The sequence below is a fragment of the Alnus glutinosa genome, chromosome 8 (assembly GCF_958979055.1).
Source record: "Alnus glutinosa chromosome 8, dhAlnGlut1.1, whole genome shotgun sequence".
Classification (NCBI taxonomy): Eukaryota; Viridiplantae; Streptophyta; class Magnoliopsida; order Fagales; family Betulaceae; genus Alnus; species Alnus glutinosa.
In genome coordinates, this window is record NC_084893.1 from 5,032,190 (window position 1) to 5,084,115 (window position 51,926).

Below are 51,926 nucleotides of genomic sequence, written 5' to 3' on the forward strand. Positions count from 1 at the left end.
CTACTTGCAAGTCAAGGCTGTTGTTACTCCTTTGAAGAAGGCAGCGTGGTTGTAAGCGTCTCAGTTCCACCATGTTGTCTCACTTTTCCTGTTCTAAATAAGGAACCAACCATACATGGTGATCAGCTTGTAATTGAAATGCACAGAAAGTAGTAAACCTCGAGAAAACTTACTTGTTTGCACCCGACTGCCCCAAGTTTACATTTGCATCTCTTTGGAATCCTAGTGACATTTTGAGTGATGCTGTTATTTTGGATTGTCTTTCTCAAGTGAGTAGTGTTGGAAATCCCCCTTCTATCCCGAAGTTAGAAACATTTTCCAAGGTGAACGCCATTGAATCGTGTCTGTCAGGCCTAAGAAATTTGTACATTACATCTAGGCGGTGGCTTGACAATAAAAAAGACTAAAGAGAACATTGCCTTCAAGCATTGAACTCAAAACCTATTAGCTACAAGTATCATACTCTACGACAGTCATCAGCCCTCCTAGTTTTCTGTTTCTGCACGCCTAGTTCTCACATGGCCAAGCTCTTATGTCTTAACTTCCTTCCACACTAATTAATTTCATTACTACTATCTTAATATATTATGGTGTAAGAACTTTTTTTCCCCAAAAAAAAAAAAAAAAAGTAAATTTGGGACTTTTTGGTCCTCGGTATGCCTACCAAGAAAAAGCCTTTGGGTATCTAATCGGATCAAATTTTGCCTCTACCAGGTATAGGGCATTTGTTGTATACGGGTGGGCTTGGTTGCATTGTTTTACTGTTTAGTAAGTCCAATTATTGGACCACAAAAGAAAAGTTAAGATAAAATTGGACCACAACATAAACTGCGGCCTAAGCTGCTCTTATTTAGTTTATACTTTATAATGACAAAGAAGTTGTAACCCTACTCAAAGGCCAAAAAAATAAATCGATTTGCCGAAATCTTGTTTTAACAAGAACTGCGATGATTCCATCGGTCGAACGAGATTCGACTGACTATCTCAAGTTTTTGTATGATGCAACATCTTATTTAAACGAGATGGTGTCTCGTTCGAACAAGACATGCGATGCAGCACTTCGAACAAGTTTTTCAAAACAAATTGTTGAACTTTCGTTAACATATCATTTTGATCTAATAAACGTTAGAATTGAAAAATAAGCGTTCAAACGCTACCATGTTTGTAATCTCAAGATATGACTCATTTAATACCTAATAAACGTTAGAATTGAGAAATAAGCATTCAAATGCCACCAGATTTGTAATCTCAAGATACGACTGATTTAATAAGATTTGTTTGCTCGCAAACTACCGTGCATCACAACATATCTCATGTTTGTTTTTACCCACTTGATAGGAATGTTTTTGACAATTCAAAAGATGATATCAAAATGGGGCCACTTCCTTTATAATATATAGATATTATCACATAAAAAGTAGGGTCCTTGGCCTTATCTCTTGCTTCCTTGGTCCGTCACCCCTTCCAAATAGGTAACTGTACAGTTACATCTTAATTATACTGAAAGCGGCTGTAAAGCTTTGGGGTTCGTTTGGCAGCATTTTTTGGGATTTTTTCTTCTTCTTGCTTTTTAGTCAAAAAAAAATATAATAAAATAATAATAATAATAATAACATTAACAAATAACTCTAAGCACAAAACATTCAAAATTATTTTAATTTTTATATCACATTAGAACATTTTGTTTACTTTTTATTTTTTCGTTAAATCCTATAAATTTTTTTAAAATATCCGTGTTTATTTTTTTTTTTTTAAAAAAAAATATGAAAACTTTCAAAGATTTAGGTATGGGTATTTTTGCAAATTTCATTAAATTCTGACTAACACCTAAGTCCTAGTAATTTTGTTCTGTTTTTTTTTTTCTTAAAAAAAATAGGTATTTTGCGAATCTTGACAGGATTTAACGAAAAATTATAACGAACGATTGAAATTGAAAAAAATTGAAAGATGGATACCCTAAGTTGACACTTTTTAAAGTTTGAATACATTTTTTCACATCAGATTTCTTGTACAAAGTGTGTACAAATGTTGTGTAGCAAACGTTACTTATTTTTTCTTTTTTAAGCAAATTACAAACAAGAGGAGTGATTGTTACACTCACACTCCACAACTCCAGCACTCACACTAGATACAAGGAAGTGGGACCTAGTGTGTGGGTCCCACTTCCTTGTGTCTAGTGTGAGTATTGGAGTTATGCAATGTGAGTGTAATAATCATTTTCCTACAAACAAATGGGATCATTCCCACAATCATATATATAATAGGAGATTCAATAGGAACAGAGTCTATAATCGTTACATGTGGCATTTTATATGGTTGACAAGTGTATCTATTTTATGGAATTAAAATAACTGCATCTTATTCAGTTTACTTTTCCTACAAAATAACTGTATCATAACTGTTTGTGAAACAAATATCTGAAACAAGTTTAACTGTTTGCAAAAAAGCAAAGTAAAAAGAAGGAAAACTACTTAAAAAAAAAAAAAAAGGAAAAGGAAAACTGAAAAAGAGAGACGTGTGTTTTACCAAAGGGAGACTAACGTTTTTTTTTTTTTTTTTTTAGCTAGAACGTACATTCAACTCCCTCTATTTTTTTTTAAGTTAAAGATCTCTTTCAATAAATTGAAACGAGACCAAATCGGTCTAATGTCCAGGGTTACAAAGAATTCTTAATAAGCTAAATCAAAGGCACAAGGTTAGAGTATCCTCCACTCAAGCAAGGTCAGACTTAGACCACTATAACAAACCACAGCTGCTACAAAATAACCTAAACAACAGAAGATGCATCTACATATGCATAAGCTTCTACAAGATCGATGAGAGGTCACACAAACTATGCTATATACTAGCTTTTACAGACCATGTTTGATCTAAAAATACAAAGCAATTGCCTTACAATACAACAAACACAACAGGGAAAAAACGACAAATCCGGAACAAAACTGGGCCACGCCATCAAACCGATCAGAAGAAACCGGAACCAACACTTGGCAAACACGCCCCCACGAGCACGCCCGAAAAAGACCCTTGTACACAAAAAAATGCCCATCTTGCAGGGGAACAGTTTCCCCAAGAAGATAACCGTCACTCGAGTCAACGGTCCAAACCTGCAAGATCATCGAAAAAACAAACAGGGGCGTCAACAAACAAAACCGCCAGAGTGGAAAAAACGCCAGGTCCGGCACTGGTGTCCATTAATCAAACAGGAAATCCAAGATGTAAAGCCCTTCCCGTTAACAAAGCCCCCAAAGCACGCTCGAAAAATGTGCCATGTACACAAAAAACTCCTTTGACAAGAAAACGATAAATCAGAGAAGGAAAACCATCCCCTGAACCACCAATTCGTTGTCGCCGAGTCCAATTAGACCAATAGGGCATCTTCAGATGGTGCAACCGATGTGGAAAAACTCCAGAACTCAGACCCAAAATCAGCATCGGTGGCCACGAAACAAGCCCCCAACGACCGTCGTTAACCCCAACAAACCAACACTACAACAACCTTCTCAAACCAGAAAAGGCTGAGAAAAACAAACCATTTCTCCTTTAGGGTGCTGACGACGCCCAAAGAGAGAAAAAATTTATTGAGAAAACAAAACCTAAACAAACAAACAGAGGAGGAGGCCGAAAAGACGATTCCCTCATAGGCCGAAAAATTGCAAAATCGCCAGAGTATTTTTGCAGGACTTGAGTACATTCAACTCCCTCTATGAGAACAAGGCCATTTTCCTTCTTCATGGAGTTAATCTCCAACGCCTCTGACGTAAGATTGTGTTTTGTGAACTACATTCTTATTTATAATTATTATTACGATTTAATGTTAATTATACAAAACCGTTCTACTTTTCAATTTCAGGCATTGGACAAGATTAGGTTACTTTCTCTCACAGAAAAAGAGATTTTGGGCGAAGGGGATAACACCAAGCCTGGAGCTCGTCTAAACGGAGGACGAGGGTCAGACCCTCGTCCTACGTGGCACAAATTTTTTATTTTTTTATTCTTTGATTAAAAAAAAAAAAAAAAACGCGTGAAAACGCGGGACGAGAGACTTTCAGAAAAAATTTCCCCCCATTTCCCAAATCTCCCCCTCTTTACCATCCAACGGACCAATCGCCGCCCATCGACCGAGCACCTCCCACCTTGACGACCGGCCCACCGACCGACACCATCCCTCTCCCAGCTCTCTCTCTCTCTCTCTCTCTCTCTCTCTCTCTCTCTCTCTCTCTCTCTCTCTCTCTCTCTCTCTCTCTCTCTCTGACCCAGCAGACCGACGTCCCACGAGCACCGCGGATCTCCGTCCAGGTCCGACGAGAAGCTGCGCCAGAGCCGACGACGAGCACCGCCGATCTCCAGTTAGTCTCCCTCTCTCCGCAGATCTCTGACGAGGAGCGCCAGAGTTGGGCTTTTTCTGGATGGCGGTGGGTGGCGATCGGAGGTGCTCGTGGTGGAGAGACGCTGTTGGTGGGGAAGGGGAAAGCTGAAACGGTCAGCTTGGTCGGCGTGTTTGTGGCGGCAGCGGTCGGAGGTGGGTGGGGAGGGGGACGGTGGAGATGGAGGGATAAGGCTTGGGGGATTTTGAAATTTTGAGGAAGATGTGTTTTCTGAAATGGGGGAAACGTGAAAAGTTTTCACGCTTTTTTTTTTTTTTGTTTTTAAAAAAATCAAAGAATAAAAAAATAAAAAATTTGTGCCGCGGAAGACCCTCATCCTCCATATAGACGAGCTCCCAAGCCTGACATCCAGGTCAATAATTTGGCCACATTAAATTACTAGAGATAATGAGAACATTGAATTATAGTCCGCTTGGTTCAGCGGTTTTAAAATGGACAGATTTTGGTAAAATTGTGGTTCGGTATTTAAATTGGAGTTTGACCTTTCAAAAAGTTGCCATTGTTTTCAAATTTCTGCTATTTTTTAAAATGAACTTTGACATGCTAAATTGCAGGGTTAATCACACTCTTAGAGTTCGTTTGAGTTTGCAATTTTTAAAAGTGCGATTAAAAATAGCAATTTTAAAATTTGTGATTTGAAAAAGTGATCTTTTAAAAACGCAGTTTTGCATTTAAAATCACAAATTATGCTCCGTTTGTTTCGACGTAAAATGATTTCGGCATTTTCAGTGTTTGGTAAGGTCGAAAATAATGATTTTGTCGAAAATATTTTATGACTAAAACCATTTTACGTCGAAACAAACGGAGCATTAGCCCTTAAAATTATACGTTTTAAAAAAAACACTATCTTGACTGCGATTTGAAAAAGTAGAAAATTGCTTTTTCAAATCACAATTTTTTAAAAATGTAATTTTCAAACGATTCATTTTCTATGATTTGGTTTAAAATCATATTTTTTGTTTACGAAATCACAACCTCAAACGCATCCTTAGTATTGCGCTACACAGAGAAGAAAAGGTCAAAATAATTTGATGAAAGTCGGTACATTTATTGCTAAATATGGAATGCCTTTTTCTTTTCTTTTTTTTATTTGTTTGAAACATGTGAAATGATATAAATTATAATGCAGATTAAATTAAACAAAGAGAAGAAAATCATTTCAATCCGTGACAGAGGTATTGGTATGACAAAAGAGGATTTAATCAAGAACTTGGGAACCATAGCGAAGTCTGGAACTTCAGGTATCTAAGTCCTGTTAAGTTTTGTTTTTTTATTAGTGTTTTTATTTTTTTATTTTTTAGAGTTGGAAGATCAACCCAAATCCACATAGTTAACAACCAACTCTAAAAAAAAATTAAAAAAATTGCAATACGCACGGATATATGTTCCGATAGATATTTCTTGCTACATTAATATTGTAAATTGTAATTCACAATTTGAATTGTTATATACTTATACTCTTCACCATTGCATTATTTGATTATTCTCTTAAGTAACAAATAATATTATATGTTTTACTTGAGTTTGATGAAGTAAATGATATTCTGTAAAAGAAGTTGTTGATTGATTTTTTTTTCCCACAAAATTTGGCAATAGAAAAAAAAATGGATAATGCAAGACTCACACGACATAGAAGACAGATGCTTTTGTATGAAAAAAGAAAACGAGGACGTATGAGTAATTACAATAGCATTCAAACAATAGATTCAACTAATGAAATTATGAGAGAAAATGAAACCATCTATAGCTCAAAAAATGAAGATATTCTAAGTTAATTACTTAACTATAATTATTTTATAAGAGAATACAAAAAAAAAAAAAATTATCAATCAAACTAAACTAAACTAATTAAAAAACTACTTTTTTATTTTTCCTATTTCATACAGGAAAATTTACTGAACTTTGAAATTTTGGCTCACCTTCGTATGTATGTGATTATTGTGGTGCAATATTATGGTATGAATAGAGAACAATAAAATCTAGAAGATCTGCTATTGCTAATCCTAAATTTAGCCTATGTTATATAAATGGTGAAGTGTAGTTGCATTTGCTTAAGAAACTACATGCTACTCTTCAATAATTGCTAAATCCAGCTGGCGATCATGATTCAAAAAATTCAAAGGCACAAATTAGAAGTTATAATGCCATGTTTGCTATAACATCAATAAGTGAAAAAGTGGATCATAGAATTAATATTGATTGAAGAGGTCTTTATATTTTCAAACTTAATGATCAAAACTACCATAGAATTGGAGCACTACTCATTCTACTCCCAGCTAATGGCCTAAGTCACAATTTTGCATAATTATATTTCTATGATACTGAGAATGAAGTTTCAAACAGAATTAATGCCTTGAATCAATCGGACAATAACCATTATTCATCTATTGTTGATGCCCTGGTCTGAATGCTAGATGAATCAAATCTATTGGTAAAGATATTTCGTATGGCTAGATACCGTTTTAGTGGACTGGGTTATAAAATTTTAATTCACAAAATTAAACCAAAAATACATTTTACCCCCTCAAAGGTTGATCACTTTTTAATTTTTACCTCAAATGTTTTAAAAATGATAATATACCACAACAGAATTTTCCAAATTTTTAGGTTATCATGTTTGTAAATAGTGAATACAAGTTATTGCAATGATGTGAGTGCACTATTTTGTTCTTTGTTTTTGTGAATTCCTATATTATGTAAAATGTCTATTGAATTAACATCTATAAAAATTTAATATACGTGATTTATTTTGCTTCCTTACGACATAATTTACAATATATATATATATTTACGTATTTTAATTCTTATTCGTAAATTTTTTATTTTGTTTCTTAAATTAAATGTAGCATTTTAATAAAATAACTCAAAACTTTTTTTTAAACTAATTTGTACATTATTTATTACTTTTAAAACATAAGCACGTAACACAGTTTTAATTCGTAAAAACTCGCACATGACACGGGTTTTATGCTAGTTAATCCTAATAGAGGAGAAAATGAAGATAATATTGAAAATGCTTCCAAACATAAGTTTGGATGCGGCCGGTCGACTTGGTGAGGTGGCATGCTCGAGAGTATGCATTTCTTGAAACTTTTTCAGCATTCCAATCTTAAAAATGCTTAAGTTTTTGGAGCGAAGGTCCGGTCTGAGAGGAAGAGGATGATTTGGAGCAGTCTCTTTAGACCCAAGGATGACCGTCTCTTTCATACACCGACTGGCTGAACTAGTCCATGAAAATAAATTATATAAATAAACATATAAGTAAGTCTATACATTAGTCAATTTATAGGTGGGAAGGAAAATGCCTTTTTATTTATTTATTTATTAATTTATTATTTTTTATCGAGGGAAGGAAAATGCCTTGAGAGAAAGTAAGCCTACTTCCCATTAATATTTAATATATTTATGGGTCAATTTATTGTGATGTGGAAAGATCAAGCGCGTTCTATATATTCGTCACAAAACGGTTGGTCCACGTCATAGTCGTTTCCCATTCATTCATTGGTCAACGTCATACTTTGTTTAAAATGAAGAAAAATCAGCAGCAATTTGAAGGATTTAGGACCGCGAATAAGCATTCATATAACTCATTATTGGGGTGGTGCGAGTTGGGTTAATTGGGGCGGTTTTTCAGCTTTTCCCTCAACCCGAACCGGGGCATTCGGGTTGGAAAACTCATATCCGCTACCTTACATGCTTCACTTTCTGCCAGGTTTTGGATTTCACGGGACGGTACAAGTCGGTTATGCAGGTTTGGATACGGGCAGAGCCAACTTTTAGGCTTTAGGGGGGCAAATTGAAAAAAAAAAAAAATTTGAGAGATCAAAACTAATTTTTTTTTAAAAAATAAGGGTAAAAATTAATTATATATATATATATATATATATTTTTTTTTTTGGGGGGGGGAAAGCCTTTGGCTTGAAAGTGTGACTCCGGCCCTGTTTGGATAGATTGATTATGCTCAGTCCTACATCTTATGTCCCACCATATATGAATGATTGTTTAGCTTTAAAAGATTTGTTTTTTTGGTTATTTTCTATGGAGTGCAATGATTTAATTTTACGATTAATATTTGTATTCGTATATAATTATCTTGCAATTATTAAAAGAAAACTTGCAAATATGATCCTCCACGTCCCCAGGCTCCAACCTTTTAATGTCACGTACTATGATCATGAACATGTGCACAGGCATGCTTTGTTTGGAAACATCACCATCCGCCGACGATCAAAATCCTAATTTATATGCTTTTATTCCGGCGAAGTTTTAGAGGATTTTTTTTGTTTGATTTGATGTGACATAGTTTTGTGAATGTTTTAAATTATTGGTTAATGTTTTTGTTTTGAAAATAAATAAATAAATAAAAGGGGAAAATAACAAGTTTTCGTTTATCAAACAAAACAGATCGATTTTATACAAAAGACAGATATTTATTAATTTGGTAAATATGTTTTCGAAACATTACAGACCGAGATTATTTGTAATTGATTGTTAGAATTGTAGTTAATTCAAACAATAATTTAAAAGAGGGCTCAAATAAAAATTCATTTGCCTGATCATATGAGCCCCATCGATACCCTCTCTTAATAAGGGCTTCAGCAACCTGAAATTCGGTCAATGAATTGCAAGCATACCCGGTTCCTCATAAGTTATAACGTCTTTTTTAATTGCGATAAAATCACTATTTCAAATGGATAATATTATTCTATGTAGAGCTTAACTATAATCAGTTAAATAAAATGCAACGTGATCGTATGGTACCAATTAAAAATGTTATCTTACACAAAGCAATAAAATATCATGCATGAACTGAACCTAAGTATTATTTTGTAAAATAATTCGGAAAGAACATTATTTTAGAGTGTTATCGTCAAAACAAAAATCAAAACAATATATATATATATAATTTAACTGAACACGTGTTTGATATACATATAATTATTACATGTATTTACATATGATTCTTACATGTATTTTTTAATATATTAATTTAATAGACTAAATTAAAAGTATTTCTTTCTTTCAATTTAGCGAAAAACTTTGTCGGCAAACTATCTTTATATTGTTAAGCATGTTTAACAGTTAATGACATACTCCCACTAAATTAATACCCAGATACATATAAATAAGTTTACTTGTTATCGCAGAAAATACACGTATTTTGCCCCTAAAATCAAATTATATCCCAGTCAGCTTACGTTGCTTTGACATACACTTTCCTTGGGCGCTGGGTACCATGTCACTCCTGGATATGTCCACGTTTCAGAGTCGGTCACAGGGACCCACCAGCCATCATTTCAGTTATTACTCATCCAAGAAGCGTCGTCACCTTTCAATCCCACCTTGCCACGTGTCAAACTACACGTGTTAATCATCCTCAACCGCCATACCTCTCTCTCTCCCTAAAAGTCCTCTCCAGCAATCCCATGGCACCATCGTCTACCACGTGTACCTTAGATTTTTTTGTATTTGGTACTCCCGGCAAATCCCCTCCCCTGTATGTTCACAAAACAGAATTCCCCTGTTTTTCATTCTCACACTGCGATGATTCAAAAGTCCAATCGGAGTGATCGCCGGGCTTTGACATTTCCGGCGGTTCACCCATGCGAAGGTGTATCCCTAGAGACCCTTCTCAGCTCCTTAATCACTCTCTCTAAAGACATATGCAATCACCAATCGAAACTATTTCTGACGCAAAGAAGAAATGCCAGAGAAACAGTTCGCCAAATCGGGATTCTTCTTGTGTACTTTGAGGAAATAAGAGACCGCGGTTTAACTCTATCGGATTCGTTTGTTCTCTGCTTCTCCGAGCTCCACCTTTCATTCCAGAAAATCCAGTTCTTATTGGAGGATTGTAGGCGGGAAGGCGCTCGGCTTTGGATGCTAATGAAGTCTGAGCACGTTGCTACGCAATTCCGGGTGCAAATACGGGCTGTCGCTACGGCTCTTGACGTCATGCCGTTGAGTTTGATCGATGTGGGTGGCGAAGTGAAGGAATTGGTTGAATTGGTAGCTAGGCAAGCACGCAAGACCAAGTTTGAGCTCGACCCAGATGACGAACGGGCCTCAAGACGAGTCATTTTCATATTGAATCAGCTCGAGAAGGGGATCGAGCCGGATTTAATTGCTGTAAAGAGGGTTCTGGATTATCTTGAAATTCGAAGCTGGAGTGATTGCAACAAAGAGATCAAGTTCTTGGAAGAGGAGAACGATTTCGAGTGCTCCGACGGCGACGAGCGCGAGTCTCCATTTCTGAGCAGCTTGGTGGGGTTGATGAGCTTCTGCAGGGGAGTGATGTTTGAAGCATTGGATCGCCGAAACCCCGAAGAACAAACCGATGCGAGGTGCAACGTGGAGACACTGAGTTGCTTGAATCCGCATGACTTTCGGTGCCCAATTTCGCTCGAGCTAATGACCGATCCCGTCACTGTATCGACCGGCCAGACCTACGACCGTTCTTCGATTGAGAAATGGCTGAGAGCTGGAAACATGCTCTGTCCCAAAACAGGGGAGAAGCTAATCAGAGCAGAGTTGGTCCCCAATTCCACACTCCGAAAGCTTATCCAGCAGTTTTGCGTTAACAATGGCATTTCGCCTACCAAGTCCGGAAGCCGGAGTCGGAGGACTACTGTTCCAGCTAATCCGGCGGCCACAGAAGCTATGAGATTTCTTTCCAAATTTCTCTCCACGAGGCTGGTTTGTGGAACAGCTGAACAGAAAAACAAGGCGGCTTTTGAGATTCGTTTGCTCACAAAATCGAACATTTTCAATCGGTCTTGTTTGGTCGAAGCAGGCACAATCCCGCCTCTGTTAAACCTTCTGTCTTCGACCAGTACGTCAATGCAAGAGAACGCCATTGCAGCCTTATTGAAGCTCTCAAAGCATACTACGGGCAAGAAAGTGATCGTTGAAAGTGGGGGATTGAGTTTGATTCTCAATGTTCTTAGGAGGGGGCTGAGCTTGGAAGCGAGGCAAGTAGCAGCAGCAACATTGTTCTATCTTTCTTCAGTAAAGGAGTATCGGAAAATGATCGGAGAACGACCGGAGGCCATCCCGGGTTTAGTGGAGCTTATCAAGGGCGGTGCAACTTGCGGGAAAAAGAATTCCGTGGTCGCCATTTTCGGACTTCTTCTCTATCCCAAGAACCATCAGAGAGTGCTTGAAGCTGGCGCTGTCCCATTGCTGGCTGATATTTTAGCCTCTTCAGACAATGCTGAGCTCATAGGAGACACCTTAGCAGTTCTTGCTTCACTGGCTGAGAATGCCGACGGAACACACTCTATTCTCCAAATTACCTCGTCTTTGCCTCTACTTATCACTAGGATTATGCGGTCTTCCACATCGGGGCACGCGAAAGAGTACTGTGTTTCGATTTTGCTATCTCTGTGCATCAATGGCGGCGTAGAAGTCGTCGCAGTTTTAGCCAAGGACCGCTCGCTGATGGCTCCGCTGTATTCACTCTCAACCGATTTCACCTCTCACGCAAGCAAGAAGGCACGTTCGCTCCTCAAAATTCTTCATGGTTTTCATGAGACAACCACGTCTTCTGGATTGATGTCTTCGGCCGTTTCCCATGAAAGATTTGTTCACGTGTAGTAGACTGCCCCTTGTAAATACACACATGCAGGTGTATGCATGAATATTTTAATTTTTCTTTTTGGTCTTGTCATTTTAACGCTATGAAATTAGCTCAGTTTTTTCAAGAGCTAATTTATATCTCAGCGTTTGCTTCTGTTCATATATACATGTACTTCGATTTTTTTGTAATGATAAATAAATGGTGTGAGAAATAGATAAGGAATTTAGCGGTTTGAGCATAATCTGATTGTAGTTTAAGAGTCATCTGTTAGAAATAATCAACATATTATTTAATCTAACATGCGCAGCGGAAAACGAATAAACAGGATTCAGGCTTACCTCTAGCCATGTTTGCTCAAGCGTCTCCACGATCCATCTGAAGAACAAGAAAGATTATTTGAGGGATCTTCTAACCTATGCCTATTGCTTGATGGCTGTACTGATGGTGTACACAGGCACTCTATTTATAGGCTAGGTTAGGGACCCTCAAAATGGTAAATACCGTATTTGTTTCCTTCCATCAAGGAAACAATATCGTTAATTGATTTTAAAATCAATTAACCGATTCCATATTTACGGTAATCTAAATTAATAGAAATAACCATAATACCGATTCCATATTTACGGTAATCTAAATTAATGGAAATATCCATAATGCCGTATATGTTTATTGAAAAAATAATAAACATAGTAAATACCGTAAATGTGATATAAAGGCCACAACCAAAAAGGAATAATATATTACATTCTCCCACTTGGACTTTATAACACATGACCATATGGTATTAGGTTCTTTAGTTTTGGCCAATCTTTTATGGAATCCTCCAACTCAGTTAAGAAATGTTTCACACGAATCATGGCGGTAAAACCATTATAAAATTAGGTCGTCCCTTCCATGTATCACGATGTAAAACACTCCTTACATGAGTACCTTATGGATAATCAAGCTTTATGAATGAACTTCCTATAAGTCATTCGGGTCCAACTTTATTTATCCTCATGGATAAAATAACAAATGTGCACAAAAAATCTTTATTACAATAACTTTATGTCTATAGACCAAAAAGAGACAAACCAAGTGAAAATGAATTAATGAGTCTCATATATTCCGCATGACTTTATTCTTTCTTTACCGGTAAACTTTAAGTCATGGGATCCGCAATCATTAATCCAGTACTTATATGCTCAATAGACCCTTTATGTCTCTTAATGTTATCTCTCGTACTGAGATACTTAATGTCGATTTATTTCTGCTTCTACTCTTTATTCTTATAAAAGAAGATTATAGTAGAATTACCGCAGAGTATCTTTATGGTCTAACTGTAAAATCGACAAGATTGAGACTTTCAACAAATGTCTCAACCATCATGCCTGTGTACCAAATTCATAGCATGCTAGACTTTTAGCCTTCTTGGTAGACGTAGCAACTATAGTCTGCAAACTGCATCTCTAGGATATATCCTTCAATAAAAAGATATATACCTTAGAGTAGACTTTCTACTATCTACACAATCAGCAAACTCAAATCTGAACAACTAACCACCTTCAAATGGAAAGTGTATCCTTAGGTTAAGTTGTTCTTCTTGGTTCCTTGCATATACTGCAAGGCTTTATTTGCAGCACTTTATTGACTCAATATACTTATTGTCAGTCATATGGTTATGTATAATGCAGACGCTTAAAACTTTTCATCTGCCCTTATTCCAATACCTTTTGGGACATTAATCTGTATTTAATTAGTCCCTCTTAATTGCTACTGAAGGTACATAATCCTTCATTCTAAATCTTCCCAAAACTTTTTCAATGTAGGCCTTCCGAGACAATGTTAATATCCTTTATGTCTCTGTGAATCTCTATGCCAAAAGACATAAGAGGTTTCACCCAAATCCTTCATTTCAAAGTTTTGTGAAATGAACCTTATGTAGCAAACCTAAATCACCACTTGCAAAAACAATATCTACATATAGGATTAGAAAGATTACTGTACTCCCACTGACCTTAAGGTATACATACTAATTAACAAGGTTTTCAGTAAACAATAAAACAAATACCTTGTAAAAAGTATATCACCGGTGAGAGATCTATCACAGCCCATAAATAGAATTCTTTAATTTGCAAGTATTCTGACTGTTATTTTATAAAACGTTTAGGTTGTGTCATGTAAACCTCATCTTTAAGATCCTCATTCATAAATGTTGTTTTCGCATCAATTTGATGCAGCTCTAGATCAAAATGAGCTACTAATGCTATGATTATCTTGATGAACCATTCTTAGACACTGGAGAGAATGTTTCACGATAATCAATGCCTTCCTTATGAGTAAAACCATTGGCTACGAGTCTAGCTCGACCCTTCAGCCATGGACTTAACTCTCACTTCATGGCACTGAATCTCAATGTGGAGTTTTCTCCACTCATAGCATGTGAAAACAAATTTGGATCATCTTTATGTCCAATGTTAATATCAGACTCTGGGAGATATACAACATGATCACTAAGAATTGTTGATCTCCTTATTCTATAGGATTTTCTTAATTCTACTTCCTTTGCATTTTTGCAATGGGAGAATAGACTTTTGAACCTGTTCTGTATGAGTTGGTTGTTCTAGAAATGATTGTGGCTCAGGATAATCAATCTGATTTTCCCTGAATACAATCAATCATCCTCTATGAGAAGGAGATTTGGCCAACTCTAGTGCTTCCTCAAATTCCAATTTGTGTGAATGAGCACTCCCACTAGGTTCTGCATCCTCTAGAAATTTTACAATCAACAACTCTATGATCATATGAAGGATAATTAAACATTATAACCCCTTAAAGTTTACTAGATAGCTTATAAAGATCCGCTGGTTGTCCTTGAATCTAATTTTCTAAAGTGAGGATTATAAATCCTCTCTTTAGCAAGGCAACCACATATGTGTAAATAATGTAAACAAGCTTCCATCTATTTCATATTTTAAAATGTGTCATAAAGACAACCTTAGATGAAATCCTGTTTAACATATACACAACGGTCTTCAAAGCTTTACTCTATAAGGGTAATAGCAGATTAGTATTACTAATCATTTCCCCTTGGTGTGTACCTACCTTAACACTCTATGCCTATATTAGATCTAATGATCTTCACATTGTTTCTCTTCTTCTTCCTTATAGATATTGAAAGCATTCAATACCCCATCTTTAATATTTAGAAGATAGAGATACATAAACTTTATATGGTCATCACTAAAAGAGATCAAAATATCTCTGACCATTTAGGCAATGAGTATGAAAAGGTCAACACATTTCAATGTACATGATCTCAAGAATCTCAAAATGCTCTCTTTGGCACCTCTAGTGGTCTTGTTGGTATGCTTTCCCTTATGCAGCCCACACAAGAACCAAAGTCAGTAAATTACCAACTTTTATTTACTGTATGGAGATATATTTCAACCTCCAAAGCCATAACCAGAGCATTTTAAATTCTCAAAGACTCTACTTTACGTCAACATCACTATGCAGAAATAAACAAATAATTTTGTTTAAAAATTGGGACGTAGGTCAATTTTAAATAGACTTTAAATAAACCCCAACCAATATTCCACCAAAGATAAGAAAAACTTCAAGTTTAAAATAAAATTGAAATTTTTAACAAGCCAAACTAAAAAATAAATTTCTAAAAATTATGGAATATAAATCATTTTTTAGGTCAAAAATTATGACTGAATTTTAAAATTAACCTATAGATCCCAACAACCTCAAGTTATAAACACGTGTTATTTAAAAAGGACTCTGCATTTGTGTTGACAACGTGGATTGTTAAACCATAATCAATCCACAACATATTTGAATGAGTCACTAAAAGAGATTCACGACATACTAGATGTATGAGATTATCTTTATTTTAAATCATTTCTTATACTTCATGCAATCTTTCTATATATGCCCTTAATTTTCCTTATTTCATGAGAAATAGGTATCTTGATTGCCATAATACTTTATTGGCACCTTATTCTCATGCTTTAAGTGTTGGACATGATTGCATTTATTGGTCTTTCCTTTAATATGAGTAATCATGTGAACACTTTATAAATTCTCTCATATCCTTGAACACACATGGTTAGAAGTTTATTTACTAACCATTTATCCTTACGTGTGTTACAAGACAAAAATTCTACACTTAGAAGAGAGAATTCAAAATAAAATGACCAATAATGACTTAAAAAATCTCAATATTTAGGGACTTAAGCTAAACTATAATATCCTTCATTCCCATAATGGGATTATAAACACTTTAGAAACTGTAAAAGGTTTGTCTTTAAAGCATTTTCTATTAGGGTGCTGGCCAAGTTTTGTTTGAACTTACTAAATGTTCATAAACAACCTTTATAAAACTTTGGCTCTAAAACATTAAGGAATAAATCCCTGATGACTTTAGTGACATGAGATTTCATGAACATCTAACTTAAGTGATTAAATCATTCCCACCGTTCATGCTTAATAATCTCACGTGGCGTACTTAATTCCGCGGGAGTAGGTGGTTTGTTCACACGGAGCACCAAATTTTGAACACCCCAAATAAAAAAGCATATTAATATTTTTTCAGTCAGAAAAAATATTACCTTAAAGTATTGGAATATAAAACTACCAAGGTAGAGTAATATGAATAGCTGCAATAACAAAAATAAAAATGCTTTAATGCTATGAAGTAACTTTATTTTAAATTGGCCAATGCCAATTTAAATAATAAATAGTAAATTTCAACCTACCTGTGGGCAAAGGTTGCATCATGCATGAAATTTACTCTTTATTAATAAGACTAAAGCAAATTTAAATATTAATAAATAAAATTCTTCGTACCTTTGGGCAACCGAAAGAAATTTTACTTTTAATACTAAATTTGTTATCTTATTCTAATTAAGTCATAAAAATAAAAACTTCCCTTTGGGGATAAGTAATTAAATTTATGAATTAACTACAAGACGATATCAACTTTATTTTAAATTAGCCAATGCCAATTTAAATAGTAAATTTCAACCTACCTTTGGGCAAAGGTTGCATCACGCATGAAATTTACTCTTTATTAATAAGACTAAAGCAAATTTAAATATTAAAAAATAAAATTCTTCGTACCTTTGGGCAACCGAAAGAAATTTTACTTTTAATACTAAATTTGTTATCTTATTCTAATTAAGTCACAAAAATAAAAAACTTCCCTTTGGGGATAGGTAATTAAATTTATGAATTAATTACAATACGATGTTAATTTTTCTATATGAAGTTCATGTGTACGATCCTTATGCAATTATTACAAAATTAGGATGCTTTGGCTCTCCCAAAATCATAATAATCACGCTGTAATTCATGAACATCTAATATATCTTTATGAGGTTCATGCGTGTAATCCTGATGTAATTATCATACAAAAATGGGATGCTTTGGCTCTCCCATAATTATTATGATAATTACGTGTGTGTAATCTTGATGCAATTGTCATTCAAAATTGGGATGCTGTGGCTCTCCCAAAATTATCATGATAATTGCTACTTCATTAACATCTAACAACTTTATAGATGCCCCCTTAATAGCCCCAGGAATATAACAAACCAATACTTAAAAGGGGTAAACAGCATTTTCCAAGGTGCAAGCAGATGAGCTCCCAGGAAAGTGAGGGGGGTCACACCGGACACACTTAAATCCCAAGACTTTCCTTGCCAGAACTTTCCCCGACATTGCATTCTTAGATATTACTGTAAACACACCAGTATATATGGTATTGTTAATTATTCTTAGGTCTAGGCATCAAGCAATTTATATTTAAACAATATAAATTTAAAATATATATTCCTCAATTCATGTATTAAATAAACAATAATTTTAATACACAGTGGTGTAAATAATAAAGGGAATAAAACCTTAATGTGAAAGCATAAAACCAGGCTTAGCTCAATGGTTTGAAGCTTGTCACTTTATGGACATGAAGGTCCCAAGTTCGAACCCCATATGAGCCAAATCTTTTATTTTATTTAAATGCTACTGTAATGGGCTAGTATATTGGGTTGGGCTTCTGGGTCACAAGACTCCAAATGGGCTACTGTATTTGGGCAATTGGGTCAACCCACTTAATCGGGTCAGGCCTTTGGGTCTATGTATAATGCTGGCCCAAACTAGGTCAGCCCACTTAAATGGCCCAAAACTGCATGGGTTTTAAAAAAAAAAAAAAAACTCTACCCGAAAAATATATCCAACCCAAAAACTTTAATGGGTCGAAACCCTACCCAGTCACCAACCAACCCGACCCGTAATGTTCCAGATGGGTTGAAAACCCTCAAAATGGAACCCTAGCCGCCACCCCTTTATGAAAATACCCATATCAAGATTACAACAACTCAAAATTAGGCAATATATCACAATACACCGAATAGTGATAAAACAAAAAATAGTTATATATCAAATTTATGGGTTTTCATAAACAGTACGTGAACAACAAATATTCACAAAATAATCGTTAATGCGTTTCTATCATGTCACAAAAGACGAAATATTGCTCAAACAATATTGACAAACAGAAGTGAACAATACCAAATAGAATATACTTGATTCAATATTGATAACCAATAAAAAATACTTGATTCAATATTGATAACGCATAGTAAAATTATACGCTAAGCAAAATAGCACAGAGGATGGCTCTGATACCACATGTTAGAAATAATCAACATATTATTTAATCTAACATGCGCAGCGGAAAACGAATAAACAGGATTCAGGCTTACCTCTAGCCATGTTTGCTCAAGCGTCTCCACGATCCATCTGAAGAACAAGAAAGATTATTTGAGGGATCTTCTAACCTATGCCTATTGCTTGATGGCTGTACTGATGGTGTACACAGGCACTCTATTTATAGGCTAGGTTAGGGACCCTCAAAATGGTAAATACCGTATTTGTTTCCTTCCATCAAGGAAACAATATCGTTAATTGATTTTAAAATCAATTAACCGATTCCATATTTACGGTAATCTAAATTAATAGAAATAACCATAATACCGATTCCATATTTACGGTAATCTAAATTAATGGAAATATCCATAATGCCGTATATGTTTATTGAAAAAATAATAAACATAGTAAATACCGTAAATGTGATATAAAGGCCACAACCAAAAAGGAATAATATATTACATCATCTTCTATCAAAAAAGGCCCGAAGAGAGAGTTCGGCCGACCTTCCCTTTCAGTTAAGAGGCGAGTTACGAGATTTGTTAAGTATTAGTCAACCAGTGTGTTAAATTCATTGCATTTTGTAGAATCATTACAATGGTAAAGTCTAATAGTTGGAAGCTTGACCCTAAAACGAAATTTTGTTCTATATTGCTGAGCTATAATCCTTCCTTTTAGTTTACCACTTGGAACATGAAACTTTGATAAACAAAGTCATTTTTGTGAGAGTTATAATTTGCCTTTTTTGAAACGTCATATTGGTAGTGCTAATAATACGTACATTATAATGGGTATATTAGTTTAGTGGGGCAAAATATTATTAGTTGAGAGTTTGGACCATAATGCGGCCTAAATAGTTAGGCTTCAGTCGAATGGCTAATTCTATAATCATTTCATTTTTGGAGACCAGATGTTCTCAAATCAGCTCGGAGATAATTGGGCTTCTCAAATTGCTCACCTTCTTTTACATTGTTAGTTCAATTCTATATTCACATCCATTCAATCCCTATGTCATCTTGTAAGATCATTTGGCGCTCTGATACCAATTGTAATTGATTTATTTGATGAATTACAGGAATGTGGGTGTGGACAATATGAATGATTTGGTAGATAGATGATAATGGATGATCGGTTGAGGAATGGACAATTTGAGAAGCCCAAGGTCACCATAAAAAATCACTATCACTATCACTTAAACATGAATTCTGAATTATATTTAATTTAATTCATTTTCCCAAATGTGTTTTCTCAATTTTATTCTCAGTTTTCTAAATCATCTAAACATAGTTTTTTTTTTCCCACAATTTTAAAATTGAAAAACAAAAACGGAAAAAGAATACAAAAGAATTAGGCATGAAAATATTTGGAGTTAGACCTGGTATTGAGACTACAATTTCCCCATAGTTTTGCAATATCATTCCAAATACAAAATTAGACAGTGTTGGTACAGTTTCCGGTACGGTGACGTGTTGCCTTGTGATTCGTTACCTTCCTCGATGTTCGTTCTCCTCGTAATCTGCAAAATAACAAACGGCTCGTCGGGGGTGCCGACCGGACCCCCACTCCGATGCCTAAGTCAGTTCAAACTTATTTTCTGGAGAATATCAGTAATCTCAAAAGTTCAGAGAATCTGTTTTTTAATACCTGGCTTAGTAGTCTTATTTATAGGCTCACAGTTATAAAACTGCTAAAATACTTGGAGCATAATCTGATTAGGAGTCTGAGTCCTAGATCACATAGTCTTTAATTTTATCTTGTCTTGAATCTTATCTTTCTAATTAGGAGTCTGAGTCTTATCTTCATAGAATTCAAATTGGGTAGTAGAGTCCAAATTGGATATGACACTCTCTTTAGCTAATGTCATTCTATTAGGTACCTTATCCCATAACTGTTGGGATAGAAGTCTATCTTGATATATTTTGAATATCCGTCTTTTTGGAGATAACGACTGGTCTTGTACTTAGGTCTGATCTGGCCGGGCCAACCCGATGGGCTCGGCCCCCGATACTACCTTAGGCCCACATGTCTTTGGTGTTAATTATTTCTCCAACAGTTACCCCCCTAATTCTCTTATTTGAATTTAGAATGTAAGAGAATTAAATACCTCAATTTCTGAATCTGGATCTTTCATAATCTGTATCTGACAATTGCGCCTCTTTCAAAGTAATTATGACGAATAATGCCTCGAATCTCTGGAAGGATTAGAATTCATGCTCCTTGTCAATCTAGAACTGCTGTCAGAGTTCTAATTGGACTCTGATCCTTTACTAGACTTCTAATCTGATATCTTCTTAGACTTTTGATCTGATCATTCTTTTTATCTGATTGGACCATAAGTCCTATCCCAATTCTTCCAGGGATAACTGATACCTGATTTCCTTGAAGTAGTTGTTAAATGTTTATCTCTTCCTTGGATCGGGTTGAGTGGATCCAACTTGAGATCTATCATAGTACTAATAGCAACTTCTCATAGATATCTTCTTCATAAATGTCTCTACATAATATTGTCAGTCGGGCCAAAGTTGTGAAAATGATCTTCTACTCTCGGTAGGAGATGGATCGGACTGATGTAGTTGATTTCACCAAGATTGTGGTGAAATGCCACTCTGAGAGAACACTTTGAGTACAACTTTCCTGAGATCAAGGTTATGTCTGACAAAAAATGGTAAACTGTTGAAGAAAAAGGCTTAACATACCCGAAGCTTCTTCATCGGTAGCGCTTCGTAGACCGCTTCCACAAAAATCTCTCTTGGGGGCTTCGGAGGCCCAGACTAGCGCTGAGGCTTTGGTTGTCCGAGACTTATAACAACTAGGGGCTTCTGGTGGCCCGAGGTTTTGTGCTTGGCGTGCTGAATCTTCTAATCTGAATACCATCTAGCTTGGTCTCACCTGTGAATATCTTTATTTTTGAACTTTGTAATGTTTGAATTCTTTGTTATGGAAAAACTTTCCATGACAAATCAATTCTCACTTATCCTCTAATAACTTGAACAAACAATCGATTTGCGTAAGTTAACTCCGAGGAGGGTAAGAAAAATCTTTTGTTTCAAAAATCTTTTTGTTTTGAACTCCGTGACTAGGAGAGAAAAATCTTACTTTGAGTTATCCTCCTTAACTTAAACAAACAATCGGTTTGTGTAAGTTATGACCAAGGAGGATATGAAAAAATCTTTTAGAAGCGATGAACTTACTTGGTTTTTTTTGTAGAGGTGATATCCCCGTATGGTTTGTTATAGGGGTTGTCTCCCCGTATCTTTGTTCGAGTTGCTCCTGAGAGATCTTAATTTGAGAGTTTGGTGTAGCTTCGGTGATTTTCCCCTTTGTAGAAGCTTTAACTTTGTTGAGCTACCCCCCATAGCTTCAGTTCGCGACCGCGGGCTAAGTCGTTCGAGGCGGATAGTCAAGTCCTCTTGGTATCCTGAACGATGGTGTAAAAGAGATCTCGGAGTTCGGAGTGAGTCTCAGGGCTTCAACCTGTAAATACTTGAACTTTCCTTTTCAAATGTATCTTTTCTTTTTCATGTAAAAATTTTTTTGTAATGAACAAAATTTCAATGTTAATGAATGGAAGTCTTGAACTTTTTGACTTTCACTTTCCTTATCTTATTAGCCGTAGAACCTCATAATTTTTCAAACTGAATTGAACATCTTTACCTGGAAAAAGTTTAAAGTTTCTCACTCAAAAAGTTCTTCCGAGACATATATCGGTTTCTTATAAATCTTACTCTTTATACTAGAGTTATCCCCAAAACTCGAACAAACAATCGGTTTGTGTCAGTTTTTTCCGAGGGAAGAACTGGTATAATTTTTTGAAATTTAAGCTACCCCAAATATTTTGAACAAACAATCGGTTTGTTGAAAATTTTTACAGAGGAGAATAAAAAAGCTATTTGCATCAAAGTGTTGAGTCTTACTTGATGATTTTTTTAAAGAGGTTTTATCCTCATACCTTCCTAAAGCTTTTCCTTCCTGAAACTTTATCATTCTGCCAGCTTTGTCATCCTAAAGCTTTGTCGTCCTAAAACTTTATCTCCCTAAACCTTTTCCTTCTTGAAGATCTGTCTTTCTAAACCTTTACCTTCCTGTTTGTTTTCCTGAAGCTTTATCATACTGAAGCCTTATCTCCTTAAACCTTTACCATCCTGAACCTTTGTCATCCTGAAGCTTTGTCATCCTTGAAGCTTTTTCATCCTGTTTACCTTTCTGAAGCTTTTCCTTCCTTTCTGAAATCTTTGTAACCTGTAAAAGACTTTATATATTACTGAAATGAAATCATAACTTGAAATCTTTACCTTTTAATTTCTTTATCTCTGAATGCTCCAATCTTTTAACGTCTGGAGACCTCTAACCGAGAGGTTTTCTTGTCTTGGTGTCCTTTCCATAACCATTTCGGGTCGTCCGAGGAAAGGACTCGGGCCGATTCTATCTTGGATGTTCTTGTCCTTCCGAAAACCTGCAATCCTGCCGTCGTATCCTTTCCATAACCCTTTCGGGTCGTTCGAGGAAAGGATTCGGGATGATTTCTTTCCCGAACATCCCCACCATAACTCTTTCGAGTCATTCGAGGTGGGGAGTCAGATGGACGCTGATGTAGCTTGATCATCTTTGGAGAAGTTTGATGAAGAAGTGCTTCCATTCTGTCTCGGACTGCTGCTTTATTCTTAGCAGAGATCAATCGATACCTGGGGACTGTCTGTTCTTCCTTGCTCTCGGTGTTGGATAGACAGAGAGACTTTTTTCTTTTTCTGCTCTCGGTGTTGGACTAACCGAGAGGCTTTTCCTGCTCTCGGTGTTGGACTAACCGGGAGGCTTTTCCTGCTCTCGGTGTTGGACTAACCGAGAGGCTTTTCTTGCTCTCGGTGTTGGATTAACCGAGAGGCTTTTCCTGCTCTCGGTGTTGGTTAGACCGAGAGACTTTTTCTTTTTCTGCTCTCGGTGTTGGACTAACCGAGAGGCTTTTCCTGCTCTCGGTGTTGGATAGACCGAGAGACTTTTTCTTTTTCTGCTCTCGGTGTTGGACTAACCGAGAGGTTTTTCCTGCTCTCGGTGTTGGACTAACCGAAAGGCTTTTCCTGCTCTCGGTGTTGGTTAGACCGAGAGACTTTTTCTTTTTCTGCTCTCGGTGTTGGACTAACCAAGAGACTTTTTCTTTTTCTGCTCTCGGTGTTGGACTAACCGAGAGGCTTTTCTTGCTCTCGGTGTTGGACTAACCGAAAGGCTTTTCCTGCTCTCGGTGTTGGTTTGACCGAGAGACTTTTCCTGCGCTCGGTGTTGGACTAACCGAGAGGCTTTTCCTGCTCTCGGTGTTGGTTAGACCGAGAGACTTTTTCTTTTTCTGCTCTCGGTGTTGGACTAACCGAGAGGCTTTTCCTGCTCTCGGTGTTGGATAGACCGAGAGACTTTTCCTGCTCTCGGTGTTGGACTAACCGAGAGGCTTTTCCTGCTCTCGGTGTTGGTTAGACCGAGAGACTTTTTCTTTTTCTGCTCTCGGTGTTGGACTAACCGAGAGGCTTTTCCTGCTCTCGGTGTTGGATAGACCGAGAGACTTTTTCTTGTTTTCTTTGCAAGGTTGTCTCCTTGGCTTTCGGTGTTGGACTAACCGAGAGTCTTTCCTTGTTTTCTCTGCAGGGTTAACAAAGCACTGCATATACTAAAACAAAATAGCAGAATGCACAGTAGCACTATATATCCTTTTCATCCGTCGGGATGATTTTGTGATCCTTTCAACACATGAGTCTATTTTATCAAAATATATGTACATTTCGGCAGAGCGTACAAGTGCATGCATATATATATTTTCTTAGTTGATAAAAACCAACATTTATCCTTACTTTAACATAAATCATAGTTGTAAAAGAAGAGTATGAACTTATCTGGTGAATTCGATGAAGATGAACTGTCTTATTTGGAACTCCTTATCCTGCACGCCACTCGATATGGTGCTCTTTGGGAGAGTTCCTCAAACTGGACCCTCGGCTCGGATTTGTCCCTCGGCACGTGATTGTGCACTTAGGAGGATGGCAAATCTAGAGGGGTCCTCAAAGTGTGCCATTTGGAACTAGGATCTCGGGCATAGTCTCCTCAGGATAGTACCCTCGGAATAATACTCTCGGTATGTGTCATCTTTGTATATACTTTTCGCCTCGGTAGAATACCCTCGGATCAAACTTCTCGGATTATACTTTCTTCTCGGTATATCATCTCGGATCTAACTTTTCGCCTCGGTAAAACACCTCGGATCTAACTTTCCGCCTCAATAAATCACCTCGGATCTAACTTTTCACCTCGGTAAAACATCTCGGATCTAACTTTTCACTTGTGTAAAATCACCTCGGATCTAACTTTCCACCTCAATAAATCACCTCGGATCTAACTTTTCACCTCGGTAAAACATCTCGGATCTAACTTCTCTTTTTTCTTTCTTTCTTCTTCTCTTTTTTTTTTTTTTTTTGACATTTCTAGAAAATCACAAACAAGGCCGGCTTAACCGGCTTTTGAACAAGAGAATGACCGAATTGCCAAATCTCGCCTCAAACAACCAGATCGATGAGTCTTGCTTGCAGTTTTAACAAACCCATATTTGGCAGGTTTTCTGACTCGGTGGTCAAGCAGATCATCCCCACTGCCGAGGCCGTACAAGCTATATGGCCTCCACCTAAAAAATTGGGCTTCAACCCATCACAGGAATCTTTCTGGACAAAGCATTTCAGAAAAGCCATACTAACCATAAGGCCCACCAATGCCACCATATCATACCCAGCAATCTCTCCTTAACTTGGATGGCACGTGGCTTTTAACCACGTGGTCTGACTACCAAATATTAGTGGTCACAGCAACAATGGGTTAGGGGCCTGGAAAATCTGGTCCCCTGCCGAGATGTCCTCGGGCTCCACTGCTCCAGTACAATCCGGCTATGGAGGGATGATCCGATCCGGCAACGGGACGTCGTGCGAGATGGTGCTGATCTCAAGGAGCTGCTGTGTCTCGCTGGAAGCGATTGGGTTTATTCAGAGGAGCAACGTGTGCCTGATGGGCGGGCTACGGGCTCCGGCCGGCGGCGACGTGAGCTTGCGGAAGTGCATTGTCCTCGAAGAAGGTGTGCATGCTGCTCCAGCGCCGGATCTTACTAACCCTCAGAGTGACCGAGTTGAGGACTTCGCGATCGGTTTCTTGACCCACCGAACTACTCTCAGTTGAGTTGTCAGCTCTGTGGACAACCTTGATGTTACTATGAACCATGTCCCTGAAACTAGGGATCTGAGGTGAGGAGGTTCTTTGACTTGGTTCCATGAAGCCGGTGGTTTCTTTTGAGCTAAGGATCCGAGGACATTCATGGTGGGGGATTCTTCATCACCTGACTCGGCATCATTGACGAGGATCTGAACTTGGCCGAGATGAGCCGGCGTGGATCTTCCTTTGGAGCTCGGACTGAAACGCAAATTTAGAGGCCGTGCAGGTTTTGATCTCGCCTTCTGGTGATTTCGACTCCTGTTGGATCTCCCATTCACGAGTGTCTCTTCTGAATTTTGGGACTTGCTTGGTCGGTGGCCAGTAGACACCAACCTTCCTATATGCCGAGCCTCTTGTCGATACACCATGCAAACCTTTTACGATAAAGGCCTGGGCTACGATCTGTTCATCCTCGACAACCATGGTTCGGTAGCTAGGAAAGTCCTGGCTGCAATCTGGTTCCACCATGAGCTCTGGAAAACCGTGTGGTGAGCTGTTCTAATTCCATCTCCGGCAGTCCGGCGGGTCACCGTCAGGGCCCGATTTCCTGGACGTGAGCCAAGTGAGAAGATGGTGCAGGTCCGGGTGTCTACTTGAATCATCTGGAGACGAGCTTGATCTCCTACCATCAATCACCATCGGCCAGAAAACTGAAGATTAGGGCTGTACATCGTTTAGCCCGTGAAGGCCAGCATTGATCCGGTGTGACGGCAGATCCTCCACCAACTGACTCAGCACCACCGGCAACAAGGCCAGATCGTGATGTTCTCTGGCGGCAGAAGGGGAAGAGCCGACTAGCCAAGAGGTTCTCCGTTCATCAGGGAAGAAACCATAGCCGGACTGGGTTGGACATACCCGTCGTTTTTTTTTTTTTTTTTTTGTGGGTCGACTCCTTTCTTCCTCTTGACCCATCTTCTTCCTTTTCGGTTGAATTTTCTGGAGCCTTATACATCACTTGGTCTTTTCTTTTTGATGTAGCCGTCGGGACAAACAACCCATAGACTCGGGTGTTTTTTTTTTTTTTGATTTGTTTTTCAGAAACAAATCGATCCATCATCCCCGAACAAATTCTGAATTTGTGCGAACACGAATTTTAGACTGTACACCCGTGTAACACATCTGTATATTTTCAGCACCGATTTGGTGTTACCAGATTCCGATCTAGGATTCCAAACTTGATTTGATCACGCAGTCACCGTTGCGGACTTTTTTTTTTTTATGAGAAACGAATAATCTTTCCCACAGATGGCGCCAAACTGTTGGTACAGTTTCCGGTACGGTGACGTGTTGCCTTGTGATTCGTTACCTTCCTCGATGTTCGTTCTCCTCGTAATCTGCAAAATAACAAACGGCTCGTCGGGGGTGCCGACCGGACCCCCACTCCGATGCCTAAGTCAGTTCAAACTTATTTTCTGGAGAATATCAGTAATCTCAAGAGTTCAGAGAATCTGTTTTTTAATACCTGGCGTAGTAGTCTTATTTATAGGCTCACAGTTATAAAACTGCTAAAATACTTGGAGCATAATCTGATTAGGAGTCTGAGTCCTAGATCACATAGTCTTTAATTTTATCTTGTCTTGAATCTTATCTTTCTAATTAGGAGTCTGAGTCTTATCTTCATAGAATTCAAATTGGGTAGTAGAGTCCAAATTGGATATGACACTCTCTTTAGCTAATGTCATTCTATTAGGTACCTTATCCCATAACTGTTGGGATATATTTTGAATATCCGTCTTTTTGGAGATAACGACTGGTCTTGTGGGTCTGATCTGGCCGGGCCAACCCGATGGGCTCGGCCCCCGATACTACCTTAGGCCCACATGTCTTTGGTGTTAATTATTTCTCCAACAGACAGCAATTACACAAACCAATCCACTCTAATTTAGTTAATTCAATCTTTGGCCCCCACAAGGGAGAGACAGACATTCATACACCCGTCTAAATCTCTTTATTTTATGAGTAATGATAGAAATTATATTTTTATCCTATAACTATTTTACAATGTTGATACGGCAGTCTCAATTAACCATTAAATCAGTAATCATTAAAAAAAAATAAATCAATAATTAATTGAGACAGCCACAAGTTCTACAATTGCATACGAATGGCAGATCTAAGATGGTGTTGATGGAATGGGTTAAACGACGGGCGTTTAGTGGGATGTAAAAGAACAAAAATGTCTTTTCACTCAAACGACGCCGTTACACCGCCTTTTTGTTTTGCTTAAAAGCCTTGCCCTGTACGTTTTCTCTTCGCCGAAACCAGAACGTTCTAGGGATTTCATCCGAGTTCTCTCCCAGACTCTCTCTCTGTAAGTCCGATTTCTCTCACAATTTGTCCAATTCGAAAAGCCAGGGTTTTTCTCGGATTTCTATATGTATGTGTCATTGTGTTGATTTTTATGGAATGCGGCTTTGGCTGCAGGCACTAGTGTGAGCTTTGGCAATGGCGGCGGAGCCCAAGGCAGCGACTGAGGAGGCGAAGATCGATTTGTTCGAGGACGACGATGAGTTCGAAGAGTTCGAAATCAATGAAGGTAATTAAGAAAAGAAAGATTTTTTATTAGTGGAGAAAAGCAACGTGACCTAAATTTGATCTAAATATTAGATACTTGTTGTATGTTAATAAATTCAGCTACTGCTTTATGGAATCGATAGACAAACTTTATTCATTAGCACCATAGTTTCTGGTAGATAATTTATTTTTGTATGAATGAGTAAATTCTATCATTTGACAACAAAGTATTACAATGCACTCTGTGACTCTGGTTATACAACCACAAACTCCAGGAAAACAACTATTTCCTGAAGAAACTATACAGCAAAGTATCCAAGCTATACTTCCACCTATAAACTCCTAGAAAAAACTATACAAGACAATCAAGAAAGAAAAGCATCTTCACCAACCAATCAATGCATCAGCCCAGCACAGACACCTACACCCGAAACCCAAACAATAGAGAGCAAGGAACTCCCAAAAAACAGCATTCCAAGCTCACTCAGACTTCTGCCCAGTATCCAAGCTCAAGCTGCCTCTAACCAACAGCCAAAACCCATCCCCCAACAAACAATCTCAGCCATCACCAAACACGGTATCTGGAAGGCCCTAGCTCCGACATAAATCTTGATTAATCATGCTCCCCATAAACCTTCCAGACATGATTCTTTTCCTAACCTCCCACTTAAATTCTCTTGAGTAGCTGTTGTTCAGTTTGCAGCTTATTGCCATGTCGAATGTTGTTCCTCTCCATCCACAGGTTATAAAAAGGAAAAAGGGGAAAAGAGAGGTCAAGAATCTAGAATGTTCTATTAATTTCGATGCTAGGGGAGTGGGTTCTAGCCGGGTTAGGGGCAAGAAGTTGGGGGTTTGATGTAGAATTCTTCTTTTGGGTTTTTCGGGTGTTCTTCCTTTGTTTTTGTTTTTTTTTTTTTTTTGGTGTCCTTTTTGTATACTTCCTGTATGCTTAGGGGCGCCTTTTACGCTTTTTAATGCTATTTTATTTATTACCTATAAAAAAAAAAAAAACAGAGGCACTTAAGCACAATTTGCATAACACCACTCTCAAGCCCTTACCTGACCAATCCTTACTTCCTCTAGCAATAATATCATCCCATTCCCAAGGAGGATCTGCTATCAAGCACTGCCGAATAGCAGCCAACCAGAATCTCTTACAAAAACTACAAGCAAAGAACAAATGGTTTCTATCCTCAATACAACCACTGCAAAAAACACAAAGGACATTACCTCCCAACACCCCAACTGAGCAATCTGATCCCAGTAGAAAGGCTACCCCGAGCTGCTAGCCACAAAATAAAAGCTTGCCAAGAAATTGCCATGGAGAACCAAATTAATCTCCACCATTCAACAATCTGTAGTTTATGCCGTATAAACTCTCAAGTAGCAACACAATTATACACAACCTTAGAGAAATTCCATGTAGGAATGTCAACATCACCAATGTCCACCATTGGCTAGGCACTTTGACTTTTAACAAGCTCCTCAGAGCGAGCTGGAGGCCATCTCCAACATCTATCAACAAGAACACTAAACACCTTTGCTTCGAACTGGCTGCCTGCATCATAAATGAATCTATGCCCATATATGTCATGAAGAATTCCATCCGGGTGCCCTGTTAGATAATTTATGTTTAGGTCAAAATATTTGCTGTTGAGGAGAGGAATGGATTGGATTGTTTTTTTATTTGGCTGCAGAATTGCTATTAGCTCAATAATGTTACTGGTCAAAATAGTGTTAGTAGTAGTGTAGTGTTAATAGTAGCTCAAGAGTGGGTAAGTTATGGAATGGATTTGCTAGGCATATTGTTGGTTCTGGCTAAGAGTACTAGCAGCAGTTTCCCCACCATTTTCCCTATATTTAGGGAATAAAACTACTTTTTGCTTCCCTATAAAAAAATCCCCACAACAGATTCCCTTAATTTTCCCTATACCTATTACGTACTCTTTTTTACTCTTATTTTATTATTTTTTCTCTTTCCTACTTTTATTTTTTTATTCATTTCTTTTCTTCTCTCACTTGTCTTCTCTCCCCTGGACTCTCTTGCTCTCGTCTTCTCCGGCTGATCCTAGATGAAAACCAGATGAAAACCAACAAATCCGGTTCCACTCGCAGAAGAATGCCAACAAATTCCCAAAACCCACAAACAGAGCAAAAGCAAAACAAAAACCAGATCGAACCGACAAACCCATGGGTGAGGTGGAAATCACTCCAGATGATTCTTCGGCTGATTCTAGATTGTCCTACTTTTGCAACACATAGCAATGACTCAGAAAAAAAAGGAAAAAGATATAGTGGGTTGGGGCATCTTCAGAATTAGCTCTAGGCCTTTCCTTTAGTGTTCTAAAAGAAATTATAATTGGGCATTTGGATGAGAGTTAGGGTTTTATCTTGAGAGGGATGGGAGCTGAAAGATTGGATTTGTTGTCCTAAAATTTAGGAGCAGCAAAGTAAAGAGATGTATGTTGTTTTGTTGTCAATTAGTTGATTATGCTATAAATTTTGGGGTCTACGCTTGTTGAGAAGCGTTTTGCGAGAGAGAGAGATAGAGGGAGAGGGAAGGCGGAAGGATGATATCGGCGAGTCCCTGGCCTTGCAGTAGAAGGCTGGTAGTGGTGAAGAAGCGAGCACGCAGCGGCAGCATGGATGGGAGTCAGCGTGGAGAAGAAGCGAGAGAGCGGGGCAGTCGAACTCAACTAGGGAAGAGAAGGAGAAGAAACGGAGCAGAGAGAGGAGGAGAGGAGATACTTTTTTATCATTAAAATAAGGATTGGGTGTCTACAATGACTCCCTATGTATAGGGAGTTGCTGTAGATTCCCAATAAAGTTATCTAAATATAGGGCATCTGCTGTAGGAGGTTTTTTAGTGTTTTTCATGAATTTTTTCGTAAATATAGGAAAGGGAACCAATATGGGGAGACTACTGCTAGTGCTCTAAGTTGACTGCAGAGGCATTAAGCCTATTTGAAATTGAGGTAAAAACTAAGGGACTTAATTGTCGAAATTGAAAACCTAGGAATAGGATGGAAATTACGCGACAACATTGGGACTAAATTTGATTTTTTCCTGAAGTTTATTGATCTTTGCTTATTGACTGGAGACCTAAAAATTGGAGCATAAGTTGTGCCTGCTTTCTGAATTTATTTATTTATTTATTTTTTTAATGTTTTCCTAACTGCAATAACGTATGGCAGAGTGGGAGGACAAGGAGGAAGGAAAAGAAGTGACACAGCAGTGGGAAGACGATTGGGATGATGATGATGTTAATGATGACTTCTCTTTTCAGCTGAGGAGGGAATTGGAGAACAATACGGAGAGAACTGAGCTAAAATTTTAGACTCATCCTTGTTATTATTCTCTGCACCTGCGCATACTTAGTCTCTATCTGCTCTCTTTCCTTTCTTAATGTATGCACATTATATTTCTCAAAGCACCATATGAACTTCTGTATGAAATCTTTTGCTTGCACAATGGAAATTTACCCCCAAGTTTCCGCTTATATATGCAAGTAGGAGAGGTTATACAAACCATGCCGACTAAATGTACTTTATGAAGAGTGCAACTGCAGTGAAGTGTAATGGTAGTCTGGTGCAGAGTCTTACCGTACTTGGGATAGTTCCATGACAATGGTTATACTTTAGAAGTACCCTGGATAACACGGTATCCAGTGCATGAGGTGGTGGCATTGGCAAAGTAGTCGAGCACTGGGAGAATTAATGGCCAATGGGGCCATTATCAATAGCAAGCAATGGTCATAACTATTGGATGGCTTGAGGTCCATCCGGTGGATTAAGGGTTAGAAAGGCCTTGGTGATGCAATGAGAGCTGCAATACTGGCAGTTCATATGAGAGGGCATCTGCTTGAGGTCATCTCACATAGAATTCGGACAGCTCATTACACACTCGATTCCCATATCCATTAATGCCGTGGTTTCTAATTTTATTTTCTATGGAATATTGCTGATCTCTGTGCATGTAACATGCAATCGTTTTTAGAGAGGAAAATGAACTTTACTAGAGAAACATATATGTCAGGGCCATAGCTCTTCTTAATTACAAGTCTGAAGTCTTCATAGAAATCTTTAAGAAACAATGTCTGGAACCTTAAGAAGGGAAAAATGGTTTCCATAATGGTAGAAAGAAATGTCTCTCCTTTTTGGCCGTGGTTCCTTAGAATAAGGATTAATTGCTAACCCGTTTAGCGAGTTTATATTGGACTCCTCTGATTAAATAAATTGAGAGTTTTTGGGTCACCTATCCGATCAGTTGATCTCATATAAACCAATTTGGTATCCCAGTCTGGTTATAGTTGGTCTTTTACGGGGAAAAAAAAAAAACGTGCTGATCTGTGTGTCATCGTGTTTGGCAAAGCGCGTATCTAAAGCCTTTCACATTGCTTTTGTTACTCTTTAAAGAGGTCTTTATTACCGCGTTTCATGCTTGGAATCGCAATCTCTCATTGCCTGGTGGACCCGCGGCCTGAAGCATGCCTCTACCCTACATGACATTACAGAATATTCCGTATGGGTTCAAGAAAACCAAAAGCTGTTGATTTTTCAATGCAATACGCACAAACAGGACTACAATCATCATCCATGATGAAAAAAAAAAAAAAAAAAAAAAAAAACCTCCGGATTTTCTCAAAAGTGATTTGTGATAATGCTTATTTGGCTACCCTCCCGAAATTTGTAGTTTAATATTTTACCCGCCTCTATTAGACGTGATTTTCTGTTATTTAAACTATTCGAATAACATAAAAATTCAAACAAAACTTAAGAGAGAAGGGTTGCAGAGCTTATCTGCTTCAGGCAAGTAGGTTTCGCAACTTGGTTGCTTGGAACAGGTAGACTCTTAAGCTATATGGATTTTTATGTTATTCGGGCAGCCTAAAAACAGGATCTTCATCCCCTCCATTAGACGCCCAAATCTACCAAAATATGTGAGATCTAGTGATCAGTTTTAAGTGCCCGGTACACGCTAACAAAATGCAAGGCGTCCATAGCAACACAATTTTACAACCTAAAATGCCGGTAGTAGATGTAAAAATCTTGAAATTGAAGCAGAACGAGAATGCGGTTGCCTAGATCTAGTTCTAGCTGGACTTGTTGAGATTTTTTTTTTTTGTATTTCAATCTGATAGAACGAGTCAATTAGGTACAGTGCATTTTTGTAAGGACTTCCCTTTCCTGACAAGCAAATTACTTTCCTAACGAACAAGTTTTTAAAGAAATTTCAAGGGAACTTTTTCTACTTCATAAATCCTTCCTAAATTCCATTTCAAACTGAAGGTGATTTGATTCTGCTACAGACAATTATGCAGTTGATCTATATCAGCAAAAAAAAAAAAAAAAAAAAGAAAGAAAGAAAGAAAAGAAAAAGAAAAAGGAAAATGCAGGGAAGGTAAGAAAGAAGACCACACTTGTTCCATACTTCCATGTGTCGTGTTTTAGTGGGCAAGGGCTCTATGTCAATTCAATTCTACTTTCCTCTCTCAAAATCACGTCAATCTTGGGAGGATTAACGCAAGTTCGACAGATTGGGCAAATGGGTGCCTTCAACAACCACGAATCTATGCACTGGACATGGAAGCTGTGCCTGCAATTCGGCAATAACCTGCATTTATCACCCATTTTGAAGTTCTCCAAGCACACGGCGCAATCAACAGACCCAGACCCTTTTTCTGCCGCCTTGTAGTCGAAGCAAGGAAGCCTTTCCAGGTCCCCGGTGGACATCCTTTTGGTCCCATTGCCGCTTCTTTGACCCATATTATCACCCTGATTCCCTCCCCTGAAAGCTCTGCCTGCGATGCAAACATGTATGATCACCAAAACAGCAATACCCACAAACAATAGTATGACGGAGATGAGTAACTCCATTTCCTTGCTCTTCATAATAATACCCAGACAGCTCTCTCTCCCTCTCTCTGTTCCTTTCTCTTGACCCAGCCAGCGACAACCAAAATGTCACCTCATTCACTTTCCGTGCTTTTCGAACGCAGTGACCCAGAAGCGCAAAGCTTGTGAACGTCACAGTCGTACATCAAAATCACTGATTTCACAAACAAGTGCTTCAGTTATCATGAAAAAAGCTGAAGAGAAAAAATGGAGGAAAGAAGGTACATGTGTTCCTTGAGGAATGACAAGTTTTGGTGGGTAAAACAGAAACTGAAGGTCGCATTTGGTTACAAGTGGGTTGCTTCTGTCTTTTCAGGAATCAGGCTTTTAAGCTTCTTCCAGCCCCTGGCCTGGAGCCTTGCCAACAATACTCTGCAATTTTCAGGAAGTGCTGAAGTTACACATTGACCCTCGAGGTTTCTTTTTGTAATTTTTTTTTTATTTTTAACAATCTAAAATACAAAATACTTAAAATTATTTTTACTTTTATGTCACATATTAATGCTTTTTAAAACCCAAAAAAAAAAAAAAAAAAAAAAAAACACCCCCATAAGAATTTACAAACAAAGGCAATGAAGTTTTGGCCCCAAATAATTCATTAAGGAATTTTAATATGTAAGCGAATACCATTTCAGCCTAAAAAGCGTTTAAATATAAATTGAGTAATGCTATATGGTGCTTCATTATCTCACTATATTACATTATATTGACATGGAATTGCCAACTCATCTTTAAATCAGTTTTTATTAAAAAAAATAATAATAAAAAAGAAAAATCGAATGGAAATTGGCAATTATATGTCAGCATAGTATAATAATAGTGTTATATATAGTATTACTCATATAAATTTACTCTCGAATGATTGCATAATTTTAAATTTATTCCGTGGGCTTCTAAATCCCTTTTCTTACTCCTTATGTTTTTCGCATTTTTCATTTTACTCGTTCTGTCCAAACCCGTCTAAAAAGCGATTTTAGGCGGTTTTGGATGTAATGAATGAAATGAAAACGTGCAAAACTCAAGGAATTAAAAGTCGGATTAAAAACTAAGGGAATTGAAATCGCGCAATTACTCACAAAGTAAATATATATTTTTCCAAAAAAAAAAAAAAATAGGAGACAAGAATGGTGATTGCAATTTGCAAATAATACGTATTTATTAAACAATACAAGAATATGGAAAATGATAGGAGGGGGACAAAAAACCGTCCCCTATCACCCTCTTTTGATTTTTTAAATCAAAAAATATATAAATTTGTCCTTTGATGTCACGTCAAAGGACAAATTTTAATTTTTTTTTTCTTTAAAAATGAAAAATGGGGTGACGGGGGGACGGTTTTTCCGTCCCCATGTATCACTACTCCAAGAATATAGTACTCTAGCTTTTTAAAACCCTTTTAGATTGATTCGATTTGGGCTCAAATTTGATAAAAGTGTACTTAAATTTAAGAATAATATGTAGAATTACATAAATTTCAATTATTTTATTATTCACATTTTTATCAAAATTGTAATACTTTTAAGAGAAAAGTATACATAACCCTTTCAAACTACCACCTCATTGTCAATATACCCTCCAAACTACCAATTGTGTCAATGTCCCCCCTTAAACTACCAAAAAATGTCAATGTTCCCATAATGACAAAAATGTCTTTTATAAAATTATTAAAATAAAATAAAAACTAAAAAAAATTATTAAAAAAATATAAAATAACAAAAATTTATTCCAAAAAAATAATAAAAAATTAAAACTGTTTTTTATTTTTATTTTTTAAAAAATAATTTTCAGTTTTTTTTTCATTTGTTTTATTTTTATTTTTTTTAAAAAAATAAATTTCAGTTCTTTTTCATTTTTTCTTAAAAAAAAAAATTGTTCTTTTTCGTTTTTTAATTTAATAAAAACTGGTTTTTCTTCTACTTTTTTTTTTTCATTTGTTTTCTTTTATTTATTTTTTAAAAAATAAATCACAGTTATTTTTTGTTTGCTTTTTAAATTAAAAAATTAAAAATTTGTTCTTTTTGTAATTATTTTTTTTAGTTTTAGTTTTAATATTTTGAATTTATGAGGACATTTTTGTCTTATTCAAAAAAAATTAGGGCTATTTTCGTCTTTTTGTTAGTCTTAAGGGGGACATTGACATTTTTTTGTAGTTTAGGGAGGGATATTGACACAATTGATAGTTTAAGGGGTACATTGACAATTAAGTGGTAATTTGAAGGAGTTATGTGTACTTTTTCCTACTTTTAAATTAAAAAAAAAAGGCATGACTTAACTTGCATGTTAATCTAGTTGATGCGCACAGGCAATTTAATAATTCCTCCCCTTAGGAAAAATAAAATAAAAACCTAATTATTCTTGACTGCAAGCCTGAAACTCCAACCCTAGATAGGATAAAACTACAATTAATCCAAATTACTTGGTGGAAAAAGGGGAAAGTTTTAGGTCACATATCGCCTATCAACCTACAGATTTGAGGTGTCGCCATTTTCCAAACACATGCAGCATACTTTTCTTGCATGATAATCAACTGTCTCACTTAATAAAGTTACTAATTTTTATTACAAAAAACAAAAAAAACCAACCACCAACACCAACTACCCTCCAAATTATCTTCATTATTTATTTCAATCTCTATAACGGAGTTGGGCAACCGATTGGTAGTATGCGTCAATCTCTCTCATTCATGAATATTTTCAATACACGTGTCAAAGCATAATCGTTTCGTGTGGTTCCTATGGTCATTATTTCTTAATTATTATTATTATTATTTCTGGCTGATCTTTAGGCAATCCAGTGACCTTTCATCTGAAGATAAGTCCATCCCTTCATGCACTTAATTAGGCAGCTAATCCTAGTTATAGTGATAGTTTAATTAAGATAAACATTAGAAACAATATTTTTATTCTATTTTTATCCTATTTTACTGATGTGGCAGTACCATTCAGTCTTTGAATCAGTCCTTACTAATATATATATATATATATATATATATATATATATATATATATATATATATATATATATATATATATATATATGCCTGAAAATGAAGTACCCAAATCAAATCCATTCAACATGTACTTAAACTAAATCTTAATCCATATAATCAAATTGGAAAAATTAGCTAGCGAATTGACCAGCAATTATCTTGTAATCTAGTGGTATTTTTTTTTTTTTTAAATTATTGTGAAAAAATGAGTAAAGAGAATGGAATTGGACTTATGATGAATATAATAGAGAATAAGATCATAAGTTTTTTCTATTGATTGGCCAAACAAATACAAAAAGAATACACTAATGGATATTACGGAGACATGTTATCCGATCCAAACCTCATCCAAACTTGTCCAGGTCACATCTACCTTCTTTCTTCTTCTTTTTTATTTAATTTAATTTATTTATTGTACTTTAATTTCCTTTCATTATCCAAACTTGGGTTGCATTTATTTTTGGGGTGGTTTAATTAGAAAGAAGAAAAAAAAAAATAGAGAAAACTGTACTTACCTTCTTCGTGATTTGCAATAACTTTACCAAACTTTAAAAAGTAACAACCAATCCTTGAATTCCTAATTGAAACTTGCTAGCGCGAGTATTAAAAGCCACAGTCAAAAGAGTAATGCTAAAAACTATACTTATATCTCATCCTTATCCCACTATATATGCTAATGTAGTAATATCAATTGACCCTCAAATTTCTTTTTCTTTTTATTTTTATTTTTAACAAAAATTGATTAACACTACCACATGTCAGCAAAATGAGATATTGATGAGATAAAAATATGGTTTTTAACGTTACTCCGATAAAAAAAATCACCAATCCTATGGTGAATAAGTGGTCGATAACGTGACTGTTGATCTATAGCCAAGAATATCATGATCAATTCATTCAAGGATAGATAGATATCGGAAATAAAGGACAAACTTACATGTGTACATATATGCAATGAGTAACATTCGACATTTGCGTCTGGTCAAGTTCTTGTTTCTCAGACAGTTATAATCACCCGTCTTATATTCCTATAATAATGAGTTCTAGGAGAAACTTTTGGGTTTTTCGATCAATTATAACATATTGCAGAAACACCATATCTGTGCTTCTTTCTACTTTCTTCATTTTCTTGTTCAACAATCTCCCTTCTCCTAGCTTGCTCGACATTGCCACTATGGTTAACACTGAGGCTGCTAGAACAGCTGTGGGCATTATTGGTCACTACTTCAAACCTAGCGCGCTCCCTTATGTTTCATTTCATGTTCCATTCATTTGTCTGGTTTTTTTTTTTTTTAACTTATTTCTCTTTTGCAGGGAATGTCATCTCTATTGGCTTATTTGCCTCCCCAATGTAAATTCTCTCTCCGTGGGTATGAGAATGAGAATGTGTATAATTATATGTATATTCACATTCTTCTTGACATAACGCGTTAGACTACAATCTTATTAGAATTCTGCAGTTAATTAAGCATGCTTATGAAAAGTTTAATTCGGATAGTAAAAAATGGACAATATTGTATCGTCGAGTGCGAGTCGTTACTCTCGATCTCTCTCGTATTCTTGATAATATATAGTATAAATTGCATGCAGCCCAACATTCGTTAAAATATTGAAGGCAAAATCAGTGGAAGACTTCAAGCCGGACCCTTACGTAGCAACAGTACTGAATTGCGCAATGTGGTGTTTCTACGGTCTCCCCCTTGTCCATCCAGACAGCTTTCTTGTCATCACAATCAACGGCTGTGGGTTAATAATCGAGATCATCTACGTTACCGTCTTCTTCCTATACTCTCCCTGGTCAAAGCGTGTGAGTAAATTAAACTACCCATCACGTACATATATAATAATTAACTTAATCAATATTATATATTCTAACATTTCATGTTATTTGCATGTACGTGCTTCATTGTCTTAACCGATTTATATTTGTTATAAATATTTGCTTTCAGCGGAGGATCCTCATTGCTCTTGTGATTGAAATCATCTTCTTTGCCTGCGTAGTTTTCGTTACCCTACACTTTTTCCATACCACCAAAGAAAGATCCACGATAATCGGCACAGTGTGTATTGTCCTCAATGTACTGATGTATGCTTCACCCTTGACTGTCATGGTATGTATGTATATATATCTCCTCCAATGACATGCATACATGTAATATATATATATAAATAGATGAAAATATGCTACTATTTTTTTTTTTTGTTCTTTTGACAGCGCATGGTCATTAGAACAAGGAGTGTGAAGTACATGCCATTCACTCTATCAGTAGCCAACTTCTGCAATGGAGTCGTTTGGATGATTTATGCCCTCCTCAAATTCGATCTCTTCATCTTGGTAACTCTATATAATAGACTAAGTTTCTGGTTGGAAATCTTGTTATTTCCCTGCCTAATTTAATTTAATCTGGTGTTTTGTTTAATAATAAGTGAGAAATGTATAAAATGGAACATCACATCCTTCTGCTAGCTAGTCTGTTGGTTCAACTAGTTCATATGAGCACAAAACAAAATAAACAAAATATTGTCCAACCTGTTGGGGAACATGTTTTAATTTAAATAAGAAACAAGAAAAGTTAGCAAGTAGGAGAATCATTTCAACTGTCGAGTTAGATACATAATCCGAAAGAAGAAGTCATGCTTCTTGAAAAAGATCAAGAAGCGGCTCATTTAGCCACATTGTGGGTGCAAAAATTTGCATTTAGCGACTTTTCTTGGATATGATTTTCTTTTTCCCCCGGTATGAATTTTCAGCTAAACTGACATTTTTCTTTTTTGATTGTTCTAGATTCCCAATGGTTTGGGAACTTTTTTTGGTTTGGGTCAGCTCATACTGTATGCCAGCTACTACAGGTCGACCCAATGGGACAGAAGAGCACGTGAGGCAGAACTCTTTTATGCATAAGCATCTCACACTGCTATTTATTGTTCAATTTTTTGGAGCCACTTTCACACACATACAAATATAGGAGAGGTCAAGCAGTCGTATCAGAAATGAAAACTAATACAGCAATCAATTTTTTAATATGGATCAGAAACATATTTGTGAAATCTAATCCGAATGATCTCCATTTCATATATACACCATTAAATATGTGAAATATAATCTGGTCCGTAAAATAGAGAACATCCAAACAGGTCATAGCAAACTACAGTCAATACTGCATTCCATCAACCAAATGCTTTGGCTGAGAGTACATACCAGATTGAGATAGCAGTGAGGTTCAAGTTAATCATAACAATAACAATTATCACTACTATATCAATGAGAGATCTTACAGAGAGGTTGCAGGGCCAGTCCAACAACCATAATAAATACACATGTTTTGTAAACTCAAAAGGTATTTAAGAAAAAAAATGTTTAAAAAAGGGAAAACAAATAACAAAAGCTTTACATCATCAAACAAGGTGAGATGTGTAGCACAGCTCCTCCGCCTATACCCACCACCATCTGTTTATCTCATCAAGCTACCCCAAAATTCTATCTTCTTCCCTATAACTTTGACTAGATCTCTCTGGTCTTCAAAATAATTACACCAAGTTGTTTATGGGACCAAAGAATTTACGGACCACGATACTTGTGGAAGCAAAGACAACCCTGAGGCTGATCGACGGGGATCATACCTCCACCTTTTGATGTGTCAATTGCCTCTAACATGGAAACTGCCTCTTCCATCTCTGGTCGCTTGTCAGGGTTGGCATCCCAGCATCGCTTCATTACATTTGCTAGGGAGCTTGGGCAACATCTTGGTATCTCTGGTCTTAGATTCTGGGATTTCAACAAGAAAACATTGCCCAAAGAAAGGATTAATCATAAAGAATTTGACTTTATTAAACAAAATCTTGAGCAAAAAGACTCGATACTCATAGGGTGTAATGATTGGGGTACAAGTAGATGAGTTACCTGACGAACCACAGCTGAAGTCACTTCTGAGAAGCTAAGGTCGGGATATGGCATGTCACAGCAATATATCTCCCACAAACAGATGCCAAAACTGTACACATCACATTTCCTGTTATATGGATTGCCATTGAGAACCTGTAAACCAGCCAGTTGACAAGTCACTGAAAATCATTCATTAAATGATTGTTTCTGTTGTTTTCCTTACTAGTTAGCTCTAAGTTGCCTAGAAGATGGATTGTTGTGGTACATGGAACGAATATGGGAGCATGGTATGACACTTGTACCGGAATGTGGAATGATGGGGGTAACTCATCTAGATAGTATCATTAGGAGTTAAAAGGTGACAGGTAATCTTGAGACACAAACCTTAAAATTGTAGCTAGATATATTTTATTAACTATGTAAGATTGTAGTATTGTATTTTAACTTGTTCTTTCAAAATTGGTAAATTAAGAAACAGAAGAAAAAAATTTGGATCTCCGAAATTAGTGCATTGGAATGACAATGTTCCATGTTTGGGATCAAGCAATCACAGATCGTAGTTCACTAGGGTAAAAGTGACTTAAGGTAATTCGAAGAAAGCTCTTAGCTGAAACATTAGGACCATTAGTTCAATACCCCCATTGTGCTAAAGGGAGAACTCATATTTAACAAAGACAATGTGAAGCCAAAACTGCCTTTCTTTGTATTAGATAAAACTGAAATTGATGGGAGCATTAGTGTCTTGGCACCAAGAGAAACATTCAACATAATCCATTAATGTAAGGATATTTATGATCCAGCCCTGAGGCAAGATCTCTATCTGTTCCCTAAGAACAAATAAACAAACCAAATTCCCAAGGAAAAGAAGTTTTTTGTATGGTTTTGAAGTCCTAGTCAGAAAAGTATTTTGAAGTCTTAGTCAGAAAAGTATCATGAAAATAAATAGACTACCTCAGGAGCCATATAACCAAGCGTCCCTGTCTCCCCAGTCATGTCATTAGGATTTGAAGCCTCAACACGAGCAACCCCAAAATCAGCGATTTTTACTGTACGTGTCTTGTCCAATAGCATGTTCTCTGTCTTTACATCTCTGTGAACAATCTTCTGCGAGTGAAGGTAACTCAACCTAAAAGATATAGTACATATTAGCCTTCCAAGTGGTTAGATAGAAAAATTCTAAGTCATGTCATTTTTGAAATGGAACCGCAAAGATTACGAAGAACAAAAGGTTGACAAACACTAATTGAGATACAGATGGTGGGTACCCCCTAGCAAGATCAAGTGCAAGCTGGATGACGACCTTAAAAGCTAGCTTCCTTCTCCTGTTTTTTATGAGATAAGATTTCAGAGCACCCCCAGGAAGATATTCCACAACAACACAACAGACACTACTTGGCATGCCAATTTGACCATTATCAGTTTGTATTTGTAGTTCTGATGAGCCCATTGTTGCCCCTATAAACTGGAAATTCAAAGACCAGAATGTCAAGTAAGAAAAAGTACAATGAAGGATGACAGTAATATTAGTTAGTGTATAATATTTTCTGTAAAAACCTGAAAAAGAAAAAAAAGAAAAAGAATAATAGAATAACCTTAAATGTATGGTTGAAGCAGTCAAAAATTCCAAAATATTCAAATGCATTTACTCTTTAAGCAATCATTGAGTTCTAATCAATCCAGAGTGCAATGGTACTTGAATTTCCACTACGTCATTGGGAGGCAAGAGATGCATCCCAGAATATCAAACCGAAGAAAAATGGTTTGAGGCTACCCTATTCAAAAACATTAGCAGCCCCTAACCCCCTTTTTCTTTCTCCTCCAAGGATCAAGGCTTCCCTCAATGGTCAAAACCTTAAGGTTTGTGATATTAATCAAATGGCCTAGATAAAAACAGAAAGGAACCGCAAAGGAAACTCTGGACCACAAGGATTATATAAATAGGCATTGCCACACCCATTCACATCCAATACATGTAATAGAATAATATCAGAAATTTTCAACAAGAATTGAAAGCTTTCTTTCTTCCTTTTATCATGCTTTTTCAATGGTAGTGGAAAAGTTCTAGAGGACCATTTGTTGACTGGTGTTGGCTTCAGCAGCAGACTCCAATGTAGCCAAAGGCTGAATATTGGCAGCAGCATGACTTTCCATGTCTGTCACTTCCATGGAGGTCAATTCAACTAGCAGGTTTAGGTAGCTCAAGCACATCTTACCCACTTCTTCTTCGAGCAACTTTTGTGAGCTTTGAATGCTTAAAGTACTACATCTTTAAAGAAATTGAACAGCAATTTCAATCTTGGCCTGTGTTTGACATGGATCTTTTGTACAAGGCAGCAATACTAGAGCTTATTTTATTTAATTTAACTAGTTCAAGTTTATCCAATTTACTTAACAATAGGAGCTAACTTATTAGTAATGATGCATCTATATGAGAAGATCTCATATGCAAGAAAATTGGTAATCCAAAACACCCGCACTTCTTAGCTTTGCGCCCACCTAAATTCCACAGCCATCTTATTTGGTCATATCAAGAGAAAGCATCCTTGGTGTCATTCAGAGTGCATATGGTTGGTTGGTGTTTTAGCTAGAGGTTGCTCTGGCTAATAGTTGGTTGGTTGCTGATGACTATAAGGTGGCTCTGTCTGCTGCAGGATGTGGATGAGATTCCTTATGGTATTGTGCGATGACTAGAGGTTTGAACCTTATGGACTTATGGTATTGTGCAATAAGATTCCTTGTTGGTTATAGATATTTCTGTTTTAGTAAGATTGTGGGGGATTTAGTTAGGCTTGGCAAAACGGGTTGGCGGGTCAACCTGTTTAACTAACCTGGTAAAAATTGTCATAAACATGTCATACGGGTCATAAACGTGTCATAAACAGGTTGGCGGGTCATAAACGGGTTATAGCCTAAACTCAAACCCTATATATTCGTGTTGTGTTCGTGTCAGATTCACGGGTCGTGCCAAAATTGCCAACCCTAGATTTAGTGGGTGTTGAAAATTGGCTCGTGTAGGTGATGTATAGTCTGGAAATTCCTTACTGTACAGTTTAGTGTTTAGGAAACTTATTTTGTTTCCTTGAGTATTCTAGCTAAGAGGAGCTAGAGTACATTGTACTTTACATTGATATATGAAAGATTTACTCGTTCATCAAAAAAAAAAAAAGGTGCTGGAATCTAATCTTTGTTTCTTGACATGCCAATAGCTCTAGAATACCATTAAGCAACATATGAAACTCATGCTCTTAAATTATTACTTAAACACCCAAATATGTAATAGTAGGGTCAATGAAGGCCAAATAATGAACATTAATCATTCATTTAATTAATAGAATGAATAATGAGGAAACAAAAAGAAACAACAGATTCACAATCACAATTTCATAAAAAGGTGAGATTAAATCCAAATCTTATATACTCTGCAACAGATACACTAGATATATTAGTTGGAAGATTAATAATGAGTGATATACAAGCATATGCTATAAAATAAGAGAGAAAAGTTGCAGAAATAGGAAGTAACCTTAGTAACATTAGGATGATCTAGCTTATGCCACACAGCAACTTCTTGCGAAAAAGCTGCCCTTAATGAAGCAATCTCACCTTCCGTCCTATGACCCTCCTCACCCCAGTCGAGCATTTTAACTGATGATCAAGAAAGGAACCAGAAAACTGCTGTTAATGATTCTTTTTTCTCTTGGATTTTGTTGGGTACTACTGTTAATGAAAATTGTAACAAATGCAACCCACTTAGCATATCAAACCTATTGAAAAGTGGTTAAGATAATATCCTAAAGAAGCCAAATAGATCTTAACTTTATTAAATTAAGATGATGGAGACATTGGTGACGATGACAAAACCAAATCCTAATATTTAGATACCATACTGTACTCGTTGCTGTTTTCCTTATTAGCTGATAAGACTTTAACTAACATCTGTGATCACATGAAAGTTCAGAAGACAACAACATCAACCAAGTGATTGTTGTCATCAGCAAATTCACCCCTAACCCGTGTATGAGTCACGGATTTCAGTAGAGTACATCTACAATGATCAATAACCATTCCCTCCATAAGAGTCAATTGATTTATGTTATGAGGATTAAAAAAATAGTACTTTCAAACACACAAAAAAAAAAAAAAAAAAAGTAGCAATAAGGACGAAGAAATTGTGCCACCTTGCCGAAGTCAGAATGGTCCCCCTAATCCATTATAGAGCCGACCAAATTAAATATAACATCAAAATGAACCAAATTGATCAAAGTCAAGTATATGCATTTATGCAAAACCAACTGGGTATCAGTTAAATTGTCTAATAATTGAGAAAAATATGAGATATAATGAAAAAATATAAAACAAATACTACAAGCAATCAACTTCCATAAAGCATAAATATACTCTGGAAAGAACTGACAGTAATAACAACAGCACATCCTAAAAAAAAAATCCAAAATGGCAAAAAGGAGAAATGGGTTTTGAGAGGGGAAAAAAATAAATAGGAATCTCGGGAATGGAGTGTCAAGCCAAAAACCGATCAAAAAAGTCCTTGCTCTTTTCCCTTTGTGTGAGTAAAAATTAAAACTTTTTTGCAGAGTACAATCAATCAAGAAGAGAACTAGATAGACGAGAATGTTAAAAGAAGAAGAAGGTAAAATTGAAAGTGGGTGAGGGATAGAGACTGACCAGCGACATCCTGGCCGTCGTAGATGCCACGGTGGACGGTGCCGAAGGTGCCACGGGCAAGCACGGTCTTGACGATGAGCTTGGGGGGGTCGATCTCCCACTCCTGCCTCTCCTTCTTCACAGTGTTGGGGGCGGCGGGCACGACGCTAATATTATTATTATTATTATTATTATTAGTAACGAAAATACTATTACTGTTGAGCGTATCTTCCTCTCTCTTCTTGTTCTTCTCCATGGTCCGCACCCTGTTGAGGTGCCTCTCCAGTTGCTCGTCCAAGCTCTTGAGATCAATCTGATCCGCCCTCACAAACCCATCACTGCCCTTCTCCATCTCTGCTTTCTTTCTCCGTCAGTCTCTGTGGAAGATCAGAGAACAGTGAGAGAGAGAGAGAGAGAGAAAGAGAGAGAGAGAGTGGCGCTGTGGCTGGTCTTTCTTTCTTCGGTTTCCACCACGAAATGTGTAGTTCTGCTGTGGGTTTTGTATATCTTCGACAATCATCGTCCATGTGGGGGCACATGGAACTGCCTGAGCATAACGTGTGCTTCTGACCCACTACTTTGGTCTCCTCCCTCTCCCTCCCTTCTATTTAATCTTTTTCTTTTCTTTTCACATGTTTATTTTAATGGGGGTTGACCATTTTTTCATACTATCATTTACCTCCTTTGATTTCTCGAAATTTCAATGGTCTCCCTCGATGTTAGGAGGTACCCCCTCCTATTTTTTTTTGGCCTACTATATATATATATATATATATATATAACCACATTTTCATGATCATGAGATAATACGTGGATTTCGCAATGCTGATGTGACAGTTCTCAATCATTTCAAATAAAAAAAAAATGTAACAATTCTCAACTAATCTTTGAATCAGTTCTTTGTTAAAAAGAAAAAATAAATAAAATGTCAACCGCTTACCTTTGGAAACGCTACTAAGGATCTCATGATCATGCACCGATCTTACCTGGGATTGCAATTTCCAAGTTTGTCTATGAAGAGCAGATCTAATTATATTAGTATTGACTGTCACATCAGCATTGTGTGATATTTATATGATAAAAATGTGGTTTATAAAAGACTTTTTATTTTCTTTTTTTTTTAAGACCGGTCCAAATGTTAGTTGGAACTGACATATTAACATTTATGAATAGTTGCATGATAAAAATGTGATTTCTAGCGTTACTCATTTTTTTTCCGCTCTGCTCACCATGTATAATAGAAATTGAGTTGGTTTTCAATCATTTGGAAGTGAATACAATACTCCCCATTACAAGTAAAATAGAGATGATTGTAATAGGATACACTCCCCTTTCCTTCCCAATATTTGCTTAGGAACAAAAAATGAAAATGATTTATTTTACGGTTAATATTTTATTTTGTTGTATCTGATCTTGTATATATTGTCACATTGTTTAAAATTTTAAATGATGTGTCTGGTAATAAGATTATTGAGTCTATTTTGAAGCAAATATAGCACGGATTGTAGTGTTATAAGTTATCTAATTCTTTTTTTTTTTTTTTAAAGTGGTTGAGCCCAAATAATGTTACAAGAAATTAAGCACAATGCGAAACAACATCAACAATGCAATGGAAAATATCCACAAGAATTATTTGTTCCTCAAAAAAGAAAGTGTTTCTTTCACAAGATGGTACTCGGGGCCTTATTACCTAGATGCTTGGTACGAGACCTTCCACTGTTGGAGACAACATAAGAATTAAGAACCCTATGGTTTCCTCAGTCAAAGGTTCATATTTACTTAAGTTTGTCTCTTCTTTCTACAAAGCCTCCACTACTTGAAGTAATCTTGTACGTATACATGTTTGATGACTTATCCAATTGAAGCAGTTCTATGCATATCCTTTTTGTAGACAAAGATCCATTATCAAAAAATATTTTTTTCTAGTTTTATCTAATCCTTAAATAAAACGAAAATGGCTTTCTTCAGTTTATAATAGAACATATGTTTTATTTGAGTAATGTTTAAGAAAATACATATATTATTAATCTTATATAAAATAGAACAGTTTGCTTCAACAAAACAATATCAAAAATATAAGAAATATAAGAAGAAAAATCTTCCATCCAAACTTGAACTATGACATAATTAATTGCTGCTTTAACTAAATCATGAGTAACAGAGTTTTCCCATCTTTTTGATATGAACTATTTGCTAAACCGGCATCATTTGATGCTACTAAGAACACTCACAATGGTTTATGTAAATTTCTATGTAAAATGACTAACAAAAACTCACTTTTGCTAACTTAGCTAACCACCTTTTAAGACCTTACTCCAACAGTTTATCTAAACCACTTCTTTATTTTATTAAAATAATAAATTTTAGAATATTTTATTCATTTTAATTAAAAACTCATCTCTACCAAAAAAACACCAAATAAAACTCTCATCTCTAGCAATCACCGCTCTATTCTCCATTATCATCAACACAGTATCACTGAAAAACCATCACAAGAAACCAAATAATAATCATAAATCACAAGATTTAAGAAGTATGGGTCATTTTTTAAGATTGAATAAACTATGAGTCAAATATCACTCCAAACTGAAAAACTCTGCAAAAAAAAAAAAAAAATAAAAAAAAAAATAAAAAAAAAAATAAAAAAAAAAAAATTGTATTTTGCTAGATAAAATAAATCAACAATACATTTGCTTTATATACAGGAGATGAACCCATCCATTTTCCCTTACAGTAAATTGTAAAATTTTTTTTTTTTATTAACGTCTTTTTCAAACGTTCTTTCTTTTCTTTTTCTTTTTCTTTTTTTTCATACGAACATTTTTCTTACGATTATATTTTACAATGGTCGTACAAGAATTGTACAACAATCATTTTTCTAAATACTGCAGTGGTAAATGCTAACTGCTAAGTTGATAAAAGTGATAAATATTAATATGGTAAAATTAGAATCATTTATGCTCTGTTTGTTTGAGCGTAAATTATTTTTTGAAAATATTTTTTGTATTTTCCGGTATTTGGTGCAACCAAAAATAATGGTCAACGGAAATTATTTTCATTTTGACCGAAAAAACCTCTTTAATTATTGCAAAACGATTTACGGTTTTAAAAATCATAAATCGTTTTTTGAATTGAAACTCTTCATTATTGCTCGCATATTTGTGAGAATCTGCAACCGCATATTTGTGAGAATCTGCAACCGCTAAACATTGGAGTTTGTTGGTGGCCCAAATATACTACCAAAGGTCTCCGAATTTGGGATCCGGTCGCCAAAATTCGGCGGCACTGGCTAGATTTCGAACACCGTCACCAAGATCCGGCAACCCAGATTTCGGCGAAACTGGCCGGAATCTGGCCATTGTCACCGGATTCAAGCCACCAGTGACGGAATCCGACAACAATAGCGTGATTATGGCGACCCGGTTTCTGGTGAAACTATCCAAAATCTAACCAATACAGCAGGATTTCAGCCAATTTCGTCAGAATTTGGCAATAGTAGCCAGATTTTGGTGACCTAGATTCCGGAGAAACTAGTCGAGATCTGGCCATTGCCGCTAGATTCTGACCACTAATGACGGAAACCGGTAATAGTAGCCGAATTTCAAAGACCCAGATTCTAGCAAAACTGGCTGGAATCCTGCCGGCCGTTGACAGAATCTGGTTAGTGCTACCAGATTCCGGACACCATCACTGAAATCTCGTCACCGATGATTTTTTGTCGTTGGTTATTTTTTCGTACGAGCCAAACGCCGAAAAATATTTTCAGGAAAATCATTTTTTTAAAAAAATAATTTCGTTGAAAATATTTTATGACGAAAAACGTTTTATATCAAAACAAACAAAAGCTTTAATTTGAAAATAATATTTAAGATTTAAAGAATAGTTTTGAAATTCTAATAAAGGACTTATTTTAGAGGGATTGCATGACACCTCTGCATTCAATTATTCAAAGAAAAAAACTTGAGTTTGACTTAAGTAATCTCAAAAAAACTACAGAATAATGAGAATATCTATCGTAGAATGACGTTCATCCAATTGATATATTCTATGAAGTTTGGATTGTTTTATTGTTTATCTACCAAATAAAGTGAGAGCATTTATTAACTTCCTCCACTTTTCTCCTCCTTCAATTTACTTTTAAAAAAAAAAAATCACATAAATGGATATTCGAGAAATGTTTTACACACTCTCAGATGTGACAATAAAAATCATCAAAAATTTTTGGATGGATCATTATTTGAGTTTGATTTAACAATAATTGAGTAATATTATATACAAGACTTTTATTTTTCCCTATTGGATTGATTTAACAAAATAGATATGAGAGGAGGAGGGAGCAGATCCATTTTCCTTTCTACTCCCCGCTCATACTTTTTCCTTCCCATTCTAGTTTTTTCTTTTGTTTGCAGGCGTTATCCGACAAGATCAGCAATTTTAGCATCTCCGCTATGCATCCGTTCATCTACCTCTGTGTTGCGCCATTCATCTCTTCATTAGCCGCTGTTGTTGTTTGTTGGTTGTGTTTTTGCTTTGAATAAGAGTTTTATTCTCTTTAGATCTGTCCTCATGAGCGATTTATGAGATGAAGGATAGTCAGATGTAAAGGGTTATCTCTCACTGCCTAAATAGTTCGGTGTAAGGATTATCTCTCATACGACTAGTTTAAATAAATTTGTAAGATATTTGGTTACCATTGTCTTAAATTTAGTCTGCTCGAATCAGATCTACTCTTTAACTATTTTTATACAGGGGTTAACGGAAGATGAAAGTTATAGATAACACTTTATGGTAAAAATTTTGTTTGTATCTATAACTATATACCCTCATAGCATGTGAATATGATTTTGTAGAGTTTTATACTTTGTGATGTAAAAGCTTTATACTCTTTATATTTAATCAATAAAATACCTAAATTTTTCGCTTAAAAAAAAATAAAAATTACTATCACGTCAAAGAAATATTTAGTTAAAGAGTAAAAATAAGAGTGTATGAAAGATTTCTCTTTCTCTTTCTCGAGACTGCTGTGGATACTCTTGGCAATAATCATGTAGGATGGGATAGATATACATGGGGGAGTTGGTGAATGATAGTTGTGAAAACGTTGAAGGATGTGGGTGATATTTGAAATTATTAGGGATATTTGTTAATTAATTTAAAAAGGAGGTCTTGAATTGGAGTGATTGGGTAGATTTCATGGTCAATGCACTTTTTATTACACGAAGCAAATCAATGTCCTTTTCGAGGTCAATGTATATCTATCTATCTATCTATCTATCTGCCTTTTGAAGAGTCAGTCTTGTTTTGATACCGTGGAAAGTCAGAAAGCAAAAACGTAAACAAGTTGAAGTGTTAATATGCAGTTGTCCACGTTCAGTACTCATCCTCACCAATCATTTCATTTGGGCGGCCTCTCACTTATATGCATAATTTTTTTATATATATATATATATATATATATATATATATATATATATACATCGAGAAAGGTTTTAAATGCATGTGTGGATTTTATTTTAGTAATTCCTTTTTAATATTTGGTTAGCAAGAATTTAGTGTATAAATTTGAACCTCCTTGCCACGTGAGTTATGTTGGGTATATAAGTAAAAAATTGAGTCTCGTATCAAAAAAATATTATAAGTATGAGTGATTAATATAATATGATAGAGCTCAAACTCAAAAGCTTAAGCTTTTTGGTTGAGGAATGTCTCAACGTGTTATATTAGAACACTCTTAACAACAGGAGAATCTCTCGAGGCCTACTATCTCTTGTGTTGGGTGGGTAACAGGGTAAGGATCCCCCAAGACCAACTTTCAAATGGCAGAAGAAGGTACTTTTATACTTGCGGGGGTGGAGGGTTCCCGCGATCCATCCGGTGCGTGAGAGGGTAGGTTCCGAAGAACTCTCCAACTTCGTGCCCTTCTACACTTATTGTGTTAATCTTTTTGTTTTTAAAAATTGTTTTTGATTTTTTGTTTTAAAGATGATGTTGATGTGGTGAATATAAGTTAAATATTGGTTGGCACGTCCTAAATTGTGACTGACTATCTCAAATGTGAACTATAAACAGTCAAATGACCAAATAATTATGT

General features: G+C 36.3%; 6 protein-coding genes across 8 annotated transcripts in view; 4 read left to right on the forward strand and 2 right to left on the reverse strand.

The window, feature by feature from the left end:
- LOC133874958 (aldehyde dehydrogenase family 2 member B4, mitochondrial) overlaps positions 1–249 on the forward strand; it is a 4,312-nt gene extending 4,063 nt beyond the window's left edge. The window contains exon 11 of the mRNA XM_062312913.1: positions 1–249. This exon is cut by the window's left edge and continues 219 nt beyond it. Coding sequence (XP_062168897.1) covers positions 1–55 — 55 coding nt within the window. The 3' untranslated portion in view covers positions 56–249.
- A 9,602-nt stretch (positions 250–9,851) lies between these two features.
- Positions 9,852–12,193, forward strand: LOC133874709 (U-box domain-containing protein 19-like). The gene has a single exon (XM_062312589.1). It carries the CDS (start codon positions 9,888–9,890, stop codon positions 11,982–11,984), a length of 2,097 nt encoding a protein of 698 aa, XP_062168573.1. The 5' UTR covers positions 9,852–9,887; the 3' UTR covers positions 11,985–12,193.
- Positions 12,194–28,098: 15,905 nt separating this feature from the next.
- LOC133874574 (protein DELETION OF SUV3 SUPPRESSOR 1(I)-like) lies at positions 28,099–31,906 on the forward strand. Its single transcript, XM_062312428.1, has 3 exons — positions 28,099–28,202; positions 28,318–28,429; positions 31,602–31,906. The coding sequence occupies exons 2-3, from the start codon at positions 28,339–28,341 to the stop codon at positions 31,742–31,744; spliced, it is 234 nt and encodes a 77-aa protein (XP_062168412.1). The 5' UTR covers positions 28,099–28,202; positions 28,318–28,338; the 3' UTR covers positions 31,745–31,906.
- Positions 31,907–33,605: 1,699 nt separating this feature from the next.
- Positions 33,606–34,698, reverse strand: LOC133875681 (probable E3 ubiquitin-protein ligase ATL44). Its single transcript, XM_062313885.1, has one exon. It carries the CDS (start codon positions 34,296–34,298, stop codon positions 33,870–33,872), a length of 429 nt encoding a protein of 142 aa, XP_062169869.1. The 5' UTR covers positions 34,299–34,698; the 3' UTR covers positions 33,606–33,869.
- A 3,584-nt stretch (positions 34,699–38,282) lies between these two features.
- LOC133875043 (bidirectional sugar transporter SWEET5) lies at positions 38,283–40,314 on the forward strand. 3 transcript variants are annotated; one of them, XM_062313030.1, is made up of 6 exons: positions 38,283–38,507; positions 38,605–38,660; positions 38,881–39,097; positions 39,240–39,401; positions 39,506–39,625; positions 40,076–40,314. In XM_062313030.1, the coding sequence occupies exons 2-6, from the start codon at positions 38,608–38,610 to the stop codon at positions 40,190–40,192; spliced, it is 669 nt and encodes a 222-aa protein (XP_062169014.1). In that variant the 5' UTR covers positions 38,283–38,507; positions 38,605–38,607; the 3' UTR covers positions 40,193–40,314. The 3 variants fall into 3 exon arrangements, with proteins under 3 accessions (XP_062169014.1, XP_062169013.1, XP_062169012.1); XM_062313029.1 differs by having other exon boundaries at positions 38,605–38,641; XM_062313028.1 differs by having other exon boundaries at positions 38,283–38,494.
- A 65-nt stretch (positions 40,315–40,379) lies between these two features.
- Positions 40,380–46,401, reverse strand: LOC133875042 (serine/threonine-protein kinase STY13-like). The gene is made up of 6 exons (XM_062313026.1): positions 45,857–46,401; positions 44,697–44,818; positions 42,439–42,635; positions 42,125–42,299; positions 41,192–41,326; positions 40,380–41,056 (listed from the first exon to the last, which is right to left on the reverse strand). Exons 1-6 carry the CDS (start codon positions 46,185–46,187, stop codon positions 40,850–40,852), a joined length of 1,167 nt encoding a protein of 388 aa, XP_062169010.1. The 5' UTR covers positions 46,188–46,401; the 3' UTR covers positions 40,380–40,849.
- Between the last annotated feature and the right edge of the window lie 5,525 nt (positions 46,402–51,926).

Bases quoted from the DNA above. Each gene is read 5' to 3' on its own strand.
- LOC133874709 (XM_062312589.1), top strand. From the start codon at position 9,888: ATGTTCACAAAACAGAATTCCCCTGTTTTTCATTCTCACACTGCGATG.
- LOC133874574 (XM_062312428.1), top strand. From the start codon at position 28,339: ATGGCGGCGGAGCCCAAGGCAGCGACTGAGGAGGCGAAGATCGATTTG. The intron at 28,430-31,601 runs GTAATTAAGAAA...AACGTATGGCAG, and splicing joins AGAGTTCGAAATCAATGAAG to AGTGGGAGGACAAGGAGGAA.
- LOC133875681 (XM_062313885.1), bottom strand. From the start codon at position 34,298: ATGAAGAGCAAGGAAATGGAGTTACTCATCTCCGTCATACTATTGTTT.
- LOC133875043 (XM_062313028.1), top strand. From the start codon at position 38,327: ATGAGTTCTAGGAGAAACTTTTGGGTTTTTCGATCAATTATAACATAT. The intron at 38,495-38,604 runs GTGGGCATTATT...TCTCTTTTGCAG, and splicing joins CTGAGGCTGCTAGAACAGCT to GGAATGTCATCTCTATTGGC. The intron at 38,661-38,880 runs GTATGAGAATGA...AATTGCATGCAG, and splicing joins TGTAAATTCTCTCTCCGTGG to CCCAACATTCGTTAAAATAT.
- LOC133875042 (XM_062313026.1), bottom strand. From the start codon at position 46,187: ATGGAGAAGGGCAGTGATGGGTTTGTGAGGGCGGATCAGATTGATCTC. The intron at 44,819-45,856 runs GTCAGTCTCTAT...CTTGATCATCAG, and splicing joins CGACGGCCAGGATGTCGCTG to TTAAAATGCTCGACTGGGGT. The intron at 41,057-41,191 runs GTAACTCATCTA...TTGAAATCCCAG, and splicing joins CTTCAGCTGTGGTTCGTCAG to AATCTAAGACCAGAGATACC.